General features: G+C 46.8%; 1 protein-coding gene, 1 long non-coding RNA gene and 1 pseudogene across 3 annotated transcripts in view; 2 read left to right on the plus strand and 1 right to left on the minus strand.

The window, feature by feature from the left end:
* Positions 1–24,189: 24,189 nt before the first annotated feature.
* LOC119186505 (piggyBac transposable element-derived protein 4) lies at positions 24,190–26,328 on the minus strand. The gene is given in 2 exon segments (XM_075883309.1): positions 24,190–25,217; positions 25,220–26,328. Coding segments are annotated over 2 exon segments (1,527 nt in total). The 5' UTR covers positions 25,881–26,328; the 3' UTR covers positions 24,190–24,351.
* Positions 26,329–32,423: 6,095 nt separating this feature from the next.
* On the plus strand, positions 32,424–33,361 carry LOC119186506 (renin receptor-like; annotated as a pseudogene).
* Positions 33,362–69,916: 36,555 nt separating this feature from the next.
* The window catches only part of LOC142796254 (uncharacterized), a 12,345-nt gene continuing 10,172 nt past the window's right edge, over positions 69,917–72,089 (plus strand). For both annotated transcript variants that reach the window (XR_012893659.1, XR_012893660.1), the window contains exon 1: positions 69,917–70,383. This is a non-coding gene — a long non-coding RNA (uncharacterized LOC142796254). The remainder of the gene's footprint in view (positions 70,384–72,089) is intronic.

The following is a 72,089-nucleotide window of genomic DNA, read 5'->3' on the forward strand; positions in this document are numbered from 1 at the left end:
TCTTCCTCACTACATTGCACATATGAAAAAATCGATCACCATACACATGCATGTTGCCGCAGTTGTCTCGAATTAGCTCCAGTAAGGCCGCGCCGATGCGCCATGGCTCTGCTAGCGTTAGCGTTGTCAAAGCGAATCGGCAACCGCACTCGCAAAGGCGCGTAAGGTTGCCGTTTCACGACGCCTCGTTCGAGTGCAGCAACACACACTTGCACTGAGTGGCATACTTGGCCTACATAAAAAAGTGTCCACCTTACCTTTAGTTTCTTTCACACTCTCCTGAGGGAAGCAACCACAGGCGTCAGCCGTCACCTCGGAGTCCTTCGAGCGCCCGCCCAACCCGCCGATTCCTTGGACGACTCGCACTTGATCCGCACTCGAACAACCGCGGGAATAGGGCGCAATCTTAGCACATCACACGAAGGAGGAACGGCGCTTCCTTGCGTAAATTTAACATTTCGTGCTCTCGTGTGTAGCAGCGCGAACACATGAGAGAGCATGCCCACGGAGACAAAGACAAACAACATGTGGCTTTAGCTGTGAATGAATTTGGCTTGGATATCTGTGTGAGGAAAATAAAAAAAAACATTTGTCGCTGCTATAAACTGAAAAAAATGTATGTTATCTGGCAAAATAACTTTAAAAGTGATAAACGGTTATTCAAAAAACAAGTTACAACTTATGAGTATTTTCGCAGGTCTTTGTTTTGTTTTTGTTCTAGCAGACGACAGCCTCCTACTGCTTCTACGACAGACGTAGCGCGGTTTCACGTTCGGTGCGTGTCGCCGACGCAAAGCTCTACAGTAGTGATATCAGAGTTATCAATTCTCAATGAATCATAGGATGGCTACAAAGCAGTAACATTTTGACATAGTGCAGTACGCAATCTTTCAAGGTATGACATTTCTTTGCTCCGAAGCAAATCGAAGCAAGCCGGCCGGCGCAATCAGCTGATGTCGCCACTACGCGAGGCATGGTCGTGCGCAATAGCGTCGCGCCCCGCGCTCGATTTGTCATCAAGCGATAGAGCTACTAAGTGGAATACAGCTAGATGCAGGGATTAATGGCGTATCACTCTAATTCCCTGTGGTGGCCGACTCAATCGCAAGAGAGCTCCGGGAAACAACCTTCAACTGCTGAAGCTTATGTGTCGGTGTAAAAATACTTGTTTTCATCCGCGGCGGGGCAGCAATCTATAGTTGAAAGACATGCGAAAAGCATGTGACGTATATACAATCACAAAACATATGCACACAACAATAGATACGATCGCATATCGTACATAAATATGCCAACACATAGCGTGTGAAAAGCAAATTTATATACATAACTTAAACTCTTGTGTACTGCTCAGCACGCATAGCTTAGCAAGTTAACGCACGCAATTCACGTTCGCGAGCGCAACTGAGTGGCGCAGGTTCGAGTCCCGCCAAATCTAAGTGGTTTTTTTTTGTTTTTTTTTTCAACGTTTTTTTTATTGATATGATATATAAGGAGATGTTGGCGCACTATTATGGCGCCGGCTCCTCCTTAGCCGTTGATTGAAACTTCAACACGTATCTTGAAGCAAAACATACAGAGCAGTGTATGGAAAATAGAAAACTCAGGCACAGATATGCAAAGACACACTTATACGTACATATCACAATGGTAAGTAAATGTTTGAAAGTTATTGTAAGAAGTCTCTGGAAACAACAAAACACAAACAACAAACACAAAACACAAACAACAAAACAACAAAGCACACGTCTGGTCCTTTTAAAGATGCATTCGCTCGTATGTACATAATAGTCGACACGTCATTCATTTCACAACACACACGTGATGGGTGTCACATGATACTGTATATAATAAGTACATGTGTTACAAATGAAAGCTTGTTCTTTGTTAATACTTGTCAGCAATCCCGCTGTCTTGTAAAAAACGTGTTAATGCTTTTAAAGCGTGGGACTGTAAAACTCCAGTTGGCCACGGGCCCAGAAGTTTTTTCATGCTAAATGGTCTGTGGTCCAATGCGAACAGTTCGCTTTTAAGACGGCGTTTTGGCGTGTCATGATGTGGACAGTCTATGAGAAGGTGACATACGTCTTCATCTATAAATCCACAATCGCATTCGGGAGTTTCAGCTCTGGCGATTCTGTGCAAAAAATGTTTTGTGTATGCGGTGCCTAACCTCAATCGGTGAATTAGAGTTTCCATCCTTCTATCTAATGCCAGCGTAATTTTGAATTCAATAAATGGATTGATGTGATATAAATCGCAGCTCTTTGTACTTTGGTCAAACCAAGCAGTTTTGCTCATTCTGAAAGTTGTATTCTTTATAATACTACGCAATTCATTTTTCGAAATCGGTAAAGAAACAGTAACGTCTTTACGATGTGCTTGTCGTGCTGCTTCATCGGCAGCTGTGTTTCCAGGAATGTTACAGTGGCCAGGTATCCACTGGAATTTGATCTCATGTTGCGCCTTCTTTGCTTTAGTGAGCTCCTTCAGCGTTTCGTATGTCATACTATCACTTATTACTGTCCTGTTTGTACTGGAGTGTGATCTTAATGCGGCCTGTGAGTCACTGAAAAGTACCCATTTTCGAGTTTATAAACTTTAGAGCATACAGAATAGCGAAAAGCTCAGATGTTGTAGGTGATGTCATACGGCATAATTTAAATGATTCCTTTATATTGAGCTGTCAACGTTTTTATTGTACTGCTATCTTTTCTAATGCCTTAGGTTATAAAACAAAATAAAAGCAATATTGCGCTCAAGTACGTATGTGAGACTGTGTTTTTCGCACAACAGTTATTAGTATTTTTATTTTCATTAATAATTTTTTTTATTTATTTCATATTATAACAAAATTAAGGACTAAGGGGAACATTGGGTCTGCTTGATTGTGAAGGGACTCGAGAACTGAGAAAACTGAAACCAAAAAGTTTATTTGAGAAAAAAAAACTGAGCATTTCACAGCCGGACCAGTTTCTTCAAGGGTATAGGCCCTAGGTATGCGCGAGACTTGCTATATGACTAATCTCAAGCTGTGGCAGTTGAGGGAAGGCAATATCACCGAGAAGCAGTTCCAAAATATATTTTGGTTGATGTTTTTTTGATTCCTCCGAAATAAGGGCTGCACAATTGTGATCGAGCCAAACCAAGAATTGCGGGCACGAAGTCATGATACAGAAAATGAATAATGTTGATTGTTTGAAAAATTGCCCTTAATAAAAGGAAGAGTTATGGAGTGCTACGTAGCTTAACCCGCAGTAGAATTTTTATATATACATATAGATAGTTTAAAATGGACAATGTTGCACACACAGACATTGGTTAAATTTCTTTGCAGCACAGTTGAAGCATCTATGTAGAACTGAAGCATCAAGAGAAGCTCATGCGTCCTCACTTTATTGCGCTTTACATAGCTTGTATGCGTCCATGCAGCCATGATATGATATATTTTAAAGCATTTGTTTAACCTATAATCTTCTTACTCATTAAAGCTGGCCCATAAGTTGTGTCTTATGTAGCACTACAATTGAAGCGTAATCTGCATGGTGGTCTGCAACAATGCTTTTGAAGATCTCAAAACGACCCAGCTCTATACACGACCATCCGTGCATCAATGATAAGCACCATTATGTGTCCGTACATATCAGTTGTGCTCTCATACTTAATTATTTTTCTGACCACTCCCTCTGCCCCTACCTCGTTTCTGTCGTGAAGCTGTGGCAAGTTGTGTATAGCTGTATTTATATTGTAGGAGCACATATACTATCAATAAAAAATTATCTTTAGGCTACATGCAATTAGTTTTCATAGATTTTCATTTCTTTTGTCGGTGCTCAGGAGAGCTAAGCTCATGGTCGATATTTTAAAACGACATTTCTTTTTGCCAATGTTAATGAGAACAGTTTCATTAATATTGACAAGTTCATTCACATTGAGTTTAGTTCTCATTATTATTGTTTTTACCAAAAAACGAGCCCTTGAAGTTATGCTTTTCTCGCTTGATTTGTTTTCGTGTGACAGCATGCAAGTAAAATGACAGTTATTGTCATTCCTTGTGAATGACACATTTTCCGTGTGACAGACTTTAGCACCTGGTCATCTGCAGAAGTTGTATTCATTCTGGAAAAGGGCGAACAGTGGTGACTGACAACACAGACTAGCCTGCGTTATTCTTTTGTACTATATATGTATCTGCACGTGCATTCATTTATAACTTTATAGAGCTCGGATTTCCTGCTGAAAATGTGACAACTGTAGAGTTTTCACATTTTTGCAAAAATCCACATTCCTTTCATACACTATTGCACATTTTCGTAAGCACCTTACAAAATCTGTATATTTCCGTAAGACCTTGCATTCTGTATTTTCCTTATGAAAGCTTCTGTACACTCCATACACTTTCCTTATCCTCCCATATCTTCCATAATGAACTCTCCGTATGCTCCATAAGTTTTCTTATCTTTCCATATTTTCCATAAAACTCACTCAATTCACGCCATAAAAATTCCTTATCCTTCTATATACTCCATAAAAAGCGTTCCATATATGCCATACATTTTCCTTATCTTTCTGTATACTCCATAAAAAGCGTTCCGTATACGCCATACAATTTCCTTATCCTTCCATATACTCCATAAGAAGCTTTCCGTAAATGCCATACAACTTCCGTATATTTCCATAAAACTCCATATGTTTTGCGTATGTAGCATAAAGAAATGTTACGGAGTCCATATGTTTTCCGTAAGATTTCATACGGAACTTTTCAGTAGGGATGGAGCTCTGGCATGCGAAGAGATTTTGCGAAGCGGTATGTATTTGTTGATTAGCTCGTCGACTTTTCGCAAGATTAAGTTCCAGTTAGCTTCAACTGTATGGTTGTCGAAATTGTCTAGAAAAATGCCAAGAAAAGTAGACAGTTCAATGTTAATGGCATCGAAATTTGCTTTCTTATAATCACGAATTCGCTTAGTTGTCTTACGTGTTTCTAGAGCTGGTACTGAGATGTCGAAAGAAAGGTATAAATGATCAGATAAACCGGGTAAATTTGTCATGCACGAGAGAGAGTCGGGGCGTGAGGTAAGTACGAGGTCTAGTACCGTTGCTGTGCTGTCTGTTATTCTCGTCGGCTGGGTAACTAGTTGGGTAAGGGTGAAGGTTGAGCAAAGGTTCAGAAAGTCGCTAACTTGTGAGGAACTTGAATTAAACATGGGCGATTCGGAGGACCACATGATTTGAGGGAAATTAAAGTCACCTAATAAGAAAATCGGGGCGTTTGGAAGGCGAGGTACTAAGGTATTAAGAACATCGTGTAAGGAGGCAGTAAAAGTTGGCGGGGCGTTAGGGGGGCGATAAGATGCCGCAAAAATTAATTTCCGGTGCGCCACCTCAACACACGATAAGATGATTTCAATATCGGTTTCAACAGCAACCTGGTAAGAATCGTGTGCATTTAAAACAGCAAGCATAACGCCACCGCCTTGGCGAAGGGTACGGTCACAACGGTAAATTGTGTAGCGGGACGCATCGTAAAAAATTTCCGTGTTCCGAATCTTATTATTCAGCCAAGTTTCAATTAGTGCGATAACATTAGGTCTGCACGTGTCTACGATAGAGTTAAAAGAGTCAAGTTTATTAAGCACACTGCTGACGTTCGCAAGAAGTACAGATAAGCGTGACGGGGGTGGCAATCGCCCACATCCCCTCGCGTCTTCCTATCGTGTCTCTAGGTTTGCTGTTTGCGTAGCGTCTAGGCCGTTGTTTTGTGATGCTGTGCGTTGATGCGTTTCAAGGTGGGGAAAGTTACTCGTTTCTGTTACAGTATCGGTTAAAGAGTCATATACGTAGCATTGTTGGTTGACATACAGTTTCGTGTAGCGCAATTTGTATTTCGGGGATCCAGGTAGACCCTTAGCGAATTCAGACAGTTTCTTTCGTGCCTGACGAGTCGCAGGCGAAGTCTTCGGATACCGAAATACCCGATTCTTTAACTTTAGCGCGCGCTGATAATACCTTATCTCGGGTTTTAAAGGAACAAAATTTCATTATAATGGGGCGGGGTTTGGATGCAGATAGCGTCCCTATACGGTAAGCTCTTTCGACCTCTGAGGGGGGTATTTCAACGCCAAGTGCGGAGTGTAACGCGGCAAGTGCTTTCTCCTCCATATCGTTCCACGTTTCTTTCGAATCTGATATACCACGAATAACGACGTTATTTCGTCTGGAGCGATCCTCTAAGTCATCCAACCGCGTCTGTAACATTTCTTGTTGGGACGTCAGATGGGCGGTGGAGCTCCTAAATGACACGATATCTTCCTGGAGTGCATTTAGGGTTTGCGATTCATGCTCCAAGGTTTCAAGGCGGGTGAATATATCTGAGAGACTAGTTTTTATAGTCTCCTGGTTATCTTTTATTGCTTTAACATCCGTGGTTAGATTGGCTTGGCTCTCAGTTAGATGAATTGTTCGTTCGTTAATACCTTTGAGTATTTCAAGTATGGCGGCACTATGTACAGGAGTTTGTTCTTCACCTATGTCTGCGCTGGATCTGCGAAGAGTAGGGGGGCTAGGGTTAGTTTCTACGTCGCCTGAACAAAGCAACAGCAAACTCACATCTAAGCATTCTTTCAAGTAAATACACAGCTCACGTGGGCATGGGAGCACGACTAAGAAACGATTGTCACTTTTTTTAGCATGCAGTGGAGTATATGTACACACCTGTGGGGCAAAGAAGATCAACGTGTTAGCCATGCCCACTGAAAGCGGGGAAGGATTTCCGGAGCCTTAAGTAGTCTTTGGGTCCAGGGGTCGCTGTGGAGTCGGTGCACTTGTGCGCAGAAGTGTAGGGCAATGACGATGCCTCGATTATTGCGCGCGCAGAATTGTCCGGGAAGGCTGGTACCGTATCGGCGTTGGCACCAAAAAACAGGCACGAGGCAGGGCAGGGTGTTTCAATCAGCAGAGAAGCTGACAAGGTCAAAACAACCTGTGGGGCGAAGAAGATCAACATGTTAGCCATGTTTTCGCAGTGGCTGCTTCCATGCCCACTCTTGTAACATTACTCCTGTAAGTTTTGTAGGTGATCCTCAACTGTTTATATAACTGAAATGAGTTGGTGATTGGTGGTGCAAAGCAAAGACTATCAGAGTTTTAATGTAACGTGATATAATTAGAATTTTTCTGTAGGTATTCCTTAAGTGGGGTATGCAAAAGATGCAATTAGGGTAGAAAGTAGTGAATATGTGATTCTTTATAAGTTATTTTTCCTGTTGACTAGCATAGAACCGCGTTATTAAAAGTCAGTAGGCAAGCAGTAAAACATGATAATTGACACATTATGCTGTTTGTATAATATCTCATAAATATATAAAACTGGGTGTTTTTTGTATGAAAGGAAGGGCGCATAGTGCCATATTCTGTGCTAGTTTTAGAGGTTTCAGCAGTGTAGGGTATGTTCCATGAATTGCTATCACATATGTGATGTGTGAATATCAGAAAAATTGACATAATGCTCTGAATGTCTCTGTTGAAAAAATGCAGCATAGCCTGTAATTGTTTTTTTAATGTTTCGTGTAGTCTCATTAAGATGCATGCATAGGTTCTCTAACTCACCCATGAGTCGGCTCTCTCGGAGTCACTCAGGTTTAGCGTTGACTGTCGAGGTGAGTAATACTGTTACGAGCCCGTGCATGGAGATAAGGAAGACAAACCATATAGACTAGCGCGAGCTAGACTTTGTGGCTGGCGCTGTTTGCTTAACCGGCTGTAAATACATCTGTGACTAACCCTCCGGGTCGGTCTCCTTCTCGTAACATATTTGGTGGAGGTGTGCGATCCCCGTCCTCGCCATGGAACTTCGAAGCGGACGCTCCCTCGCAGCTTTCAACATGACCACTCAAGAGTCGGCTACATCCTCCCCAGTCACCCGCCATTCTGCCCGGCCTGTCAATTCAGCGCCTGCCACAACTTTCGTGACGCTTCCCACTCTCAAAATCCCTGACGTGTTCTCACCAGGCCTTAGTTGACTTGCAATTCTTTCTGTTATATGCAATACATTTTGGCAAGCTGAAAAAGGCATATCGCCGTGATTATGTGTTTTTCAGTAGAGCTGCTGTGTGCGTACTGCATTTCTCATATATCTTAACAATTTTGGGTCGGACAGTTTGTTAGTTCTGTACAAGAGCATATTATTAGAGTTCAGTGCGCTCTAATAGGCTTTATGAGGACGAAGTGTGCACACAATGTCATTTTATATTGAATATATTGTGAAGTGAGTGTATGAGTATGCAGGTTATCACTTCAGACTTCTGGCATTGCTTAAGTGTTTGTGTGCCTTGATCTGAGACTCGAAGCATGTAATTAGGTCTGAGTGGCAATGATCTTGAGTACACTCAAGATTATTGCCACTCAGACCTAATTCTCAGGCCGCGAGGGTTCCGACGTCGACCAGTGGCAACGCCTTTATTAACGCGTCAGCGCCACTTACAGGTGGCATCCCACACATATGATCGCAAACGTCATCTTTTCTCTCGAAGGAACCCTAGAGTTTGGTTTGACAAACACGATCATGACATTACAAGCTGGGACAGCTTCAAGGAAAAGAGCCGTGAGAGCCCTTCAAAGAAAAGAGCCGGCAAACCCTTTGGTTGTTGTGAAGCTAAGAAGAATGAGTCGTCGACTCGCGCACCATCTTCTACGGATTCCTACATCAGTTACATTCAGGCTGTCCTCTCACTATGCCGCTAAGCTGACGAAAACAAGTACAAGCCTGACAAAGTTGCGCATATTTTAAAGGGTATCACCGATGATGCGTTCAACCTGTTGGCATTAAACAATGTGTCACCTGTGGATGCCATTATTCAAGAATGCTGCCGGTTCCAACAAGCTAAAAGCAGGCGCATCTCCCATTCGTTCTAGGCCTTCCGAACACCACTGCAACGTCCTCGTGTCTAGAAACATATCATCCCCCAGGCACCTGTGACAACTTGACGTGACTTGTCAGGCGGAAACTTGAAGTGGCTGCTCCAGCTAAAGTGGGGCCAACTGCCTCTGACCCTTCTCGTCCAACTACATTGCCCCTCATTCAAGCAGTAGTCCGGCAGGAAATCGCCAGCTTGGGAATTCACTCTATTTCTCCGCCTCCTCGCACCGGCTTCCAGCCCCAATACACGACCGCAAGTCCCTTCCCGACCAGCTCTCCTTCAACGTTTCGTAATGCCTTCGCAAGGAGAACACACGATGACAAGTCGATCTGCTTCTCGTGTCACCAAATCGGTCGTATTTCTCGCCATTGCAAGAGTCGCAGGTGTCCTCCTGCACAAGCCTCCTTCCGTCGCTGTTAGCACGTCCTGTGCATCACCATGAGAACAGCCGCGACCACTTTGTCCAGAAACCTGCTACTGAACACCGGTACTCTCACTCTCCGTTCCCCCAACGTCCCCAGTCTCATTCTCTACAGCCCCGCCACCATCTTCCCCCGCTTTCCCACTAGGTTCTTCGACGGAAAACTAGGCGTTGCAGACCCCGGGACTGCGCTGCATCACTCGGACAGACAGAAAATCCTCTCTTTACGATACGTACAAAACGTAACCTTACAGACGTACAAGAATACGGCGTACATGTCACTGCTCTTGTCGACACCGGCACTCAATTTTCCGTTATGACGAGTAATTTTGGCCGTAAGCTCAAGAAGGTTCTCACAACTGCGACAACACAGTTCGTCCGTGTTGCGAATGGCGGAACAGCATCTATCGTTGGAATGTGCTCCGCTCATGTAAGCATTGCGGATCGACACACAGTTGTACTCTTCAACATCCTTGATAAATGCACCCACGACGTAATCTTAGGAGTCGACTTCCTGTCCGCACGCTCTGCCCTCATTGACTGTTCCACCAGTACGCTACGTCTACATTTTCCCGCTACAGAACCTCCTGCACAACGGCCGAGTCGCTTGTGCACAACGGGACATGCGCGCCTCCCTCCACAGACACTGACCTAGGTATAGCTCGTCTCAATATCACCAGTTCCCGACGGTGACTATGTTCTGACCCCTATCACGGAAGTCCTCATAAACCGTGGCATTACATTAGCGCGCACTATTCTGTCCATCGTAGGAAATTCTACGTGCCTCCCAGTTATCAACTTTAGCTTGACACCTCAATGCTGCCATAAGGAATCTCCTTGGCGTTGGTCTGTACACTAGAAGACAATGCGGTAGATGTTTTCAAGATGGCCGATCCTTCTGACGACCACGCTCAACATCAATCTGACACTTGCTCCGACAGCGCTATTACGTCGATAATCGCTTCCAACTTGACGCCGCAGCAGACTGACGAGATCCACAGGGTTTCGCTGTCCTACATCAAAGTTTTTTACCTTAGCGGCGCCCGTTAGTGAAAGCTACTGGTATGGCCAACCACAAAAACACTGGTAAAGAGCATCCTATTTATAGGTGCCCATATCAGGTGTCAGCGGCCGAGTGTCACATTATCCAAAATGAGGGTGACAAAATGCTCGCCAAGAACATCATTGAGCCATCCTGCAGTTTTTGGGCTTCTCCTGTAGTGCTAGTCCGCAAGAAAGACGCCACATGGCGTTTCTGCGTTGATTATTGACACCTCCACAAAATTACCAAAAAAGACGTGTAATTTCTGCCACGAATAGATGATGGTATGGCTTGGTATGGCTTGAGCCGAGAGATGTGTACGATTTCATTTCCCCGACGGCACTTGTCCGGAGATGCATACAGCGGCTTGACAAGGTAGTTGACAGGGGAGGTTTGGCGTACAACTCGATAAGGGCCATGGTACCTGGACGAAAGCTTGTGGGAGAGTCCTGGAGGAGTAGAAGGAATCCATAACCACACCAGTGAGTTCGGAGCAAAGCTCATATGCGTGGTTGACGCGTCGTGGCGATGTTTTTGGCGCGTCTGGTCATGTGACGAGAACGCACGAGCAAGCTTCCGACATTCTTCAGCGTGTGCTGCTGCTCGAGAAACGGTAGTCATCTCTGAAGGGTCCGTTCGATAAGGAAGAATGGTATCCATTGTTGATGATGGCTCGCGTCCATTAAGAAGGAAGAAAGGCGAAAATCCAGTGGTGCTTTGCGTTGCAGTTTTGTAAGCATATGTCACAAAAGGGATTATGCTATCTCGATTTGACTGGTCGGATGAAGCGTACTTGGCCAGCATATCCCCAAGTGTACGATTAAAATGCTCTGTCATCCCATTAGTTTGCGGGTGATAGGCTGTGGTAGTGCGGTGTATGATGCGACACTCGCTCAACAACGCTTTGATGGCATCGGAGAGAAAAACGCGGCCACGGTCGATAAGTAACTCTCGAGGTGCTCCATACCTTAAAACCACGTTTTGCAGTACAAAACACGCAACGTCTTTTGCGGTAGCAGAAGGTAACGCAGCTGTTTCAGCGTACCGCGTTAGGTGGTCGATAGCGACAATGACCCAGCGGTGGCTACTCGAAGTATAGGGAAGCGGACCGTAAAGGTCGATTCCGACACAATCGAAAGCTCGTGCTGGACATGGCAACGGCTGCAAGGGACCTGTGGCATGTTGAGTGGGCATTTTGCGTCGCTGGCACGTAAGGCAAGACCTTATGTAACGGCGAACGAAACGGTACATACCGCGCCAGTAGTACCGCAGCTGCAAGCGGGTATATGTTTTTAACACACCAGCGTGGCCACATTGCGGATCATCGTGGAACGTGGAACAGATGTCAGAGCGCAGATGTCGGGGGATGACGAGCAACCACTTACGGCCGATCGAGCTGTAGTTTCAGCGGTAAAGCAGGTTATCTCGAATAGCGAAGTGTCCTGCTTGACGGCGAAGCGTCCTGGAAACTGGAGCGGGCGTCCGGTTTGAGAGAAAGTCCAAAGGAGAAGAAATCCAAGCATCTTTGCGGTGCTCGGAAGGCATGTCCGAAATCCTGATGGCCAAGACAGCACTAGTGGAGATAGGCGAGCCGACAGGCTCTGAAGCCAATGGCGAACGTGACAGGGCATCGGCGTCGGAATGCTTCCGGCCAGAACGATAGATAACACGGATATCGAACTCCTGTAACCGCAATACTCAACGAGCGAGCCGACCATTAGGATCTTTTAGTGAAGATAACCAGCAAAGCGCATGGTGGTCTGTTACAATATCAAACGGACGTCCATATAAATAAGGCCGAAATTTTCCGATTGCCCAAATAATGCGAGGCACTCCTTTTCAGTTACATTGTAATTCTTCTCGGCTTTACTGAGGGTGTGGCTGGCATAGGCAACGACGTACTCGTCAAAGCCCTCCTTGCGTTGGGCCAGTATGGCCCCTAGCCCGACACCACTAGCGTCCGTATGAAGCTCCGTTGGAGCAGACGGATCGAAATGTCGGAGTATGGGAGGCATGGTGAGGAGCCGTCGGAGTTCCTGAAATTCATCATCACACGCCCGTGACCACGCTGACAAATCAGAACTTCCGGCAAGAAGATTGGTCAAGGGGGCGATAAGGGAGGCGGAATTGTGGATGTAGCGGCGAAGTAAGAACATAGGCCGATGAAGCTTCGAAGCTCTTTGATGGTAGTTGGCTTTGGGAACGCCGCGACTGCTTTAAGTTTTGTAGGGTCCAAGAGAATGCCGTCCTTAGAAAGCACATGGCCGAGAATTACAAGCTTGCGAGCGCCAAAGTAGCATTTCTTCAGGTTAAGTTGAAGTCTCGCCGTGAAAAGGCACGTAAGAATTTGCTCGAGGCGACTGAGGTGGGTCGCAAAGTCACTTGAAAATACCACAATATCATCGAAATAACAGAGGCACGCTTTCCTTTTCAGACTTCGCAAGACGGTATCCATCATCCTTTCGAAAGTGGCAGGCGCATTGCAGAGGCCAAAGGGCATAACAGTGAATTCATATAGTTCATCCGGTGTTACAAAGGCTGTCTTCGGGCAGTCACCCTCTGCCATGGGCACCTGCCAGTAGCCGGAGCGTAAATCTAACGAAAAAAAGAACTCTGCTCCTTGTAGGCAGTCCAAAGCATCATCGATGCGCGGCAGAGGGTATATGTCTTTGCGCATTATCTTGTTGAGTCGGCGGTAGTCAACGCAGAACCGGATGGATCCGTCTTTTTTTTTTACTAGAACAACCGGTGAAGCCCAGGGACTGTTGGAGGGCTCGATGATGCCACGTTTCATCATGTCGTCTACTTGTTCATCGATGACACGGCGTTCAGCAGATGACACACGGTACGGACGCTGCCTTAGCGGGGCTTGTTGACCGGTGTCAATACGGTGAACGACCGCAGAGGTTCCGCTTAAGCCTGACTGGTCACGATCGAATGAAGAACGAAAGCGGAGAAGAAGATTTATAATCTCTTCGTGCTGAGTTGGTGCGAGCTCAGAGTCGATGGCATCCGAGAATACGTCCAGAGCATCATTAGGCGCGTTGGTAGGAGTGACAGCACAAATTGGTGGCAAAACCGTAGAATCGGGTATAGTAGCCGGAAGAATGCACTCGTAAGGTTCCTAGCTTCCCAGGCATTCTCCACGTAGTAGGAATGACGGGCTGTCCGAGGGATTGCACACATAAATGGCAGCGTGACCATTGCGAAAAATGACGACGGCAAACGGAAGCATGATATTTTGATGGCACGCAGATGGGACCGATGGCATAAACAACACAGGCGATTTCGGAGGGGAGGCACACGACGCCGAGACAACAACAGCTGAGAAAGGCGCAATGTCTACGTCAGAAGCAGCAAACACTCTACAAGAAGCACCATCGTCGGGGACATAGCACGGCACAGATAACGCGAGTTCAGAACGAGCACAGTCGACCAAAGCAGAATTTGATGAAAGAAAGTCCCACGCAAGGATAACGTCATGCGAAGAACGGAATAAAACTACAAATGTGACGACGTACATGGCACCTTGAATGACGACTCGTGTAGTGCACAAAGCTGAAGGCTGATTATGGTGGGACGTAGCTGTCTGCAAAGATAGGTCGGTAAGTTGTGTGGTCACTTTCTTCAATTTCAGCACAGTTTCTCGCTAATTACAGATACGGCAGCTCCAGTGTCAACAAGTTCGTGCACTTATTGCCATCAATATAGAGTTCCATTTCGTTCAGAAACAGTAGTTAGGTCTTGAAATTTTTGCTGCCAACGCAGTTCTTGCCTCCGGAACTGCGCCCGTCAGTTTTCCCTTCGCGGTGGGCTGTTGCGACGCAACATCGGAGAAATAGATCGACGACGAGGAGAAGGTGAACGACTTGCGCCGGATGGTCGGCGACCGGGACGTACGTCTAGAGGTGGATCGGAAGGAACGGGATATCGTGGCTGGGTGGGCATGGTGGGCATGTAATGTGAGGCCCCTGCAATGTCGTGAGAAGGGAAGCTGCGACGATGGCAGAGATGAGCTACGTGGCCTGGGATGCCACATGAAAAACATATCGGCCGATTATCCGGAGTGCGCCATTGGCTGACGATAGGGGCACTGTTGGCTGAATAAGGTACCGTAAATGGTCGTGCAGGTGGCGGCTCATATAAACGTTCTGACCTGTTTCATACACAGCTGGAGACGGGACAGTCAGTGAGCGGGAAAGTGGCGTCGACGAATAAACGTTGCGAGTAGCTTCGTAGATGGCCGGAGACGCTGGCGCACGTTGCCGAGCAACTGCGGCTGCATACGTTAGTGGTGCGGTAACAGTTGGTGGAGCCTGAGCTGGCAGCAATGCTTCGGCAACTTCCGAATGAATGACCTGGCGAAGCGAAGGCGACAAGGGTGCCATCGGCTCGGTAGTTCTTGTGATTATAGATAGCTGCCGGGCGACCTCCTCGCGTATGAATTGCTTTATGACTGGCATCAACGCAGAGGGGTCGGCGGTGTCATGGCGATAGTCGAGGGATGAGATGTCCGCGGTGTCTTGAGCAGCGCAACGTGTAGAGGCGCGCTGCCTACGCAGCTCATCATAGCTTTGGCACAGCTGAATCACATCGGCAACCGTCTGGGGACTCTTCGCAGCCAGCATTTGGAATGCACCGTCGCCGATTCCTTTCATGATGTTCTTGATCTTGCCTGCCTCGTCCAGAGTCGAATCGACGAGCTTGCAGAGAAATAGCACATCTTCGATGTAGCTCGTGAAAGTTTCATCTGCTCTTTGTACTCTGCCCCGCAAGCGCTGTTCAGCACGAAGGCGGTGGACAGCAAGATGGCCAAAGACTTCCGCGAGGGATTTCGCCAATTCCGACCAGGTACTGAATTCACTTTGATGATTTCTGTACCATAGTTTTGCCACGTCGGTCAGGTAAAAACTCACAATTGTGAGCTTATCGGCTGTGTTCCACTTATTGACGGCGCTCACAATTCATACTTGGCAATCCAGTTGTCCCCATCTTGGTCCTCTGTGCCACCAAATATATGGGGGGTCGCGCTGGCGGAGAGCGCCAGCGCAGAAGACAGGCACTGGTGCGAGATCTGGAGTAGCAGCATGAGATGGCCACGGATCACTCATTGTAGAAGGTCGTTGGAGTGTGCGGCTGCGAAGTTCCAGGGTGAGGACCAGATGTACCCAGCACTTCCACCACTTGAAACAGGTTGTTGAACAAGCAGGAGTTGACTCGGCGAAGGAGAGCTTTATTTAGCGCAAGGGCTAACTGAACGCAAGCCTGCGATCACAGCAAGTCTTCTTCCTTTTCTATACTCGAGCTCCATGCCCACTGCCCTCGTCACACTTATCGCACTATGTTCCTACTTCCAACGCTTCCTGAGAAATTTCGCGCACATAGCGAGGCCGCTTGAGCAGCTCCTCAAGAAAGACGTCCCGTTTTCATGAGGCTCCGAAGAAGCTTCTGCGTTCTTGACAGTCATCGCTCTTCTCACTACTCCTCTGATTCTGGCGCACTTCAACCCTGCGGCCCCTACGGAAAACCGTACAGATGCAAGTGGACGTAGCAATGATGCAGTCCTCGCTCATATTCATTAATGAATATGACAGCCGCCTCCTATCGGCCCTTGAACGCAACTATTCGATCACAGATTGTGAGTGCTTGGCTCTTGTATGGGCGGTGGCGAAATTCCGACCTCATTCATACGGACGCCCTCTTTTGGTATTTACCGACCACCAGGCGCTCTGCTGGCTACACTCTCTGAAATACCCATCAGGCCACCTCGGTATCGGGGCTTTGCGCCTGCAAGAGTTTTCCAATTTGGTGGTCTACAAATCTTGCCGCCTACACCATGATGCCGATTGTTTCTCCCGGTAGCCTGTCGACGATCGTGAAACACTGACGAGCCCACGGAGAACTCTATCTTGTGATGTTCGACTTCCTTAACATTGGGGAAGTACAGTAGCGCGATTCAATACTGCTTGACATCATCAGTCGTACGGCATCCTCCCGAAATGATGCTCCTGTCGGCTACTTTGTCATTCAAAAGGGTGTGCTATACCGCCACAATATCCGACCAGATGGGCCTTACCTTCTTATCGTTGTGCCTAAGCATTTGCGCTGCTGTGTTCTCACCGAACTTCACGACGCTCTCATGGCTGAACACCTTGGCGTGTCCCGCACGTATGAGCGCATCCGGCGCCGTTTCTTCTGGCCAGGCCTTGCTCGCTCGGTACGCTGATACGTCACCACATGTGACATATGCCAACGTCGTAAAACACCGTCACCCCTAAACGCTGTTCATGTTCAACCTGTCGACATACCCGCAGAACTATATTACCGTGTTGGGATAGACCTGCTTGGTCCTTTTCCCACATCAACATTGGGAAACAAATGGATTTACGTGATTACAGACTATGCTACACGCTACGCTATAACGTGAGCTCTACCGACCAGTTGTGCAACCGACGTCGCTGACTTCTTGTTACGGGGCGTTATATTGAATCCCAGTGCTCCAAGACAACTCCTCACAGACCGCGGCCTCACATTTCTATCCCAAGTCATCGCCGACATTCTGGGTTCTTGTTGCACGCAACATAAGCAACCACTTACTACCCCCAAACAAACGGCCTCACGGAACGATTTCACCGTACTCTAACAAATATGCTCGCTATGTATTTGTCGCCCGGCCACCGAGACTAGGACTTTGCCTTACCCTACGCAACGTTCGCGTATAATTCATCCCGTCACGACACAGCGGGCTTTTCGTCGTTCTACTTATTGTACGAAAGAGATCCGACTATACCACCGGACACAGTCATTTCTGCTCATGCCTCGTCCACCAGCGAGTATGCCCACGACGCGATTTGTGCGAGCCGATCATGCCTGTCAGCTCGCCTACGCTTGGCTGACGGCATCGCAAACCAACCAATGCCGTCGATACGATGCGGAACATAGAGACGTACATTTCGCTACCGGTACCCTGATTTTGGCTCTGTTGCCATCATCATCAGCTGGTTCTATACGAAAATCTTTTCTCTGACTACACGAAACCTTACCGTGTATTGCGTCAAGTATCACCTGTCATATATGAAATCAGCCTCTTCTATTCATCATCATCTGTTGTGTGGTCCAGCGATATTGTACACCTCGCGGATCAAGCGCTATAAGAATGCGTCAGATAATGGCCGTTAAAGCACCGGTACGGTGCCTCCGGCACCGGGGGTCATGCTACGGGCTAGTGCATGGAGATGAAGAAGACAAAGGATATGGACTGGCGCAAGCTGATCTCTGTGGCGGGCGCTGCTCGCTTAACCGGCTGTAAATACATCTGTGACTAACCCTCAGAGTCGGTCTCCTTCTCGTAATAATGTTTTCCTAGCTTTGAGTTCGAGGCACTCCAAACTGCCAAATATCTTTCTGGAGCTAGTCTCGGTGCATTTCATATTCTTTTGCTGACCTAAACAGACATTTGCCATGAAAGTTGTGTATTAAAGTAGACACCAAAAATTTTGCGTTTCTTGCCGTTTGTAGTAGCGCATTATCTACCTCATGATGGGTATTTGAAGCGAGGTGAGTGTTTTCGGGGGCGAAAGTAGTATATTTACTTTAGAGCTGTTGGCATGGGGTCGGTTTGCATGAAGGCCAAGACGTTAAGTATTTTATGGCTGTTGTTGCTTTGTTGCACAAGCAAGGGAGTTTAATAGCGACGCCAGGTAGTAGGCAGGCAGCCGGTACGAACAGAAATGCTCGAGCAGTCCAGCGTCTCTAGCTCGTGCACACACTCACGCTTCGCACTCCGAGAGAGATGGTCTCACTAGTCAGTACCTTGCATGTTCCCCACTACAATACCCCGGCGACGAAGACGAGCCATCCTGGCGACTCAAGGTGACGAGAGAACAGGAAGGTCGTAGCAGGGCTTGGGGCGACTGACGTGGACCATCTCACGACCAAGGCGGCACTTGTCTGTGGATGGCTTGAGCGGTTCAATCACATAGGTGACAGAAGAATGGTGCTGTATGACGCGGTAAGGGCCCGTATACTTCAGTGCAAACTTGGGAGTCAGCCCAGGAGAATGGAAAGGCAGTCGGAGCCACACGAGAGAACCGACAGGGAAAGTGTCCTGAACAAGATCACGGTCGTGGCGATCTTTTTGAAGGGCTTGATTATCGGCTGTGAAGGACCGTGCAAGCTGAAGACACTCTTCGGCATGTTCTGCCATTTCAGAAAGTGGGCTGAACTCGGAGGCATCAGGATTGTATGGCAGAATTGTGTCGAGTGTGCTGCATTGGTCACGATTATATAAAAGAAAAAATGGAGGAAAGCCCGTTGTTGATTGAATCGCCGTATTGTAGGCATACGTCACGAGAGGAAGGACAACGTCCCAATTGGAGTGGTCGGAATCAATATACATAGCGAGCATGTCTCCGAGGGTTCTATTGAAACGTTCCGTTAGGCCGTCTGTCTGAGGGTGGTAGGCTGCTGATGTGCGGTGTACCATACGGCAAGAATGTAAGAGCTGCTGCAGAACTTCGGACAAGAATACACGGCCCCTGTCACTCAGGAGCCCCCGTGGTGCACCATGACAAAGAACAAATCGATGCAAGATGAAGGTTGCAACGTCATGAGCACCAGTCGAAGGTAGCGCTGCCGTTTCGGCGTACCTTGTCAGATGGTTGGCAGCCACAATCACCCATCGAATACCACCAACAGAGCACGGTAGCGGGCCATATAGGTCAATCCCAACACGGTCAAATGGGCGTGCAGGACATGGTAAAGGCTGCAGTTGACCGGGTGAATGAGGGAATGTCTTGCGCTGCTGACACAGGAACTTGAGCGAATGTGTTTGCATACAAACGGCTACATACCCCGCCAGTAGTAACGCTGGCGGATCTGTGCATACTTCTTTATTTATTTATTTATTTATTTATTTTTATTTATACAATACTGCAGACCAATTTAATGGTCCAAGCAGGACGGGCAGAAAAAAAGAATGTAAACGCACATATAATGCAATGCAATGTAACAAAAACAATGAAGCAACAAAACGCAGAATTCACTTGGAACTACAAAATAAACAAGCTACGGTGAAACCGATTTTTCGCACAAACATAGCAGGATTTCCAATCCAAATAGAACTAGAAAATCACGCACAACTTCAAGTAACATTGCAAAAAACCCGACCGTCAGTAATTAAAAGTTTCTAAAAGGATCGTGTAGGGCTGTCATAAAATTTCGACTAAAAATTCTTTCTGGCAATTTATTCCAGTCATCTACCATGCGTGGAAAATATGAAAACCTAAAGGTATTTGTTCGGGCAAAGATTGGGGATAAACTGTGGCTATGTGTGTGTCGTATTTTCCTCGTGGTGGACGGACTAATGAATGGAGTGGGTGATAATCCAGTCTTACACTTAATTAGGGACTTAATTAGCGCACCGGCGTGTGCGTGTTGCGGCTTAGCATGAAAATATTCGTAGATATCAGAGTGCATATGGCTGGGTATTTCTAGCAGCCATTTACGACCCACCATTTGACAGTTGCGACGGTATAACAGGCCATCTCGTATGGCTAAATGCGTTGCTTGGCGGCGAAGAGCACGCGGGTAACCGGAAGTTGATGCGTCAGAAAGCATAATCAAGAGCGAGACAATCCAAGAGTCTTTCCGCTGTTTGGATCACATGTCTGTGACACTGACGGCAGAGAGGGGAAGGTCAAGGGCTGATGTTTACGTATCATCAGATTTCACGGGTGATCGTGACAGCGCATCTGCGTCAGAGTGCTTTCGCCGCGATCGGTAGATGACGCGTATGTCGAATTGCTGGAGGCGTAGTGCCCAACGTCCGAGGCGGCCGGAAGGATCTTTCAGTGAAGCTAACCAACAGAGTGCCTGATGGTCTGTTACCACGTCAAAAGTTTGGCCGTACGAATAGGGGCGAAATTTGTTTAACGCCCACACAATCGCCAGGCACTCTTTTTTAGTAATAGAATAGTTGGCTTCTGCCATAGTGAGGGCACGGCTGGCATAGGCGACCACATACTCCGTAAAACCTGGTTTGCGTTGCGCGAGTACTGCACCAAGGCCGACGCCACTTGCATCCGTGTGTACTTCGGTCGGCGCAGTAGGGTCGTAATGACGCAGTATGGGTGGTGAGGTAAGGAGTTGGCGTCGTGTTGTGAAGAATTCGTCACAGGCTTCTGTCCACTTCGAAAGATCTGCAGGGCCAGCAAGGAGTTTCGTGAGCGAAGCGATGATAGAAACAAAGTTTCGGACAAACCGACGAAAATAGAAGCACAGGCCCACAAAGCTCCGTAGTTATTTAACTGTAGTAGGCTTAGGAAATTCGGTAACAGCACGAAGCTTGTCAGGGTCAGGAAAGATGCCGGCTTTCGAGACGACATGACCAAGTATGGTGAGTTGGTTAGCCCCGAGGTGACATTTCTTCAGGTTAAGCTGAAGCCTGGCGTTTGTAAGGCACTGGAGAATTTCACGCACACGAGTGAGATGCGAAGTGAAATCGGGTGAAAAGACTACAACGTCATCAAGATAGCACAAGCAGATGTTCCAATTGAGATCGCGTGAAATGCTGTCCATCATTCGCTCGAATGTGGCAGGGGCATTGCAGAGTCCAAATGGCATTACGATGAATTCATAGAGACCATCTGGTGTGACGAACGCCGTTTTTAGACTATCAGACTCCGCCGTTGGGACCTACCAATAACCTGAGTGAAGGTCAAGCGAGGAAAAGAATTCTGCACCTTGAAGACAATCCAGAGCGTCATCTATGCCGGGAAGAGGGTAAACATCTTTCCTCGTAATGCTGTTTAGGCGCCTGTAGTCCACGCAGAACCGGATCGAACCATCCTTTTTTTTTGACGAGTACCACTGGTGAAGAACAAGGACTACAAGAAGGCTTGATGACTCCACGCTGTAGCATGTTGTCTGCTTGTTCTGCAATTACGCGGCGCTCCGCCGGAGACACATGATAGGGGCGCTGGCGCTAAGGAGTACTCTCTCCTGTATCAATTGTGTGCACAACGGCATTCGTTCTTCCTTGAACCGCTTGAGGAAAGTCGAACGAACGCTTGAATTCGTGCTACAGGGTAACAATCTGCTCTCGTTGAGCCGGGGCTAGATGGCAGTCAATAGAACAATGAAATGCATCGGAAGACACACTGTTCGAGGCAAAGTGAGGAACCAACGCGTTCAGCTCCATATTCGGCTTGGTGTCGAAGAAATCGGCAGGCACGATAGTACCTTCATCGATAAGCTGAATGTGGCCGAGCGTCTCGTTGCGGCGCAAACTGAGGGGGCACGAGTTCGCATTGGAAATAAATATTCCGGTAGTGTCTTGACAAAGCGCAAGAACGGCGAATGGCAGCGATGTGTTATGGCGACAACTGAAGATGTGAGATGGCGTGAATAGGACGGTAGCGTCAGAGAGTAAAGTGCAGCAGGCGGGGACAAACTGGGGCCCTGAAAGGAGGAAGGTCAATGTCCGTCGCGACGACAAGGTTAGCCACACTAGATACGGCCGCATCAACAGAAGGCGCATCACGAAACGGTAACAGCTCCACTTCGGCCCGAGCGTAGTCAACGACGGCGTGAGAACGTGATAGGAAATCCCATCCTAGGATGACATCGTGGGAACATGAAGCCAACACATGAAATTCAATGATGTACAACACGTCTCGAATAACCACTTTTGCCGTACATGCCGCGACGGGCTCAATTTGTTGGGCGCTCGCAGTGCTAAGAGAAACTACGGGAGAAAGCATCGTCACTTTACGAAGACAGCGGCAGAGTCTTTGATTAATCACAGATATCGCAGAACCGGTATCGATGAGTGCAAGTGTTCGTACACCTTCGACGATTACATCGATAAGATTGGCGGGAGACAGGCGAGGACTTAAACAATTAGACGATGACGCAGCTCGTGCCTCCGGAGCTGCGGCAGTTAGTTTTCCGTCTTAATGGAGGTGGGTCGTCGACGCACAGGCGACACGGAACGAGGACATGGTAAAGGGGAAGGCGAGCGGGAAGTAGAACGTCAAGAAGCGGAGCTGCTCCGTCGAGAAGCGGAGCAGCTTGCGCATTGCGTTCGTGAACTTCAGGTGGCACTCGAGGCGCGTGGCATGGAGGCCGAAACGAGTAGTCAGGGTAACTTGGTGTATTAGCTGCGCAGCGCCGACGACATAGACGCGCAATGTGACCTGGAATCCCGCAAAAGTAACATATCGGCTGGTTGTCAACAGTGCGCCAAGGATTTCCAGTGTGCTGCTGTGTAGCTGGAAACGGCGCAGTGGAAGGTCGCACAGGTTGTGGCGTATACAATGGCAGACGAGGCGGAGGCATTGTCGCGACGGCTGCATAAGTCAGTGGCGCGGCAACAGGTGTTGATGGAGAGGCACGCGTAGGTAATGGCAACGCCTCGGAGACCTGCTCCTGAATAGCGTGTCTGATTGTCGCCGCTATACGGTTCGTTGATGCTTCGGTGGTCGGCAGATACGAGAGACACGAAAGCTGTCGTGCGACCTCTTCTTGTACATATACTTTTATCTGCTCCAGCAGGGTGCTGTCACCACCGACGGCCAGGGAAGCGAGAGAGTCGTCTGCTGTCGTTGACCTCCGAACTAATGCACGTTGCTTGCGAATCTCTTCCAAGTTCTGGCACAAGGTCACAAGTTCGGATACGGTACTTGCGCCCTTTGCCAGCAACATTTGAAAGGCATCATCGTCTATTTTTCACAAGATATGCCTGATCTTGTCTTGTTCTGTCATCTCAGGGTTAAAGCACCGGCATAAATTGATAACATCTTTAATGTAGCTGGTGAAGTTTTCGCCCTGCCTTTGCGCTCGTCCGCGTAGGCGCTGTTCAGCACGCAGCTTGCGCACTGCGGGGCGATTGAACACAGCTGCAAGGGTGGTCTTGAAAGCGGCCCAAGGGGTAAATTCTGCACGGTGGTTTGTAAACCATAGGCTGGCGACGTCTTTGAGATAAAATGGGACGTACTCCAATTTCGAGGGTTCGTCCCGCTTGTTGGCGGCGCTCACCTTTTCAAGCAGTTGCAACCAGTCTTCCACACCTTGGTCCTCGGTGCCGCTGAAGAAGGGGGGATCCCGTTGGCGCAGGGTGGTAAGTACGATGACCAGTTGAGATTGGGCCATGCTCTGCAGGGAGGTGTATTGCTCGGTCGTCTGATCATGCATTGCTGATGCAGTGGGCAGCTTCCGGCTTCGAAGTTCCAGGTTTGCGTACCCAGCACACTTCCACCACTTTCCACCACTTTCCTTACCGCCAGGAAAAGACCCGTTTTCATGTGGTGCAAAAAAAAAGTTTATCGTTATATAACAATATTTTTTGTTGATTGTAATATAACGAAATGTAGACAAATAAATGCGCTTTCTAATGATATAAATACAAAACATGTGTTTGCAACACAATAGCAGAAAAAAAAATCCCAAACAACAAATTTCTCGCAATTACCGCAAAAAAATTGTGGGAAAGTAAGCATGGTGGGCACAAATATCTCAGTAAAAAAAATTCAAGACATACGTTTTGTGGCATATTTACATAGCTAACTATCCTAAAAGTTTCAACAGTACACATAAAAAATTGTTAGCACAGCAAAAAAAAGTTAGCACTTGTGATTACGGGACAAGTTTCTAAGGGTGCAAGAAAAAAAATTTTATCCGCAGATAAAAGATATTGTAGATGCTCTGCAGCCCATTAAAATGTAGAGGAATAAATGGTCTATTTATTTCAATGAATTTAGAAGAAGTTATTATTACACAGTAAGAATAAAAAAATAACAAACAAAACAATTCTCAAGTACACAATTTTTTTTTTAAAATTAGTGGGTGTAACAAGCGAAAAGATGGCAATACAAATTCTGAATATACATTGGTTAGGTAGTAGTTGCTTCTAAAGACCACAGAGGTTACAAGAGTACACGTAAATAACTGTGAGACCACACAAAAATGTTTTATCCCTTGTGGTGGCGGTGCCACTCACCAAAACAGTCTTTGGTCGCGATGAAGCACAAGTAAACGCCACACGTTTCACAAAAGACGCTCGTCTTGTGCTCAACCTTGCGGCTCGCATAGCAGAGCTTGCAGTTGCGCCTAGTTTCCATCACTTTTGGCTTGTGCGCAGACTCTCGAGGGGGAGGGGTGCTGCCAAAACCTGTGGCTTCAATTTCCAGTAGCTGCTTCACAAGCTCCATTCGGAAGGCAAGCTGGTCGTAACGAGGCGCTCGGTGCAGTTCTGGAATTTCGGGGTGCTCTCTCCTATGGGCCTCAAAAAGAATAAAACTGTTCACAACAGCGATGTCGATGCAGTGGAAGAACAAAGTTTTCCACCACCTGACGCACTTCATCAACACATTGTACGATGCGATGAGCTCGTCTGACCTGTCTACTCCAAGCATGCCTGCATTATATTCTTCAAGTAGTCTTGGTTTCCTAATTGGGACCTTCTTCCATTGGCCAGCGACCTTTAGTTTTCTTGTTGCAATCACATGGCTGTTCGCAGTATGGGCAGTGCTCATCATGTGTACCACGCCTCTGTCCTTCCATTGAAGATACAGGACGCCTTGATGCCGCAGCCAGCGAACATCTCCCCTCTTGGCCTTTTTCTCCCATGTGGAGTCCTTCAATTCCGCAGGGAACGTGCGACGATCCTTCCGTGTCGTTCCACAAGCAAGAGTCTTCCGCTCCAGGAGGTATAAAAAAAGAGACGTGGACGTGTAAAAATTGTCCATGAATAGTGTGTATCCCTGGTCAAAATACATTTCACACAGGCTAGTCACGACATCAAATGCGAGTCCATATACGCTCGGTGTCTCACGCTTCCGGTGTAGACACTAAACTGCACTGTGTAGCCGGAATTGGAGTCGGCGAGGACACACAGCTTGTATCCCCACTTGACAATCTTGTCGCGAAGATACTGTCGTATTCCCGAACGGCCTTTGGATTTCACCATTCTTTCGTCGACGGAAATGTAACGGTCTGGCTGGAAATGGAGCGCAGATACATCATTGATGTGCCGAAGTAAAAAAGCAATTCGGTGCAGCTTGCCGTATGTAGCGGGATTGGTAGCTTCATGATCCGTCACGCTCAGCATACCGAGGAAGGAGAAAAAACGTTTTCTTGGCATAACCCCACGTGGGATTAGCCCAGAAAACAACTCTGCTGTGCTCCAATAGAGGTGCAGGCGAGGCAGTTGCACTATCCCCATGTAGATGAGGAGTCCGATGAACTTCATCATTTCATCTGGGGAAACATTTTTCCACGATCCGTCGCGTTCCGAGTACGTTGGTTTCTCGAGAATGTGCGCCCAGGCGTATTTATTTGTGTTCTCGCACATCGCTGTGACGAGTTCCGTTGAGAAAAACAGCAAGAAGAAATCCAGGGCTCGAAGAAACCGACTAGCGCTGCTCCGTCGCGCCATGCCCAGATCGACTCCCGGTTTCCGTCTTGGACAAAACTGCACGCGCTGTGCAGCGGGAGGCATTGAATCGCGCCCATAGGACGTAGAGACCCTGCGGATAGAGATAATAACTGTGACAACACGCTCGGTCCCCTCGCAGGCGCTCAACAACGCGATAAATCCCGTAAAAAAACTCACCGTCGAGGTGACGATGACGTTCCCGGTGTGTTGAGGGCCTCATCGCTGTCGGTGCTAAACTCCGATGATAGGGAATCTTCCTCAGAGCCACTGCTACCACTTTCATCCGAAAAATCTACTGTTACAACACTAGAATCGCGAGAAATACGACGATTCCTTTCAGACCCGACGCACGACGACGATGCCATGGCTGCCGCTATCGCCAGGCGCTCGCTTATCTTCCAAGCAAGGTCAAAAATCAGCGGGTGTCCGGAAACCAAAACCGAAACTGACACGGGTTGTGTGCTTCCTGAGTTTCATTTCAGATGGCGCCTCATGTCCATACGGCGCGTTGGGGCGCGGGAATTTCAAATTGAACCCATCGATCAGATTGATCGAAATTGAATAGGCGCGGTAAGGAAAGAGTTAATAGTGACGCCAGGTAGTAGGCACGCAGCCAGTACAGACAGAAATTCTCGAGCAGTCCTGCGTCTACAGCTCGCGCTTCGCACTCCGAGAGAGATGGTCTCACTAGTCAGTGCCTTGCGAATTCCTCACTACACATAGTATATTTTCGTTTCTGTTTGTTGCAAATGTAATAATGTCGTCTGCTTGAAGGATACAATTTTCATAAGTGATGGATGGTAGATATTATTAAAACGTAAAATACGAAAGTGGCCCCGGAATGAATTCTTGCAAAAAGCACTATGTGTTTTATACATCAACATAATGACAAAACTTTTGCATATATATGTATAGATATTTCTGCTTATTATTTTCATATTAAGACAGAATTGGTAATGTGGTTCATATTTCATAGTGTTCCAATTTCGTTATTATAGCGCAATTGTCAAGCATATCAAACGCTTTCTTGAGGTCAAGAAATATGGTCTTTTTGAGTATTGCTTTCTGAATTACTTTTTTATGAGCAATATTAGGTAGAGAACGTTTCGTTGATTTTCCCTTTCTTTCAAATGCATGCAATTGATGTTTCTCAAAAGCAGTTAGGTATTACTTACACTGCCCTTTAAAAAGCTTCTGTCGATGCTCGCAGTATGGTGGTTGGACGATAATTAGCAACGTTCATCCTGTCACCTTTCATTAACGATGGATGGATGGATGGATATGGCTGTAGCCTTTAGATCGGGCGGTGGCTAGCGCCACCAAGCCGTAACACCTAATGAACCAAAAACTATATTTATTTTTTTTCCTTAAAAAGTGACTTTGAGGATTCGTACTTTGCAGTGAAGAGTTTAATTTTCACTCGTGTCTTGACTTTAGCCACCAATCAGATAACCTCCTTCTAGTAAAGTCTACCCGCTTAAAGTTTATTTTGCCCTCCCGGTCCCTAAACCCCAGTGCTTTGAAGAACTCTGCGCCATAATCCTGAACTATAGGGTGAAGCCCTTTACAGAACATTATCAAGTGTTCGGCAGTTTCTTCTTCCTCTCCACACGCACTGCATACTGTGTCTACCCCTTCGTATTTGGCCCGATATGTCTTGGTTCGCAGTACTCCCGTCCTGGCCTCAAACAGTAGAGAACTACCCCGAGTATTATCATAGATCCTTTCCTTGGCAATTTCCTGCTTAAAAGTTCGATAGATCTCTAGTGCGGACTTCTTAATCATGCCCATTCTCCACATGTCAGTCTCCGTTTCCTTCACTTTCCTCTTAACCGATAGTTCTTTTTGGTTTGGCCACCTGCTGTTTTCTAAGTATTTACCAGTCAACTTCCTGGTTCGCTTCCTCCATTTTGTATCGACATTCTTCATGTACAAGTAGCTGAAAACCTTCCTAGCCCAACGCTCTTCCCCCATTTCTCTCAATCGTTTCTCAAATTTTATCTTGCTGCTAGCTTCCCTGCCCTCAAATGATGTCCATCCCATATCACCTTGTACTCCCTGATTTGGTGTATTCCCGTGAGCTCCTAAAGCAAGCCTACCTATTCCACGTTGCTTAATTTCTAATCTTGCTTGAACTTCTGATTTCATGCACAAGACCGCATTGCCGAACGTCAGCCCAAGAACCATGACCCCTTTCCATATTCCTCTCACAACATCATACCTATTGTAATTCCACAGTGCCCTATTTTTCATGACTGCTGCATTCCTGTTACCTTTAGTCGTCACGTATATTTCGTGTTCCCTCAGATACTCGGTCCCATTGCTTATCCATACGCCCAGATATTTGTATTTATCTGTTATCTCTAGCGTTACCTCCTGTATTCTAAGCTCACTACCTTCGTTGTCATTGAAAATCATGACTGCTGATTTTTTTTACTGAATCTAAAATCTAACCTATCTCCCTCATTACCGCAGATGTCCATTAATCTCTGCAAATCTTCCTTGTTGTTGGCCATTAGCACTATATCATCTGCGTACATTAATGCTGGTAGTGCCTGATCAATAAGTTTCCCTTGTTTGACTAAAGAGAGGTTGAAGCCCAGTCCACTTCCCTCTAATTTTGCCTCTAATCCTTGTAGGTACATCATGAATAATAAGGGTGACAGGGGCACCCCTGCCTAAGCCCCCGTTTTACCTCTGCAGGCTTGGATACCTGTTTTTCCCACTTTATAACTACCTTGTTACCTTTATAGATAACCTTTAAAAGATTAGTGACTACATGTTCCACGCCTAGTGTGTCCAGTATTCCCCACAATTTCTCTTGAACCACGCTATCGTACGCTCCCTTGATATCCAAAAATGCTAGCCACAGGGGCCTGTGTTCCTTTTCTGCTATTTCGATGCACTGCGTCAGTGAGAACAGATTGTCTTCCAACCTCCTGTGTTTCCGAAACCCATTCTGCAGTTCCCCCAGCACCCCCTCATCCTCTATCCACGCCTGCAGTCTTTCCTTTATAATCTGCATCGCCAGCTTGTAGACCACTGATGTCACTGTTATAGGACGGTAGTTGTTTATGTCAGCTTTGTCCCCCTTTCCTTTATAGATCATGCTCATCCTGCTAAGTTTCCATCCATTGGGAACTTCACCATCGATTATTATTTTGCTCACTGCCTCTCTCAAAGCCTGCTTAGACTACGGACCTAATGTCTTTATCAGCCTAATTGGAATGCCATCTGGGCCTGTTGATGTACTACTAGGAACCCTTTTCTCAGCCCTTTCCCACTCTTGTTGTGAAAATGGAGCCATTGCACCACTTGATTCGTCCTTGTCTATTGTGGTGCATAAAGTACTTCTTTGTTGAAATTTTTCTGTCACCCTTGTTCTTATATATTCAATAGCTTCGTCCCCTTCTAGCCTAGCACCTTGGGCTGTAGTTATAAAACTCTGTTCTAGGCTCGTCTCATTTCTTAGGGAGTTTAGATGGTTCCAAAATTTCGCAGCTGCCTGTCTATCTTTTTTATGTACTTCTGCCAGCCACTGAGCTCCCTTCCTTCTAATCTTTTCATTGATCAGAAGGGATGCATCCCTTCTACAGCTTAGAAAGGTTGCCCATTTTCTTTCAACATCATCTGTCGGTTTACCCCGCTGCTTAACATGTCTGTGTTCCCTAGAGGCTTCCTGACGTTTTGCTATTGCTCTCTTAACTTCCTCATCCCACCAAAGTTTGGGTTTGTGTCTTCTTTTCCGGGGTGATTTGTCACGCGTCTTAACAAGCTGTAGCTCAAAGAGTCTAATTAAATTCGTGTATGTCCACACTGTCTTGTTATCCTCCGTGATTACTTTCTCAATTTGTTTAGTGGCTATTTCAATTTGCCTTTCTGGATAAAAATTTTCCTGTAGTTGCTCATCTTGTCTCCTTCCCACTTTCACTGCTCTTCCAAAACTTAGCTTGATACGTTTGTGATCGCTACCCAGACTTCTGGAGCCACCTTCATCTATGTGCATTCCCCTGAGCTTATCATACATCCTATGTGACATCAGTGCATAATCTATCGTCGACTGAAGCCTTCCTACCTCCCATGTTATTTGCCCTTCACACTTCTCGGTACTGTTGCAAATGATCAAATCAAGCCTTTCACACATATCCATGATCATTTTGCCTGTCGGGTCGGTATACCCATCTATATCTTCTATGTGCGCATTCATGTCTCCTAGTATAATTATCTCGCACTCTCTTCCTAACTCCTGAATGTCCTTTGATATACACTCTACCATTGCCTGGTTTTCCTCTCTGGCCTTTGCTCCCGTCCAGAAGTACACGAAACCAAGGAGTGTCATTTGACCTGCCACTTTCCCTTTTAGCCATAAATGGTCCTTGCACTCCTGCTTGACCCTTTGCCAGTCTGTACTTTTATGAATGAATGCCCCAATACCACCCCCCTTTCTGCTGCCTTCTGTTCTGTTACAATATTCCCACGCGTAGTCCGGATTGTTCGGAGGTTGTTCCATGTCCCTGAGATGTGTTTCTACAAAACCGTATACCATCGGCATCTCTTCCCTTAGCTGTTCTTCTATCTCTTCCCACTTCAGCCTGTTCCAACCACCCTGCATGTTAATATACCCTATGTCTGAATTGGCTCGGTGCTCGTGGCTACGTCTATTTATGCCCCGGACTCTACCTATCTTAGATATTGGTGCCACTTTGGAATCGTATCTGTCTATACCAGCTGTCGAAGAGTCTCCCTGGTTGTCTTCCTCGTTACTAGCTATCCTGCACCCCGAAGGGCTCGCTTGCCCCCAAAAAAAGCTACTGCGCATCCTGCAAGTCGCCAACCCACCTCATGACCTAGCCGCCCATCGAAGTGAATTCTGTCTCGTTGAACACCCCCCCACCTATGCACCTCTCTGTTCATTTCCACCACCTCAAAGCCTTTCTCTCGACTCATCCGCCATATCTCTTGGTTTGCGTTGACCACCGCTCTTTGCAGGTTGCTATCACGCACCGGTACCTCCGGTATTGTGCATATAACTACCTGTACCTTAGGAGAAGTGGCGCGCATGTCATCGACGCCTTTCGCCAGTGTGGCTGCTAGTCCTTCTGCATCTTCATTGAGGACATCGTTTAAACCGCGTGAAATTATCACGAGGTTTCGTCTATCAGCTGTCGTTTTGAGCTTTGCGCTCGCTTGCCTCATGACTGCTTCCAGCTTGCGTCCTGGGAACGCCCCTACCGCAACCCTCTTGTCACCTCTTACCCTCTCTTTGATGGCTTCTGTGCATCGATTTAAATTCGAGTCCCCGGCTATTATCACATACTGTGACTTTTGAGCTGGAGTGTTCTGCACCTGGGGGCTACTTGCACCTGTGACGCCGGCTGCTTTGTTCCCTTCCTTCCCCACCACTACCTCGCTGAAGCTGGGCCTTGCGACAGTTGAACCGGCTAACAGTTGAACGTGGGCATTGTTTTGGCGACATCTAGTTGGTTTTAAAGGAAACAAACCTGTTTAGCAAATAACATTATTGACATACTATGGTATTGGCTGATCTAGTGGTGTAGATAAATGTTATATAATGCCATACCATACACCATCGCTCCAGCCGGTTCTGTGATTTTAGTGCAAGAAGTGCTTTCGTATTTTCATTGTTCGTTGCTGGATAAGAAAACATATTTTCAAGCTTTTTGTGTCAGTCGTGAATGCACAAGTGTTGTAGCATGATATTGTGTTTCAGTGGCTGAGTTTCCAAAGTGATAAATAAAAACATTGCTTATAAGGGTAGTTTTATCCATATTGCTATCATCAATTATAATCTCTGCAGCGCATTCACCGTTTCTCTAGAGACGCTTTAGAAAATATAGTCTGGCGGCTTGGCTCTTCCGCCGTGTCTTGTCCACTCGTGCGAGCTTGCGCTCTGTGTGTACCAGTGACGCCGATCAGCGTTCCCTGCACACCATACGCACACCACTTGCGTTACTGCAGGACGTGTACCGTGTTTGGAAGGTACCCCAATGAGCATTCCTTATGTGAAGACATGGCGGAAAGAAGATGTTTTCGGTTTTATTCTTATATGTGGCACTGAATTAGGAAAGGGGTCCCTTGGGGTGCTGAATAATAACTTTCCGACGCACCTCACTGTTGTTATTAGATTGTGCTACTTTCGAACTGAAATAGCCCCACTTGGAAACTTCCAAAGCTTTGTTATGGTGGTTATATTGTCACTTGTATCTTGCTTCGAGACTGATATTATGCTGTTGATTCTTCAGCTTTCTACACATGCTGTTCTTGTGATTCATGGAGCGCCAAAGAGCAGCAGTTATCCATGGTGTGTGCCTAAATTACATCTGGTAAGAGTGGTCAAGGTGTCTTCAGCCGTCACGTGTGTTTAAAAATGTTTATGGATGCGTGAAATTTGTCTTGTTTGATCCTCTAGAATTCATTTTTTGCCTGCTTTTTTTCTGGCGAAAGACTGCAAAGTATTTTTTTGTTAAAAATCATGTACATTTGTGAAAACGTTCGAATGCCTGAAATATTTTCGTCAGCTCGTTTTGCTTGCGGTCGGTGTGTCTGATAATATTTTCGGCTGTGGATCACGTAGTAGTCACCCAAATGCATTATTAAGCGCTAATACTCTTAGGTCTAGTCAGCGCAGTGTATGCGACCAATAGAGTTTTCGTTCAGCTTGCTCTTCAGGCGGTGAAATTCGTGTCCGTTGAGACCATCAAGTCGTCGCAAATTGGCGATGTCGTCTCGAGGGTTCTCGGTTTCACCGTGACACCGTCTGATCCCTGGAACAGCCTGGCACCTGTGAACCCTTTCAAGGTCCCCAAAGCAACCCTCGTGCCAGACTTTGATGGCTTCGATGGCGACACAACGCTGGATGTCTCGGGCAAAAGTTTTCCACTCAAAAATTGTGTTAGCCTTCAGCAGCAACTGGAGTTGCTGTCTGTCAGGACACTGGAGAGGTTTGCAGAACAGGAACCGGTGGTCCTCTGTACGGCGCCAAGAAGCTGTACGGCGCCAAGATGGCCTATCTAGAACTGCTGCTGACCGTATCACCAGAGGTGAACAGCCGCCTGAACGGAGCCGTCAAGGATGCCGAGCTGGCCAAGGTGCTCCGCGATGGCCCACTCATTGTGTCCCTGCCGGAGAGGACCAGTTTGCTGTTGAGCACTGCTAAGCTGATGTTGGAGCAGCTGTCTCAGCAGGCAAACAAGCGTGGCGCAGCTCCGAGCATGGTGTGACTGCGGCTGAGTGATCTCCACCATGTCGTGGATCGCTATACAGAGGAATCGTACCAGGCCTCTCATGCCCTGTGACTCATCCGCGAGTTTGTAGACAAGGCAGAGAACGCGCTGAAGAAAGCATACGGTGACAGGGCCCTCCTGCAAGTGATCACACAAAATGACAAGACAGGAGGTGTAGTCCGCCAGGCTCGTTCACTCATTGCAGCTGGTGACTTCGTCTTCGGCCTGCTGATTGGCTCAGGCGATGTGCGCCGCAGCACTAGCAGGGCTTCTGTGACTGCGCTGGACCGGCAAGCATAGAATGACCACGCATCAACGAAGCCAACAACGATCTTGGACTATCAACTGCATCAGCCCACCGGCACATGCGCCTACCTACCTGCTGTAGAGCGACACCCTGCGTCTGCACCGCCTGCTAAATATCTGCTCGACGAGGGAACATCTGTCACTGGGAATGGCGGTACCGTCGACATGCGGCTCTCATATTGCTTTTTCGCTTACATTTTGCAGGTGAGAAAGCGGTTTGTAAATTGCATCCGCTCAAGTGACCGTTTCTTTCCATACACAGCACTACACTACCATGCCCGTGGCAGTGTAGTGCTGTGTATGAAATGTGCATGACATCTCTTAGGAAGCTATTGCTGATGGGTAGAGATATTGAAAGCAATCCCGGTCCTGACATGAAGGCAATAGCCAGACAACTTACCGAAATAACTTCGAACGATAAAGATATCAAAGAAAGTGTCTAGCCGATATCGATGGCAAGCTTGATGGCATTACGAAACTTGAAGCTGAAGTCCTTGCATGTCATAAACAAATGGATGGCATGAATGAAGTACATAAAAGCCTCGAAGCGAGAATAGATGTCCTAGTAAACCGCAGCTTAAGGTCAAACCTAATAGTTTATGAAATACCAGAAGCGGTAGATGAAACCAGCAAAGCGCTTGCAGAGTTCACTCTTTGACCATTGCATACTGCTAAATTAGGGCAATTTGTTTCAATCATGCTGTCAGGGTGAGAAATCATAACTCCTTCCCGATGCAGCGTAGGATGTTCAGTGGCTGTGCGTGTTTTGTTCCCAGATAGATAAGCTGCCCAGTCTTACATTTTGACTGCAACACATGCTTAGATACCGTGCAGTATGTATAACTATAAAGTGTTTTTGTGCAACAAAAAAAAACAAATAATACGCTTCACCTAGTGAAAATACCTTTAACATCTGAAGTACTTAGCGAAGGTAAAATCCAAAGCGAGGCGATGGGAATAAAACTCTGAATAACAAGAATATTTTGAAAGTTACACACGATTCAAAAATGCTAGATAAAATGTGCTTGAACGTTAGCAGTTATGTTCAAACAAGCGTTTGCGCTGTTCAAGTAGACAATTCGACCACACACACAGACGAAAGGTCTGTTCAAACAAAAGTGCAGCTTCAGTGCTCAATCCGCTACACAGGCACGGCTGTCGGTAGTGTCACGCTACGTGGCAGGTGAACGAAAATACCGGTGAACACAAATTTAACGAAATTGAATATATTAGCAAGTAGGCAAACTTCGCGAGGCGCACCTAACGAGAAACAATGTGCTTTGCATCAACACGAGCTATCATGGTAGTGTTACCGCACAAAACGAAAAAGAACCGAGAAGAACGACATGGACACCACGCCCTTGTTTTGCGTTCTCGGTCTTTTTGTGCAATAAGAAAAAAAAAAGAAAGTAAATGAACTACCAACATACCCAAGCATATGCGTCTTAGATACGGTTGTTGCTTAGAGCTAACAGGCGCCGTCCCCACACATGTATAATCAGTAAACTAAAATTGATGTGCAGCACGAGTGGGCGCCGTTAAAAACGGCTGCCAACAAAGGGCACCGCAAAAATCTGTTCAACTTCTCCGCTGCACCTCAGCGGTGCACGCCCTCTCTGCTTTGTACTCCAAACAATCTAAACAAGCAAACAAAAACACTTGCCTACAATCACACTTCGCCATCATCCCCGTGAAACATTTCGGACAAATATTCTTGCTAGGTAAGCAAATGCTGATTTGTCATCAACTAGTTGAAAACAAAATTGTTTGAAGGCGTTATTCTCGTGCTCACGCAGTTAACAAAGTGCTGAACGGAACAACGTGAGAGCGGTACTCACAATGTCACTTCGAGTGCTCCACAATATGAATCCACAGGTCAAATCTTCAGGATGGTGCTCCTTCGCAATAATCAGCACTAACAGAACACACAGGTTGAGCACAGAGCGCAGGCACTTTTTAAACTAAACACCGAATAATTAACTCTACCAATCGAGAATCCACTTGCACCACACGCACACACATGGGAAGGTTTTTCGCCAGCACACGCAGTGACATGTAATACGATGTCCACCCCTTTCCCGCGCTGTGCGCCCGGCGCGCAGCAATACCGGGCAGGCAAGGTTGTCTAGGCGACGAGACTTTATGGCATCGGTGCACTCTCAGACTGGCTAGATGCGGTTTAACGCTAGCTCCGGCCCTCTTCTGATAGCGCGGGCGCCACTTTTTTCTTGATTTATTTTTGCGGCAGCGGTCTGTTGCGTTATACTCGTTCTTTAACAGTGCATCTGAATTGCATGGAACACTGTGACGGCGCAGTGCGGCCAGCAGCTGCTGGTCAGAACGCGCATTTATAATATTCAGGAGCAATATTTAGCGCACATTCACCGACCTAATGGAGTGAATTTCGGTAAAAAGCTAAGCTGATGCTTTTTTGCTTAGCTCTATGGGTCTTTAGGGACTGCACATTCAGGGTCATGCAGGCGATATTTTATCAGCACTTCCATTTCGGTAAAGACATTGCTACCATGCATGCATCGGCCATCACACTCTTCGATGAGAACATATTGCCAAGTGCGTACTGCTAGGAAGACGAAGACGACAGCGCATACGCGCATCTGCACGCTTTTATGTAGCAAGCAATAACATGAAAGAAGAGGAACGCTAAGGTGCGCAGTGAATAAAAATACTGACCTGCTGCTACTTACTCAACCTGTAAATTACTACTTCTGTCTTCACGTTGCGGCAATACATTTGTACTTAGCTTGCAGTCCTTGGAACAAGACCACGGCTGAAAATATTTCATTAATGTTGTTTTCTCACTACCTACAAAGTCAAGGCTTTGACCGAAGCACGTCTGCTGAAAAGTTACATAAATTAAAAGAAGGGGATCCACAAAAAACGGAGAGAGAGAGAGAACTAGAGAATGCGTTTCGGCTGAGGAGAGCTTTGTTCGCAATTTAGTCAACAAGGCTCCCGTAATTGTGAGCAAGGCTGCGTCGACGTCACCAAAATGTCCTTATTCGGCATTTTTCTTTATGGTCGGTGTCCTCTTCCTAATTTCCATGACGCACTTTTAAGGACACATGAAGAGCAACATTCGCTACAGTAATCAAATAAAACGTGCCTGCTAAAAATACATGAAGCCAATGTTTGTTTTTAAGAACCTGGTGGCCTGCTGACGTGGTGGTTATGGCTAAAGAACTGTGCTGTTGTTTTTTTTGTTCCAGGTGGCAGACATTTTATCTCCAGCTTTAAAAGCTTCGATCTTATGGGGGAGGAGGGAGTGTTCTATGTATAGATACACCAATGTGCGAAACATTACCTTGTTCGGGCAAATCAGTGCACTTTGTGAGTGTTGACTAATCACGGAAATGACACAGATGAAAGAAACAGGTACGGGAAATATGGCCCTTACTCCGTTGAACAAGCGGCGCTCCTACTGTATCTTCCATCCTATAGTAGTTTGGCGCTTTATCGATGAAAACTGCGTTTCGGTCACAATACTTTCTTCTTCGATTCATTACGAGACTCGCAAGCAGCTAGTAGTAGGAGCGTTCCTGGTATCACGATTGTTAACGTATACTAACAGTATAAGCGAAGCAGCCTGAAAATGTCGTGCATTTGTAGCCTTGTATGCGCGTTTGCTCAGGGTGGGTGCACGTTAAAGAACCCCAGGTGGTCGAAATTTCCGGCGCCCTCCACTACAGCGTCTCTCATATTCGTATGGTGGTTGTGGGACGTTAAACCTCACATATCAATTATTTGTAGCCTTGTTCAATACTCCCGAAATATAAGTGTGTAAATGCGGTGTTTTGAGGGTGTTTTATTCACAAACCAACACCTCAAAGATTAAATATGGGGTGTAAAAAGGGTGTTATTATGAGTGTTTTATTGCGTACACCCGTTTTACACCTTTTAGGGTGTAAATGTTTTTAGAGTGTAGCATCGCTGGCCTAGCATGCGCGCGTCTCAACGCTAGATTGGAGTATATTGGGCCCATCTTGATGCGCTCAAGACCGTTTTGCTAACTCAACATATACCAAATTTTGTGTTGACTGACATCAATGAATTACAAAAGTATATGACTGGTGAAAACATGATAATCCTGACACACGTGTCATGTAAGAACATGACAACACACCAAACTCACAGCATGCTCGCGTACGTTTTGCTAGCTCCACATATACTAAATTTGGTATCACGTGATGTGAATAGATGACAAAGATAAACGACACATCCAAACATGATAATCATGACATGGAAGGCATGTACGATAACATTTACCTCCACCTCGTAACGCAGTGCTGATATTATGATGACATATCAGCCTTTGTCATTCGTGCTTCGCATGTCATCGACTTCCACTGTACGTGGGATCTGCCAATTTTTTTTCTTGTATATATACCGTCTACGATATGAATAAAGTTGCAGTCTGCACTTGTTTGTGTACCGTCTTGCTTTTTCCTGTTTATTTGCGCTGTCAAGATGTCATAATTAGCCTCAAATTTAAAACATCATGTTGCCCAACAATAAAAGAAAAAGAGAGTAAACAGTCATTTCCACGAAATGAAAGATAACGAGTGGATGAAGCTTGGTCTTAATGCCTATATGACTACGATGATGTCACCGACTAGTACGGACGGATGAATGGAAGCATGGACGCATAGGCGGATCTGCCGGGAGTGCAAGGTAGGGGCGCCCCCCTCCCATTTCAGGTGTGGTCATTGTCGGCTGCCCACTGAGAAACAAACTAAGAGAAAGATTTCATTTAGCGGAGCACTGATGTAACTATATCGCATCAGATTTCCTAACGTATTTTCCTAGCTTTCTGCTGAAAACGTTTTTTTCCTAGTCTCACGACCTTGAACTGTAGGCTTTGTGCATTGCGGGCCGCTTGTGCTGCGCTTCCACGCCTTGCACTCGGACATTGCAGAAGAAGCTACCACTTAGCAGGGGTGCAAGAACATTAGACCACTCTGCCATGTCTTTATTATGGTTTGCTTGGCCTCAATTTGGCACTACAGGCGACGCAGGTGCAGGCGGGAACCAAATGGGAAACCGTTTATGTACCAACCGATCACACGCTATTCCCACCTTAAGAATAAGTCGGTATCTTAGAGAATGAAATAATTGAATCGCAGCTGCTCTATATTTTGGGTGCCATGAGTCAACGAGGGCATAGAAGTGTGTTTCAAGGGGCCTGAGTCGGGAGAGGAATGATTGCATTGTACTGTAGTGTCCAAATTACCAACGTCGCCTGGTAAATCATAGGTTGAAACTATCGTAGTGGCTCGCAACGTTGTGATAGGTAAGGCAGTCAAATCGAGCAAAGAGGGAAGCCCAGTTTTAAAGCTTGCCACGTGACTTGATCGAATTTAGCAGGAAGATAGTCCGCAGCTTTCTGGACTAAGAAAACTGTCCATTGCGAAGGCTCTCGTAGTTCACACAGAGGTGTACATGCGCATAAGCGGCTCAACATGGTTACATTACATCTGAAAATGTTTATGAACAGCACATGAATTTATATCGCCAACTGCTGTTAAAGCCGTCGCCGGACTAATCGCCGGGAATATTTCTTAAATTGTTATCTCAGAATTTATTGAAAACACGAATATATGTGTGCCTAAGTGAATTCTCAGTAAAAAGCCATGACCAAACAACGAAGACTTCGATGACACTTCCGAGAAGTGTAAGGCTGTGGCAAGTAACGTGACCGAAAGTTTCGCGACGCAAGAGTCACCTGCCTGGTGAATGGCATACATTTCTTAAATTTACCTCCTAGTCTATATTTTTCTCTTATCTTCTTCCTCCTTCTTTAATTTTACGCACAACCCTATCCTCCATTCGGGAATGCAATGCCGTGTCAGCAGTTAAGCAAGCGTGCGTCGTATTGAAGCGTCGTATTGAATCGACTTGTGTAGTGTCAATAGCAACTCGTAGGGTAAACACACATAGAGCAAACACTCGATTAAGCGTTTATTGAGCACAATAATAACGTGAACGCACACGCGTTTGCAGTTTTGCAGTCTGCCAGATCCCTCTTGTATGTGCGATGTTTATACTAGACAACTGCAAAACACACCAATGTGATATTACGAAATCAATATGAAAAATAGCGGCGTAATGTCAATTGCCAAATCGGAATCTGGCAGCGCACAGGACAAAGCATCATTCTAAGCCTATGTTCCACAAATATGTTTGTGACAAAATTTTAGTAAGTCAATGCTCAACTCTTTTGAATGATGATTTCACGAGCAGCTACCCTTGAACTACAACAACATTAACTCTGGCTGTACGACGAAGTGAGGACAAGGTTCACTGCCCACAATTCCATCGTACATATATATATAAATATATATATATAGATATATATATATATATATATATATATATATATATATATATATATATATATATATATATATATATATTGAAGTCTTGGTAGTCTTGGCTGCGTCAGCGTTTATTTGAGGAAAGACCTCACAAAACGAACGGGCAGAGCCAGTACACAGACGATGACGAAGATGACCCAGAGTGGCAATGAGGACAGAAAGACACGCTGATGATGGTGATTGTGATCATGCAGGGATTAGGACGATGTAAGTAACAAATGCCCACACTAATTCTCCCCACTTGGAAGCGGGCACCTTGGCCGCCGTAAGTCAAAGGGGCGGAAAACGTCGCGTGAAAGGTTTCATGCGACAAATGTGGACAATGTGTGCTGCGATAGCGGTGGTCTGTTGGGGCGACGAGTGGTGTGACACGATAATTAACTGGTGAAGTCTGTTCTAAAACAATGTAAGGCCCGATGAAGCGTGGTTCGAATTTGTCACAAAGACCAGGAGTGCGAATAGGTGCCAAAAGCAGCACGTCGTCACCAGGTTGGAAAGACACAACGCGGTGGGATTCATCATAGATGATTTTCGGCTCGTGCAGGTCTCACTTCAGTATTGATACGAGCTTGATGGCGAGACTGGGCCAGGGTGGAAATGTATTGTTTGCAAGAATACTGACGTGAATTCCCATGGCTATTAAAGAAGGAGACGTCGAGAATGGTAGTCGGGGTGCGTCCGTACACGAGGTAAAACGGTGAATAGCAAGTTGTTCGCTGAACGGCGGTGTTGTAAACGAATGTCAGGAACGGTAAAAGAGTACCCCAGTTCTTGTGGTCGAGTTGGACGTAAACGGCTATCATGTCAGCAAGGGTTCGGTGAAATCTTCCTGTGAGACCATTTGTCTGAGGGTGGTAGCTTGAAGCTGTCTTGTGAGTAGTTTCAGAAGCGCGCAGTACTTCATTTACCATTTGTGACAGGAACACTTTGCCGCGGTCACTAAGCAGTAAGTGAGGAGCCCCATGATGCAGTATTTTTGCGTGAAGAACAAAATCTGCAACTTCCACCGCTGAGCCTGTAATAAAAGAGGAAGTCTCAGCGTAGCGTGTCAGGTGGTCCACGGCGGTCACTATCCATCGTTTGCCAGCAGATGTGACAGGGAGAGTCCCGTAAAGGTCAACACCTACAACCTCGAACGGCATTGAAGGGCACGGAAGTGGCTGTAGAGATCCAGCAGGTGCAGACGTGGGGAGTTTACGACGCTGGCATGGGTAGCAGGAGCCAACGTACCGCGGTACACTAGAAGAAAGACCAGGCCAGTAATAATGACATCGAATGCGGTCAAGAGTTTTTTTTTTAAACCAAGATGACCAGAAGTCAAGTCGTCGTGAAAGGCTTCGAGCACCGTAAGTCGAAGAGAGCGTGGCAGTTCAGGAACCCAGCGCTGACCGTCAGGGTGATAGACGTGGCTCTAGAGAACCCCATTGTCCAGCTTAAAGTGCAGGAGTTGATGACGGAATCGCGCGTTGGGTGGATGAAAAACTCCCGAATGGTGGTCCATCATGCGTCTGCAGTATGAATTGGACCGCTGGTGGGAGATAAATGTTGGCTCGTCGTCCGAAGAGGGTTGCCTTATTGATGCGAGCGTATGAACTTTGGTAGTTGTGACGGTTGAGTTCTCACCACCGCTGATATGGGTAGTTGAAAGCGGGCAACGAGATAAAGCGTCGGCGTCATAACGTTTTCTGCCTTACCTGTTATTTATGTCAAAGTCGTACTCCTGCTAGCGTAGTGTCCACCGACCCAAGCGCCCGGACAAGTTCTTCAGTGTTGAAAGCCAGCATAAGGCATGGTGGTCAGTAACGATTGTGAAGTAACGGCTGCTAAGATAGGGACGGAACTTCTGGACCGACCAAACCACAGCCAAACACTCTTGCTCAGTTATAGTGTAGTTCTTTTCGGAAAGGGTGAGTACGCGACTGGCATATGCAACAACTTTCTCTAGGGAAGAGTTATCGCGTTGTAGAAGAACGGCTCCTATACCAAGGCCACTAACGTCGGTATCGAGGATTGTCGGTGCGGCTTCGTCAAAGTGGCAGAGCAGAGGTTCTGACGTGAGTGCCCGCTTCAACATGTCGAATGCCATTTGACATTCTTGAGACCACAGAAAGGGGACTTCGGAAGCAAGTAGGTGGTGTAATGAAGCAGCAATAGAAGCGAAGTTCTAGATAACCCGGCGAAAATGGGAGGCGAGGCCAAGGAAACTGCGAAGCTCCTCTGGCTTTTCGGGACGCAGAAAGTGAAGGACTGCAGAAATCCTGTCAGGGTCGGGCCGGATTCCATCTTTGCTAACGACGTGTCCTAAGACCTTGATGGATTTGCTAGCAAAAGAGCATTTTTTGGTGTTTATTCGAAGCCCAATGCCGGCAAGGCACGTCAAAGTTTGATCCAATTGTTCTAGGTGCTCAGGAAGCGTTGACGAAAAGATAATATTGTCGTCCAGGTAGCAAAGGCAACTTTTCCATTTCAGGCCGCGCAGCCGGTATCTATCATGTGCTCAAAAGTCGCGGGTGCGTTGCAGAGCCCGAAAGGCATCGCGTTGAATTCATATAGCCCGTCGGGGGTGGCGAGTGCCATTTTCTCCTTATCGTCTTCATGCATGGGGATCTGCCTGCACCCAGAACGCAAGTCGATGCTTGAAAAGAGTTCCGCGCCTTGTAGGGAATCAAGGGCGTCGTCAATGCGTGGCATAGCGTACATGTCCTTGCGTGTTATCTTATTGAGCGCCCGGTACTCCACGCAAAACCGCACAGAGCCATTCTTTTTATGGATCAAACAATAGGAGACGACCAAGGGCTAGATGAGGGACGGATGACTTCCCGTTTAAGCATGTCCGCAACGTTTTCTTCTATAACTTTTCTTTCAGTTACAGACACGCTGTAGGGTCGGCGGTGTACGATAGATGTCCCAACAGTTTGAATTCGATGTGCTGTAGTATTAGTGCAGCCCAGCTTAGAGGATCAAATATCAAAAGAATTAGCATGTTTCTTTAACAATGCGAGCAGCTGCTGCCCCTGTGTATATGTCAATTCGCTGCTGATAGTGGGGGTAAAGGCGGAGGAAGAAACATGCTCACCGAGGCAAGGTTCTTTGGATGCGATGGTCTGAAGTGGCGTGACAAATACAGGCTCAAAGTCAGCAACACGGGCCGCAGTAGTGCCCTTTGGCAGTAAGATCTTCTCCGGTGTACAGTTGACAGCGGTGACAAGTGCCGAGCCGTTGCAAAAACGAACGACACCGGACGGAAGAACTATACCTTTGCGAACGCAAAGTGGTGACGGTGAGACCAATACATCCCCGTGATCGATGCCGTTGGACGTAATGCTGACAATTTGCTCTTGTAAAGGTGGCAGTTCGATGTCTTTCGCAGCGACCAGACGAAGTGGCTTCTTATTGTCGTCGTCAAGCATGTAGTCGGTGTCAGCGAGGAGAACGATGCGTTGCCCACAACGAATCGCCGCGGAAGCAGATGATAGAATATCCCACCCTAAAATTAGTTGGTGAGAGCAGCGGGACAGGACAGCAAACTGGACATGATGGCGGATGCCGTCGATGAAAACACGCACAGATTAAAACGCGGAAGGGCGAATGACGTTCCCCTTGGCAGCAACTAACGTGGGGCCATCGTAAGGTGTCAATACTTTCCTTAAATGTTCACACAAATCAGCACCTATCACATACAATGTCGCACCTGTGTCCACCAAAGCATCGACTCGCACTCCTTCCACTTCCACAGAAACCATACTACACGGGCCTGATGGAGGAATTTCAGTTCTAATTCTGAATGCAGTTTCCCCTCCACAAACTGCATCACTTAGTTTTCCGAATGAATATCAGAGGTGAATGAGGCAGGCCGAAGTAAAGAAGTGGAACGGCGAAGAGTGAAGGCGAGCGGCGTCTCGTGTTTCGGCTGTCTCGTGGTGCAGTCGATGCAGGAGGAGATGAATACCGGTGCGGGGAAGACGAATAACGCCGACCTTGATAAGACGCCCCGTTTACAAATCCCGTTTACGCACGTCGTTCCGACGCTCATCTTGCTGGCGCTTTTGGCAGAAACGAGATATGTGGCCGCGATAGCCACAGCAGTAGCATACAGGGCGAGGTGAGTGCCACGGTGGGGAATAGAAGGCATTCGGGGCACCTGGGATAGCATGGTCAGGTGGGCCGAAGGGTATGGGGGCATGGAATGGTAGTTCACCGGGGGAGCGGCAGCCACTGACGCGTAGGATGGACGCGGCAATGTCGTGTGGGCGTCGCAGGGAGGCACGGCAGCAAGTTGAGGGTACGTGGATATAGGGTGAGAAGCATGTGGCTTTACGGGCGCAGAGCCAGTCAGAGATGTAAGTTCCTCCCTGATGATGTCACGTAAGGGCATTCCCGAAGACTGTGTAGGTCGCGGGATAGGAAGTGCGAAGCCCATGGACCGCAATTCTTTGCGTATAATGTCCCGGATGAGGTCACGCAGACGGCCATCTGACGTGGAGTAGTGGTCGCAAATGTCCGGTTGAAGGCGAACGGAGTCCAGCGCATCAAGGCGCTGGCATGTCGTCATGACATCAGCGATGGTAGCTGGGTTTCGCACAGCGAGGGCATTGAAGGCAACAGGCCTAATGCCTTTCGATATATGGTGCACTTTGTCCGATTCCGGCATGGGTTGATTGATACGCCGGCAGAGTGCGAGGACATCCTCGAAGTATAAAGTGTACGATTTACCGGGATGTTGTCGGCGAGTATCGAGTGTCCTCTTCGCGACGGTGGATCGAATTTCGCTTGTCTCAAACACGTGTCGCAGCTGCTGCTGCAAGGTAGCCCAGACGGGTAAGTCAACGACGTGTCTTCGCGACCCCGATCAGATAAAAAGGCGCGTAACGCAGTTTAGTGGCCTCGTCCCACCTATTAGCGGCACTTACGCGGTCGTAGTCTTCAAGCCAGTCTTCTACGTCTTCTACTCGAAGACCAGCAAAGAGCGGGGGTTCCCGCTGATGTCCGCTCATGTAAGTAGGAGGGGCAGCTTGTGGCGGTGTCTGGTTGATGACATCAGTGCCGGCAGGCTTGGTCTGGGACATGCTGCCTGACTGTGGGCGCAAGCGGCAGCCTGAACGAAGCTCCAGAGGGTATAGCGAGCTGCGGGAGGTCAGAGGATCGAAAATCCACCTCCACCACGTATGAAGACTTGGTAGTCTTGGCTGCGTCAGCGTTTATTTAGGGAAAGACCTCGCAAAACGAACGGGCAGAGCCAGTACACAGACGATGACGATGACGATGATGATGACCTAGAGTGGCAATGAGGACAAAGAGACAAGCTGATGATGGTGATTGTGATCATGCAGGGATGATAACGATGTAAGTAACAAATGCCCACAATATATATATATATATATATATATATATATATATATATATATATATATATCATTATCATCATCATCTTCATCATCAGCTTGACTACGTCCGCTGCGGGACAAAGGCCTCTCCCATGTTCCGCCAGTTAACCCGGTCCTGTGCTTGCTGCTGCCAATTTATACCCGCAAGTTTCTTACTCTCATCTGCCCACCTAACCTTCTGTCTCCCCTTAACCTGTTTCGCTTCTCTGGGAATCCAGTTTGTTACCCTTAATGACCAGCGGTTATCCTGTCTACGCGCTACATGCTCGGCCCGTGTCCGTTTCTTCTTTATTTCAACTATGATGTCCTTAACTCCTGCTTGTCCCCTTATCCACTCTGCTCTCTTCTTGTCTCTTGAGGTTACACCTACCATATTTTTCCATTGCTCGCTGCGTAGTCTTCAATTTAAGCTGAACCCTCTTTGTAAGTCTCCAGGTTTCTGCTCCGTAGCTAAGCACCGGGAATATACAGCTGTTATACACCTTCCTCTTTAGGAATAGTGGCAATCTACCTGTCATAATTTGAGAGTGCTTACCGAATGTGCTCCACCCCATTCTTATTCTTCTAGTTACTTCAATCTCGTGGTTCGGCTTTGCGGTTGTTACCTGCCCTAAGTAGACATAGTCTTCTACAACTTGAAGTGCACTATTACCTATCTCGAAGCGCTGCTCTTTTCCGAGGTTGTTGTACATCACTTTCGTTTTCTGCAGACTAATTTTAAGACCCACCTTTCTTCTCTCCTTGTCTAACTCCGTAATCATGAGTTGCGATTCGTCCCCTGAGTTACTCAGCAATGCAATGTCATCGGCGAAGCAAAGGTTACTAAGGTACTCTCCATTAACTCTTATTCCTAACTGTTCCCATTCTATGCTTCTGAAAACCTCCTGGAAGCACGGGGTAAATAGCATTGGGGAGATTGCGTCCCCCTGCCCTACACCCTTCTTGATTGGTATTCTGCTGCTTTCTTTATGAAGCACTATGGTAGCAGTTGATCCCCTGTAGACTTCTTTCAGAATGTTTATATTGAAAAGGGGTTTATTGGTGAGTGTTGCAATAGTGGCCCTACGATGAAAACACGATTGGGACAGAGCAACGGTCAAGTAGATGCCGGCGATGATCAGCACGAGCCGAGCGGGAAAATCCCAGCACCCAGTACCCAAGCAGAAGCGATGTTGCTTGCCAACGATGTGTTTTCTTCTTCAAAATTTGCCCCTGACGAAAAAAAGCCATCCTGGCGACCTAAGAGTCTAAAGGCAGATGGCTATGATATGGCTTAAGGCGGGCAACGTGGACGATGTCACGTCCACGCCGGCGCAAGTCGTCAGATGGGAAAAGTGGCTGAATGAGAAAATTCACCGGTGAGGTTTGCTCGAAAACGCGGTATGGGCCCTCGTACTTTGGAACAAGTTTTGAGGAAAGGCTGGGGGTTTGGTAAGGAACAGCCAGCCATACAAGTAATCCCGAGGAATATCTGTGGCTTTGTGAAGAGTCGGCGTTGTTTTCTTTCTGGCGCTGCTGTTTTTGTGACGTAAAGGTGCGTGCGAGTTCACGGCACTCTTCCGAATTTCGGGCAGCTTCGGACACTGATGGGCATTGGGATGCGTGAGGACAGTATGGAAGTAGAGTGTCGATGGTGTGCGATGGGTCGCGTCCATAAAGAAGAAAGGAAGGTGAAAATCCAGTGGTAGATTGTGCCGCGGTGTTGTATGTGAACGTGATGAATGAAAAAATGCAATCCCAGTGTGTCTGATCGGATGTCACATACCTCGCGAGCATATCACCAAGGGTGTGGTTAAATCTCTCCGTGAGCCCGTTAGTCGGCGGGTGGTATGCCGTGGTCTTGCGATGAACAACATGGCTTTCAGAAAGCAGAGACGTGACGACTTCTGATAGGAAGGCTCGACCTCGGTCACTTTGTAGTTCTCGTACTGCACCATGTCGTAGTATGAAGCGATGAAGGATGAAGAATGCTACGTCCCGCCCATTGGCACTTGCAATGGCGGCAGTATCAACGTAGCGTGTTAAATGGTCCACGGCGACTATGATCCACCGATTTTCATGTCATTGTTGTCGGTAGAGGGCCATAGAGATCAATTCCAATCCGATCTAAAGATTTGGCAGGGCACGGAAGCGGCTGACGCGCACCGGACGAGTGGAAAGGCGGTGATTTGCGGCGTTGACAGTCAGGGCAGCCCATAACGAGTTTATGAACAAAATTATAGATTCCGCGCCAGTAGAAGCGATGGTTAATGCGTTCGTAAGTTTTGAAAACTCCGCAATGACCACATTGGGGATCGTCGTGAAAGGAGGCACAGATTTGTGATCGCAAGCTGCGCGGGACAACCAAGAGCCACTTATGACCTTCAGGGGCGTAGTTTCGTCGGTGTAGCAGCCAATCACGAATGGCGAAATGAGCAGCTTGACGTCAGAAGAGATTGTGGTACCGCAAAGGTTGACGATCCAGAGAAACCTTCAAGAAGGGAAGCGATCCACGGGTCCTTGTGTTGTTCAGAGGCAAATGAGTTGAGGTAGAGAGATGCGACCAAGTGGTTCTACAGGCCGAGTCGGGAGGTAAAGGTGAACGCGACAGGGTGTCGGCATCAGAACGCTTGCGTCCGCTGCGATAGATGACGCGAATGTTGTACTCCTGGATTTGCAGTGCCCACCGAGCTAGGCGGCCAGAAGGATCTTCCAATGTGGCGAGCCAACAATGTGCATGGTGGTTCGTTACCAGGTCGAATGGGCGACCATACAAATAAGGGCGGAACTTGCTGTGTGCCCACGCTAGCGACATGCACTCCTTTTCAGTGACGCTGTAAATCGCCTCAGCTTTAGTAAGCGTGCAAATCTTATATGCGACGATGCATTCGAAGTAGCCCGGCTTGCGTTGGGCGAGGACAGCGCTAAGACCAACCCCGCTAGCGTCTGTGTGAACTTCCGTTGCAGCTGTTGGGTCGAAATGTCGAAGAATTAGAGATGTTAGCCGACTACGGAGCGGGGCAAATGCGACGTCGCAGTCAGAAGACGAGGATGAATGGTCTGCGTCACCGCGTAGTAGGTTGGTCAGTGGTGACATTATCGACGCAAAATTTCGCACGAAATGCCGGAAGTACGAGCATATTCAGACAAAACTGCGTAATTCTTTGAGTGTAGTAGGTTTTAAAAACTCAGCGACTGCTCGCAATTTCGCAGGGTCGGGTAGAACACCATGATTGGACACGATGTGCCCTAAGATAGACAGCTGTCTTGTGGTGAAGCGGCACTTTTTAAGGTACAGTTGGAGCCCAGCGTTGGTTAAACACGTCAGGGCCAGTTGGAGCCGAAGCAGATGTGTAGGAAAATCGAGAGAGAAAACGACAATATCGTCGAGGTAGTATAGACACACAGACCACTTTATTCCACAAATTGTGTTGTCCATGAGTCATTTAAACGTGGCAGGAGCATTACAAAGCCCAAATGACAATACGGTAAATTCGTACAGGCCATCCGGTGTAATGAACGCAGTTTTCTGGCGATGAACTTCTGTCATAAGAACCTGCTAGTATCCAGATCGTAAGTCTAAGGAGGAGAAGAATTCGGCTCCTTGAAGGCTGTCAAGGGCATCGTCGATACGCGGTAATGGATAGATGTCTTTCCACGTCACCTTGTTTAATCGCCTGTAGTCGACGCAAATTCAAATCTATTCATTATTCTTTCAAGCTAGAACGACAGGAGATACCCAAGAACTGTACGATGGTTGATTAACGACCTGTACGATGGTTGTGACGACGTAGCATCTCTTCGACCTGGTCGTTCATGACGTGACGTTCTGCAGCAGAGACACAGTATGGTCTTTAACGCAATGGCTGGTGCGAACCGGTGTAAATGTAGTGGTGCACTGCGGATTTCCGACCCAATGGCGGCTGAGAAACGTCTAATGAATTCGCGAAGTGCTGGAGGAGATGAAGAAGCTCTGCGCGTTCATGGGCACTTAAGGTGTCAGCGATGAAACTCGAGAAGGTGTCACTCGACGAGCATTCTAGTAGGGAAAGGGCACGAAGTTCGGTCGAGGCACTACCGCACGATTCGTCTGGCATGTTAAGGAATAAAGAGGAATCGAGGTACTCCACTCGACCGAGACATTCGCCGGCAAGTAGCGTAAGAGGTGCAGGGGGTTGTGGACGAAAATATTGCTTTTGCCAGCAGTGACGTCAAGTGTAGCGAAAGGCAAGGAAACGGCTCTGCAGCTCATGAAAATGTCAGAAAGTGTAAACATTACTGTAGCACCGTTATGGTCATCGCAGCAAACGGGGACAACGGCAAGAGAGGCTGGCGGAATTTCAGTGTCTTCACGCACGACATGTTTTGGGGACCGCTCAAGAGTTTTGTGCAAAGGTTCTTCTGACAGGTGCGAAAATGGAACTCCAGCGCGTGCGCAGTCGATGACGGCATGATGATGAGACAGGAAGTCCCATCCGAGGACAACGTCATGCGAGCACACCGAAAGGGCGATGGACTCGACAATGTACATAGAGCCTTGGATGAATATGCGGGCTGTGCAGGTGCCGAGAGGTCGAACTAGTTGTGCGCTAGCCGTACAAAGCGATAGTCCAGAGAGCGGCGTGGTCACTTTGCGTAGGCAGCGGCAGAGCTGGGCGGCTATAACAGAAACGGCAGCACCTCTGTCGATGAGGGCAAAGGCAGAAACACCATCGACAGATATGGCGATGACGTTAGCAGGTGAAGTGCGAGGATTTCGGTATTTCGACGACGGCGCAGTTCTTGCCTCTAGAACTGCGGCGTTGAGTTTTCCCGGTTTGAGGAAGCGGGTCAGGGACGCATTGGGGACAGATATCGCCTGCGAGGAGACGGCGAGCGGGGAAAGTGAGTCGGAGATGCGGGCTGGGGTGACTGAGACTCGGGAAGGTTAGTGTTTCCATACTGCGGTTAGGGATAGGGAGCAGGCAGCTGCGTGGGCTGCGGGTCATACGGTAACGGCCAAGTAGCCTTGTGTTTTGATTGGAAGCGACGACAAGAATATCGTGCCACGTGTCCTGGAAAACAGCAGGCGTAGCAGATCGGTCAATTGTCAGCAGTGCGCTAGGAATCGCTGACTCGCGGTGCGTCCCAAGTTGTCGAAAGAGGGGTAGAGTGGGGAGCAAGTGCAGACATGGGTGGCAAAAGCTGCATGCAGGGCGTACCAACTCGGCATAAGTAAGAGGCGTGGCAACGGGCTGCATAGCCAGCGCATGGGGAACAGGCATGGCCATAGGCTGCTGGTGGGCAGCGACGGGAACAGCCTGAGCTATCTCTTCGGCAATAACGTCGCGGAGTGGTGAGGGCAGACGAGAGGACGGCGGCTGCTGCGTGAAGGGAATCAACGACAGCTGCCGAGCTACTTCTTCACGCACAAAGTCTTTAATCTCTTGCAGGGTTGGTGAGTATTCAGGAACAGAAGTAAGACTGGATAGTGAGTCGGCGTGTGAGAAAAATGGCTGAGTCAGGGCGCGCTGCTTCCTCAGCTCGTCGAAACTTAGACATAAAGTCACAAGTTCCGCAACGGTGGCAGGATTGCGCGCCTGGAGCATCTGGAATGCACCGTCATTTATCCTTTTGAGGATGTGCTGAATCTTCTTCGACTAAGGCATGGCGGTGATCACGCGGTTACAAAGACCAATGAGGTCTTCGATGTAACTGGTGAACCATTCAGATGGCTTCTGTGTGCGAGTCCGCAAGCGTTGTTCGGCTCAGGACTTGCGGACAGCAGGTCGGCCGAAAACGTCAGCAAACGACGTTTTTAAGATGGACCACGTCGTAATGTTGTTTTTGTGGTTGGTATACCACATTTAGGCCACGTCAGTGAGGTAAAAGATGACGTTAGTCAACTTGTTCACGTCATCCCACTTGTTTGCGCTCACCAGTTCGTAGTTAGCGAACCAGTTTTCTAAGTCGGTCTCATCAGCTCCGCTAATGACCTTGGGCCCTCGCAAACGAAGAACGCCGGGGTTGCTGGGGGGTGGAGTGAAAGAGCCAGGTTGCGCATTGTTGATGGCCATGGTGGGAGTTAGCGTTCTTTGGCACGGTTCCAGGCTTAGACGCCGCCGAATGGCAGCACCCAGGTTCAGGCGACAGGGAATGTCAGCACCCTCCACCAATTGAAAAGGGGTTTATTGGTGACTTTTGTGACGGCGGCCCTATGATGAAAACACGATCGGGACAGAGCAACGGTCAAGCAGATGCCGGCGATGATCATCACGAGCCGAGCGAGAAAGGCCCAGCACCCAGTACCCAAGCAGTGGCGATGTTGCTTGCCAAAGATGCGTTTACTTCTTCACAATGTATACTTCATCTACGCCCTGATTCCGCAGTGTCTGCATTACGGCTGATATTTCTACTGAATCAAATGCCTTCTCGTAATCTATAAAGGCTATGTATAGTGGTTGGTTATATTCTGAGCATTTCTCTATTACCTAATTGACAGTATGACTGTGGTCTATTGTTGAGTAGCATGTTAGAAGTCCTGCTTGCTTCTTTGGTTGCTTGAGATTTAATGGTTTCTTTACTCTGTTAGCAATTACCTTTGTAAATAGCTTGTATACTACAGAGAGTAAGCTCATCGGCCTGTAATTCCCAAAGTCCTTGTCATCTCCTTTCTTATGTATTAAGATGATGTTAGCGTTCTTCCAAGACTCTGGTACTCTTCCCGTCAGGAGGCACCTCGTAAACAGGGTGGCTGGTTTTTTTAACACAATCTGTCCTCCATCTTTCAGCAGATCAGATGTTACCTGATCCTCACCAGCAGCTTTGCCTCTTTGCATGCTCTCCAAAGCTTTTCTGAATTCTTCTATCAATACTAGTGTGGTGTCATCTGGTTTACTGCTAGTTCTTATAGTATTAGGGTCGTGGCTGTCTCGGCTACTGTACATATCACAGATCAATACTCAATATATATATATATATATATATATATATATATATATATATATATATATATATATATATATATATATATATATATATATATATATATATGTGTGTGTGTGTGTGTGTGTGTGTATGTGTGTTGTCACGGTACAAGGCGAACACAGCACAGGTGCGCCTTGAGACAGCGAAAGCAGCGTGTTCTCAACAGCTGAGCCACAAGATTGTCCTCTTCGTTTTCGAGTCAAGCCAGAGGCCCACTACCTGGTGTCCGCTAAATCCCCCCATCATCGTTTTTGTTTACATGTAGACACGGGCCATTTGACTCCCTCGCAAAGAGCATTGACCAGATGCAAAGTCAATGCTGCAGTTTTTTTTAAAGGAAAGTCTCGCGCAGTCACTCGCTGACGTAAAGCTTCATGCGCACTACGTGAACCAGTTCTGGATGAAGCTGACAACGCTTCGTACTACATGAACTGTCAGGAACAACTTCGTAAGTGACATCACTCAGTTGTTGCGGCATTCGGTATAGCCCAAAGTATCTTCTCAAGAGCTTTTCGGAAAGTTCTCGTTTCCGTACGGGTGTCCAAACCCTTACTTTGTCACCAGTTTGATAGACGACTGTTCTGCGGTGAGCGTTGTAGCGGCCTGCATTGTACTTTGCTGCAGGCGGTTCCGTAAACGTGCAAGCTGACTAGCTTTTTCGACGCGTTCCGTAAACGTGTCGGCATCTGGGTCGATGTCGTCACCTTCGTGCGGTAGCATCGCATCTAACATAGTTCGTACTTCTCGCCCATGAACGAGGCTGTATGGGATCATGCGGTTCGTTTCTTTCTTGGCCGTGTTGTACGCAAACCTTATGTATGGCAAGATTTCATCCCAATTTTGGTGTTCAACATCTACGTCGAAAGCATGTCATCAATGGTTTTGTTTAGGCTCTCTGTCAGCCAGTTCATTTGTGAGTAGTAGGCGGTGGTCTTACGATGCGTTGTTTCACTCAGCGTCAGGACGTGATCCAAAAGAGCTGCCGTAAATGTGGTTCCTCTATCTGTGATCGCGACGGTTGGTGCACCATACCTCTGTACAATATTCTCGATAAAAAATCTTGGCACCTCCGCTGCTGTACCTTTCTGGATAGCCTTTGTCTCGGCATAACGGGTCAGATAACCCGTCGCGATGATAACTCAGCGGTTTCCTGCAGTAGAAGTAGGTAGTGGGCCCAAAATGTCCACGCCAATCTGGTAGAATGAAGCTGTTGGGACCTGCACGGTGTTCAGCAGGCCAGCTGGTTTTGTTGGTGGTGACTTGCGACGCTGACAGTCGAGACAGGTAAGAACATGGTGCCTCACGGCTGTGGTTAGTCTCGGCCAGTAATACTTTAGCTGTACTCTGGCCAACGTCCTCGTCTAACCCAAATGGCCAGAGGTTACCTCGTTGTGGCATGCTTTGAGTACCTCGGTGTGAAGGGCTGCTGAGATTACGAGCAGATAGGGGGATCCCGTCGACAAAAAGTTTCTTTTGTCGAGTAGTCCGCCCCGTAAACAAAACGATAATAGCACTCTTGTCAAAACTCTCGGCACCTTCTGAGATCTGCCATCCAAGCAGTTAATTAAGCTAAGCAGTTCGGCGTCGTCACGTTGTTGCTGCGCAATGATGGTCGTGTCGAAGACACCGAGAAATACCGTTTCCTTCTCTTCGGGTAGAGTTGCCGGCTCAATGAGTGAACAGGACATAAAGACAGCGTCCAAATGTCGCTTGCCTGACTTATGTATGACTACCATATCGAACTCTTGCAGCCTGAGACTCCAACGCGCTAATCGCCCTATAGGGTCTTTAAGACTTGTTAACCAACACAATGAGCGGTGGCCGCTAATTGCTTTGAAGGGCCGGCCACATGATTACAGGCGAAATTTCGTAACCGCTCATACCACGGCGAGACATTGTTCTCGGTCATGGAGTAATTAGTGTCAACGTTCTGCTCGCCTAAGCGATTACCCATTCTGTGCGCTCTTGCTGCACAAGCACAGTTCCCAGACCGACATTGTTAACATGGGTGTGAATCATCGTAAGGGCTCTCTCGTCAAAGTGGGCAAGGGCTGGAGGATTATGTAGTCGCTGACGAAGATTGTTAAAAACAGCTTTCTCTTCGTTGTTCCACTGAAAAGTGACGTCTTCTCTTCTGAGGCGAGTTAACGGTGATGCTACGCGTGCGAAGTCTGCGACAAATTATCAATAGTATGCACAGAGACCAAGAAAGCGTCTGACAGCCTTTTTACCGGTTGGTACAGGAAACTGCAAGAGCTGCGATTTTCTCAGGATCAGGATGAACACCTGCATGACTGACGAAGTGACCAAGAAATTTCAGCTCTTCGTAGCAAAAGTGGCACTTCTCAGGCTTCATTTTCAAGCCCGCGGACAGTAGGGCTCGTGAGATCACTTCAAGCCTTTCAACGTGCTCGTCAAACGTTGCGGAAAACACTAAGACATTGTCCAGATATACTAAGCAGGTTTACCACTTCAACCCTGAAAGCACGGTATCCATGAGTCTTTGGAAGGTAGCAGGCGCTGAACACAAACCGAATGGCAAGACCTTCAATTCATATAACCCATCTGGTTTCACAAAAGCGGCCTTCTCGTGGTCTCTCGGATCCGCCTCGATTTGCCAATATCCACTGCGCAAGTTCATTGAAGAGAAGTATCGAACATATTGAAGTCTGTCGAGAGAGTAATCTATACGAGGTAGTGGATATACGTCTTTCTTGCTCACCTGGTTTAGCTTCCGGTAATCTACACAGAAGCGCAGGCTTGCGTCCTTTTTCTTAACGAGGGCTACAGGCGACACCCAGGGGCTCTTCGAAGGTTTAATGACGTCATGTTCAATCATTCTGTCTACCTGCTATGGTATCGCTCCGCGTTCTTTTGGAGCCACGTGATAAGGGTTCTGATGAGTAGGTTTTGCCATTTCCTCGGTAATTATCCGATGCTTGGTTAAAGGCGTCCGGCCAACTCTTGGTGTTGTCGAAAAGCAGTCTTGGTAATCAACCAATACCTCAAGGAGTCTACGTCGCTCGACTTTCGGCAATGTTATGGTAAGGTTTAGAACAGGCGCTGAATTGAGTTTTAGCGCCTCATCGACTACCGGCAAGCAGCCTTCAGCATCTATGACATCTTCGAAGTAAGCGACAGCGGTGCCTTTTGGAAGGTGCCGGCGCTCAGCGGTAAAGTGGTCAGCAGTAGGTCTGTGTGTCCAGAAGCAACTCTGGTGATTCCTCGTGCGACAGAAATACCATGGGTGAAGAGAAGCGAGCATATTTGGTCTGCAACTCCGTCGGCGACAAAATGGACAGTGGCGGCCACAGAAACAAGCGTGCATGACCTAGGAAGGGAGGACCAAGTTGTCATCAGTAAGACACAGTTGGTTTGCTCGTGCCTTTGGAAAATCGGGTAAACCCGTACTGTTGCAGAAAGTAATCAAACTCTTTGAGATGTCAATAACGGTGCCATATTCTCGTAAAAAATTTATGCCAAGGATTGCATCTCTGCAGCATGCGGCGATAACGACAAACGACGCAGTGAAAGGAGAACCTCTGATGTCAATTCTCGCTGTACATTTTCCAGAGGGCATCAATAACTGGCCCTCGGCCGTTCTTTTATGAGGGCCCGTCCCCGGCGTCCATACTTTTGTGAGGCTGTCGGCGAGGTCCTGATTGATAATAGAAAAGTCGGCACCGGTGTCGACTAAAGCTTTCACTTGCTGGCCGTCAAGAAGAATACTTAGGTCGGCAGTCACAATTTCATCGCATTCACGGCTTATCGGCTGTACGACGTCACGCATTGGGGGCTTTTCTTCGTCATCTTCATGGCCTGAAACCTTGCCCCTGGAGGTCTCCGACCTCAGTTTCCCCCGCGCTGGCTAGGTGACCTTCTTTTATGAAGGTCCGCATAGGTGCAGTGGTGCAACAAAGGCGAACGCGCGGGAGACGGAGAGCGAGATCGGTGTCCCAGACCAGGCGGGTTAGAAGGCATTGCCTCCTCTGCAGTGATACGGACGTCCTGAAAGTAAGAACGGGCTCCGTAGAAGAAGGTGTCGTCGCGGCGTGGAGTAAATTTGTCGTTAGCACGGCAACCGTCAATTCAAGGTTGAACAGGACGACATGAATCGCCTCGATTACAGCAATGACGGGTAATATGGCCTGCATCTTCGCAGTGAAAGCAAAGTGGATGCCTCTCGACGGTGCGCCATGCATCTGTTGTCCATGTTGGTTGATGTCTGAGCGTCCTCCTGGCGTTGATGCCCATGGTGTGGCACTGGATGGCTGGTTATATGGCTGTGGCATGGATGGTTGCTTTGGTGTCTGCCCTTGCGGCAGTGACCGAAGGGCCATCGGTGCCTGGCGGTACGGCGCCGGCATAGCGGGTGGTGGACGTCGGAGAGCGGCAGCGTAGCTCATAAGACGCTGCTCAGCTTCAAGACCAGCCATAACAACGCTTGGCAGATTTCGTCGCGCACGACTTGAACGACCGAAAGAATGGGCGTTTCAGCAACCGTAGTCTGGAACTTCTGCAGTTCTTTGCGAACTATCTCCCTAATGAAGTCTCGCAAAGAGCTCTGACTCTTAGACGTCCTAGCGATAGAATTAATTTGGACATTGCTCGACACGCGGTCATGTTGCCTGCAGCGTTGATGAAGGGCCCACTCAATCGCCGTAGCTTCCTTAATAAAGTCAACCACGGTATTTGGAGGGTTGAGCAGTAGCCCGGCGAAAAGCTGTTCCTTGACACCGCACTTAAGGTAACTCAGCTTATTATATTTCGTCATGTGCGGGTTAGCTTGACGAAAGAGACAAGTCGTGTCTTCGGCGAAGATTACAACAGTTTAATTAGGTTTTTGAACCCGTAGCTCTAATAACGGCTGTGCACGGTCGCGTCGATCGACATTGGCGAAGGTATCGACGAACGGCTGTTGAAAGTCGAACCAAGTTGATAGATTGGCTTCTCTATTCTCATACTAAGTACGAGCAATATCGTCAAGGTAGAAATAGGCTCGAGAAAGCGTTTTCTGTTCCGGCCACTAATTTATCTTGGCAACACGCTCGTAGTCGCCAAGCCAGTCGTCAGCGTCTTCCTGGGCGCCGCCACTGAAGCGATCAGGAACGAGTGGTTGATAGATGGTCACCTGAGATGGGTGCATAGGAAAGCTGCCTTGGAGCACCTGTTGGGGGCTTGCGTCGGCTTGCGTGAGCGGTGCCTGGGAGGTTCCGACGAGAGAGTGAGCTCTGGTGCTAGGCCTCGCAACCGTCGACTGAAACGATGCACAGGAGTTGCAATTGGTGACAATGCGTTTAGACTAGATGAACGACTCGCAGCGGGAGTGTGGAGCATCAGGCAGGGTTGCGTTTCAGCACCTCCACCAGTGTCGTGGTACAACGCGAACAAAGCACAGGTACGCCTTTTGACAGCAAAAGCAGTGTGTTTTCAACAGCTGAGCCGCAAGATTGTCCTCTTCGTTCGTTTTCGAGTCAAGCCATTGGGGGATTAAGAGGCCCACTACCTAGTGTCTGCTAAATCCCCGCATCATCGTTTTCGTTTACACAGACACGGGTCATTATATATATATATATATATATATATATATATATATATATATATATATACATATATATATATTATATCTATATAATATACGTGAGCGCAGTCAGTGACTTTTTTTATCAAGTGGACGTGTCATCATTGCTTGTATAACTTCCTCATCTGTACTGTATATACCGTCATCAGTGTGTGCCAGCTCGAGCTTGTCTCAAATATTTCGTGTCTTCATAAGTGGTGGACGGTGCTCACTCGGGTCGCCGTCTACTACCACCTGCATCGGCAGTTCAAGACAATCCTATTTCGTCCGACACCGCCAGTGTTCTCGGGCTTCAAAGGTGATTATGTTGAAGAATGGATACAAGCCTACAAACTATTCAGCGGTTGAACAGATGGCATGCTCTACGCAAGTTAAGTACTGTTTTTCTACCTGACTCGTGTTGCAAAAACCTGTTTATGGAACCATCTTTAAGACCTTCCCGACTGGGACACGTTCACAAGGTAGCTTTGTCAGGTTTTTCGTGTTCATGCTGAGGCAGCAGTGTTCACGCTGAGGCAGCTACGAAGAAGTTTGCTGAACGCATTCAACTGGCGAGTGAATCATACACCTCGTACATTGAGGACGTTCTTGCTTTGTGGAAGCGGGTAAATTGATTCATGCCGCAAAGGGACTAAGTGCAACGTAATATCAAACGCATTCATACCGTCGCAATCAGCGCCCTTGTTTTGCAGAATCATACCGTGATTCAAGATGTCCCCTCCATTTGCAGAGACTCGACGAACTTCAGTGTTTTCGTCTCTGCTATCATGCCTCGGACATTTGTCCTCCTGCGGCTCTCGGCATTCGTGTCTTTGTCCGCGACATCGTTCGTGAGGAGCTTCATGGGCGCTACTATTCCTGCGCTCCTCCAATCATTTTAGCCTAATCTCCGACCAGTTCGCGGGACATCATCAGGCAAGAGATTGCTTCCACGTCACATCTACTTTGTTCAACCGAATTCAGACCTCGTCAGGTAACAACGAATGCCAAAGTTGCGGCACTCTCAGCACCCACCACTGTCCTAGCGGCTACGCCAGGTGGCCATGTACCCGTGGTCTCCGCATCACAACCGATGTGGCTGCAGCCGTATTACACAATGCCGTGTCCTTTTCGCTTCGCTTGATTTGTAACAATTGCAGCTAGAGGGCCATATATCTCGCTTTTGCCGAAGGCACCAACAAGACGAGCAACGTTGCTACACTCCAGAGAAACGCGGATGCTTCCGTCCACACGCCTTACGGTCTATTTTTAAGCGTTCGCCTTTTCGTCTTTATAGTATGGATTGCCTGTGAACTCCCGTGAGTCTCGCCGCTACTCACCACCTCTAATTCAACCTTCCGTGTCACCTCGGCAACCCGCCTCCAAAGTTTCTTAATGCCCACTCGAAAAACCCCTAATGCACTTTTAGAAGAGGAAACAGCGTCCACCGCACAGCCAACAATTGCCTTAGAGACCATTAAACTCGGTAATAATGTTAGTAGGAAGTATACGCGTCGAAGCTCTAGTGGATCCTGGCGCTGCTATTTCGATTGTTTGCTCTGACCTTTGCTCCCGTCTCCGCAAAGTGACCACACCTTGCTCGGGCCCGTCTCTCCGTGCTTCGACAAACGCCATTACTCGCCCACTCGCTCACCATACAGTTCGTGTTTTAGTAGATGGTATTTGTCATCATATTGTCCTTGCAGTTTTCCGTAAGGGCCCCCCCCTCCAAACTCATTGGGATTTCCCGTCGTCTGCATGCGCCTCTATATCTTATCCTCAGTGCCTCATTCGTCTCAATGTCTTTGACTCTTCTTTAGCTGAACACGAAGGGTGCATTTGCCTCGTCACCACCTCAGATTATGTTCTTTGGCCATCGCGATAAGATGTAGTTAGCGTTATTTGCATCAAAATTGTGGATCGAAGCCTTCTTCTATTACTTTATGGCCACACTGTACATCGTGGCATTCTGATCATTCTGGTCTGTTTTCCTGAAAGGTCAGCTTTCATTGCTGCTTTAAACCCGTGAACTGTTATCTTTGCCCTGTGGATCAGCAGTCACTTGCGCTATTGACCCGCTTCCCGTTACAATTGTTGCCCTTCCGAGTCAAGTAGACCTACAAAAGCCATACTCACCACCACTCAACTCTTCCACTTTTTTATTGGGGCCGATAAGCCCCGGTGTAACAGCAGCTCAGAGTCAAAATTTTGGAACCTATTGAACCAAGATGTTGGTTCAATGGGTTCAGCAATTTTGACTCTGAGCTGCTGTAACACCAGAATGGACGTTCATTATAGATTTTGCTTTTGCTCTTTGCTCGACGTTCATTTTTCTGTCCTTGGTATGAAAACTTCCACGACTCAGCAAATTCAGACTCACGGCTCCCAAATTATTCACCGGTGCCCATACCACGTGTCTCTAACAAAACGCAAGATAATCAAGCAAAACTACTCAGACAAGCTTTGACTGGATAACATATGCTTTTCCTCGAGTTCATCGTCCTCGTTAGTTGTCTCGCTGTTAAAAAAGACGGAACAGGGCGTTTTTGCGTTCATTACAAGGTGCTGAACAAAATAACGCGCGAAGATCTTTTTTTTCTCTCCCTCGAATTGATGGCGTATTAGATTCGTTGTATGGCGCAAAATATTTTTACAACCTTCACCTGAGATCGGGCTAATGGCAAATACCAATGCCCGAATCTGACAAATACAAGACCACCTTTTCCACCCCTGATGGGCTTTACGAATTTAAAGTAATGCCTTTTGGGCTTAGTAACGCACCCTCTACTTTAGAACGGATGATAGATAGTGTACTACGTGGCCTAAGTGGAAAACGTGCTTCCTTTAACCTGACGACATCATATAGTTTTTGTCTACCTTTTCGCAACACCTTCAATGTCTCGAAGAAGTCTTAGCATGCCTCGCAAAACCTGGTTCGCAGCTGAATAGGAAAAAATGTGCCTTCGCAAGCGAGACGATCAAGTTTCTAGGACACTTAGTCAGCAAAGACGGTATTCGACAGTATGCTCAAAATCTTGCCGGCATCCTTGAGCTTTCCCGTCCGTTGCGTCAAAAAGACCTGCGCAGTTTTCTTGGCTTGGCTTCCTACTTTCAGCTCTCTATACGCGACTTTGCAAAGCTTGCATAAGTAATGCGGCATTCGTGTGGTCCGAAGACTGAGAAAATGCTTTCCTGGCGTTGAAACAAGCCCTGTCATACGAGCCGGGACTCTTTCACTTCGATCCAGTCGCATTCACCAAGTTTCTTCCCATTGATGCTATTGATCATGGTCTTGATGCCGTTCTCCTGTCGCGTGACAACACCATACGCGAACGTGTCATCGATTACGCAAGTCGTGCTTTGACTGCTGCCGAAAATGATTACACAATCATTGAACAGGAGTGCCTCGCTGTTGTATGAGCGGTACGAAGTTTCGCCCCTATCTCCACGGCCGCCACTTCACAGTCTTCACCAACCACAACACATTTTGTTGGCTTTCGTCCATAAAGTATTTATCAGGTCGCCTCAGTCACTGGGTGCTTCGTTTGCAGGAGCACATTTTTGTTGTCGTCTACAGGTCTAGTGAAAAGCACATGCTCTATCTCTCTGCCGTCTACCCAACCATGATAGCCCACCATCGTCCTTTCCTACCACGACATTGCCCATTGCGTGTCGGAATTGGCTGCTAAGATCCGGCAGCCCACCTATCTTTGTGCCACAAAAACGCGTTGACCCTTACTGCCGCTTTATAATAACACGCTTAGAAGGCACATTCACTCGCAAACACCCGATTTCATCGATAACTTGAACAATTCAAACTTCAAGATGGTGTTTTACTTTGCTATAATTACCACGCTGAAGGAAACAAATGGGTCGTCGTTATACTACGCTGACTGCAACATGAGCTTCTTCAAACATTCCATGGTGGTCCTGCAGCTGAAAATTTCGGCTATCAAAAAAAGTACGGCAAAATACGTAGTCTGTTCACCTGGCCTGGTTTTCACCAGTTATTGCCAGATATGTTTCTTCGTGTGCCTTATGTCAACGGTTAGAACGGCCCACTACTGCTCCTGCTAACTTTTGAAAGCTCTTCTTTGCCTTGTTTTGTCATTTGAAGTCGTCAGGTAGACTTGTATGGCCTCCTCCTTCCTGTGACCTCCAATGAAAAACGTTTGATTGTGACGGCTGTTGACCACCTCACTCGCTACGCGGAAACAGCCTCGCTACACGCTAGTACAGCCACTGAAGTCGCCAATTTTTTCTGCTCAACATATGTTTACGTCATGGAGCTCCACGAGTTCTGCTCAGCGGCCGTGGGAAGGTCTTTCTTTCCTTCATTGTTTCTGAGGCTCTACGCGCCGCCAACAGCAACCACAAGACAACTACAACTTACCATCCTCAGACAAATGGCTTGACCAAGTGCTTCCATCGTACCCTCTCGATCATGATTGCCGTGTACAGTGGTGAGCACTGTTAGGGTGAACACGCGAGCGCGAGGCTGATGGCACTATCAGCGCCACGTAACTGCCAGCTTTGGAAACATTGCACATGCGCAGCATGTGCTTTGCGAAACACTCTTTCCACCACGTGCATCACGTCTTCGATACGATTGTTCGTCATTTGCTAGCCGCATTTTTTGTTCGCGGAGCTGATACATTATGCATTTCAAGGCCCATCTGGAATGAAGACTGGCGCGTGACGGAAAAAAGTGAGTAAGAGCATAATTAATAAACTTTTTATTCAAAAAAATAGCACTTTTGCAATTCAAGTTGAACAAGACCTTGAGAACAAATATAAAATCATGAGCAAATCTAATAGCGAGTAATGTGACCTCTTACAGCAACGAGTGGAGCTCTTCTGGACGGTAACGAGTCGTAAAGGGATCAAACATATTCCCGATCGCTTTTCAGCCTTTCCCACTCGTTGCTGACATGCACCCACAACTGTTCCGAAGTCGCGGAATAAAGGGGCTTCCTTGCCAAAGAAGCTTTCAGACGGCCCCACAAGTTTTCTATCACATTCAGGTCCGCTTCTTTCGGAGGCCATTCCAGTAGCTGCATGTGCTGCTCCGCCTGGAACTCCTTGAACGCCCGCGCCGTGTGTAACGGTGACCGGTCTTGTTGAAACAGGTAATCACTGTCTAGGAATAAACTGCTCACATATGGCAACAGCACATTGTTCAAAATGTTGCAGTATTGTTCCGCCGATAAGTGTCCACGTATACATTGCAGCAGCCCTAAACCATACCTTGAAACAGCATCCCACACGCTTACACTCGATATCTCACTGGCAGAAACACTTTGCACGTTGTATGGGTTGTTCCTGCGTGGCATTTCGACGTTCACCAAAACAATTGCTTTTCAAAGCAGAAAGTTTGCCTCACCGTGTGCCGGGTAGTCCCCAAACACGCAATATTTGGTCTTGTCGCGTCGAAAACGTCGACCCATCCGAAAAGATGACGCGACCCCACTATTCTGATGTCCATGCTTCGTGCAACTCAGCAAACTGCCGTCATGCATCCTTGTGGGCCGCCGTTAGTGCGCTACGACGCGGGTGCGAAGGCCCGCAGAACGCAGGCGACGTAGAAAAATGGTGTCCGAAACGTCCAAATCCAAGTCCTCGCGTAATGCTGGGGCAGGCAAGAAAGGGTTATAAACAGCAGCTGCAACTATGAGGGCGTCTTCATCGTCTCTAGTAGCTTTCGGGTGGGGCGCGCACGGTGCATCCTGAACGTGACTTTCATACTTGTAGGCTTGGATTATTACTTCTGTGCATTATACCTGTAGGCTTGGCCTATTATCTAAAGCGCCAATATACCGCTGGGAATAACCTTTCAGGGAAATATCGACAATTGAGCGCCGTTCATCATCAGGAACCCTAGCCATAGTACGATCTGGCAACAGAATGAACGGATGCTAAAGCTGTTTGGTTGTTTTATGTACGGCGTTGCATGCGCAGCAACCTTGAAGGGAACGAATAGACACGCCCCCATGAAGATACAAGTTTTTTTGTATTGTTCTGTTCAATCACAAATGTTTAGAGAAATCTTAAAATGCAGGATGCATGGGTTTTGAAATTGAAATTGCGGCGAGCAGATGACGAACAAGTGCATTCATGACGTCATGCGCGTGGTGGGACAATTGTTTCGCGGAAGGCGTGATGCGCATGCGCAATGTTTCTAGTAAAGACCGTAACGGAGCGCTGACAGTGCCGTCGACCACGCCCTCGCGTGTTCAGCCTAACAGTGCTCAACGCTGTACGTCAGTCACCTCAACACGATCTGGGACGCAATTTTGCCATTCGTAACGTTCGCCCACACTACGGCTACGCATCACACTACCGGCTTTTCTTCCTATTTCTCGCGTCATTGCTGCTCCCCGGCTGTAAGCCTTGACGTCTGTTTCCCTTCGTCTTCTGCTACCTCATCAGACCCTTTATCTGCACCAATTTCGCCATGCCTTGCACAATGCCGTCATCTGGCCCGAATAACATCGGCATCTCCCAGGAAGCACGCAAGTCTCGCTACGACTCAACTCATCGTGCTGTCACCTTTTTTCTAGAAGACAAAGTTCTTTTCTAGACTCTCCTGCGTGTGCCTGGCTTATGCGAAAAATTCCTCAGCCGTATTGTAGGACCTTAGATTATCAGTGAACGAACATTCCCCGTTAATTATCGTGTCTCACCGAATATGGCCACCTCCAATCACCATTGCCGTAGGACAAATATTCTGCATGTCTCTCGACTGAAGCTGTATATGCTACCCAGTTCTCAGTATTGTCTTTCGCGCGACCAGGAGGTCGCTTCTTCCAGCTAGTAACTTCCTCACCTGTACATACCATGATCACTATGCGTCAGCTCGAGCTCGTCTCGAATAAAGCAAGCGCTTCCTTATAATATATATATATATATATATATATATATATATATATATATATATATATATATATATATATATATATATATATATATTATATTTCCATCCACTTTTGTTTCTTCTTATTTACATTTCATTCGATCTAATAACTTCCCCTGTACATTCCTTGGCAATACTGTCTGGTACATCTCATTAGATGTACCAGACAGGCCAACAGTGTGGAATTGTTCGATTCATTGCTTGCCGGTTGATTGTGTGCAGTTCCTTTCTTATGCATTGCTTGCCTTTCGCCTTATATTTCGGCCTGAATGGGTGTCCGTTTTCGTTTTTGTTTCTGGTTTTTTCTTTATACATTGTGCGCCTGTTTACATTGTGCGCCTGCACATTACACATTGTGCGCCTGTTTTGTTTAACTAATTGTGTTGGTTCTTTGCTATGTATTGTCTTCATTTTTTATTGTAACCCCACTCTGCGGCGACTCCACCAGGAGTTAGCAGTATTGTCAAATAAATAAATAATAAATACTGTGTTAAAACACGGAAAAACGACCCCTTAGGTATACACTTCTTTCCCTTATTTCATTAAACGAGGGTCTCGTACTGGCAGACTTGGCGCCATTAGGCTGTATATAAAGGACTATTAATCAGCTGCCCGCTCTTAATAAGTTCACGTGCTACGTGACGCCATACATGCGCCTAAAAGAGTGTTTTCACACTCGTCGCTTGGCTTATAGATGGCGCTGACTGTCACTCCTACATCTAAATTCACGTATAAACACAAAAAAGTGGGTGGAGGGAAGGCCACTGTGGTAGCTCAGTGGTTAGAGCATCGAACGCGTTATTCGAAGGTTGTAGGTTCGATTCCTGCTCAAGGCTGATTATTTTTTTATCCACTTTTCTTTCTTCCTATTTACATTTCATTGGGTCTAATAACTTCCCCTGTACATTCCTTGGCATTACTGTCTGTTACATCTCAATAATATTGTGTTAAAACACGGAATAACGAGCCCTTAGGTATACACTTCTTTCCCTTATTTCATTAAACGAGGGTCTCATACTGGCAGACTTGGTGTCATTAGGTTGTATACGAGGAACTATTAATTAGCTGCCCGCTCAAAATAGGTTCACGTGCTACGTGACGCCAAACATGCGTTAAGTGAGTGTTTTCACACTTGTCGCTTAGCTTATAGATGGCGCTGACTGTCACTCCTACTTCTAAATTCACGTATAAACCCAAAAAAGTGGATGGAGGGAAGGTCGCTGTAGTAGCTCAGTGGTTAGAGCATCGAATGCGTTATTCGAAGGTGGTAGGTTCGATTCCTGCTCACGGCTGGTTATTTTTTCAACCACTTTTCTTTCTTTTTATTTGCATTTCATTGGGTCTAATAACTTCCCCTGTACATTCCTTGGCATTACTGTCTGTGACGTCTCATTATTATTTTGTTAAAACACGGAAAACAAGCCCTTAGGTATACACTTCTTTCCCTTATTTCATTAAACAAGGGTCTCGTACTGGCAGACTTGGTGTCAATAGGTTGTATATGAGGGACTATTAATCAGCTGCCCGCTCATAATAAGTTCACGTGCTACGTGACGCCAAACATGCGCATAAAAGAGTGTTTTCACACTCGTCGCTTGGCTTATAGATGGCGCTGACTGTCACTCCTACTTCTAAATTCACGTATAAACCCAAAAAAGTGGATGGAGGGAAGGTCGCTGTGGTAGCTCTGTGGTTAGAGCAGCAGACGCGTTATTTGAAGGTCGTAGGATCGATTCCTGCTCACGGCTGGTAATTTGTTATCCACTTTCTTTCTTCTTATTTACACTTCATAGGTTCTAATAACTTCCCCTGTACATTCCTTGGCATTACTGTCTGTTACATCTCATTAATATTGTGTTAAAGAACGGAAAAACAAGCCCTTAGGTATACACTTCTTTCCCTTATTTCGTTAAACGAGGGTCTCGTACTGGCAGACATGGTGTTATTAGGTTGTATACGAGGGACTATCAATCCGCTGCTCGCTCATAATAAGTTCACTTGCTACGTGACGCCAAACGTGCGCATAAAAGAGTGTTTTCACACTCGTCGCTTGGCTTATAAATGGCGCTGACTGTCACTCTTACATCTTAGTTCACGTATAAACCCAAAAAGTGGATGTAGGGAAGGCCGCTGTGGTAGCTCAGTGGTTAGAACATCGAACGCGTTATTCGAAAGTCGTAGGTTCGATTCCTGCTCACGACTGGTTATTTTTTCATCCACTTTTCTTTCTTCTTTTTTACATTTCATTGGTTCTAATTACCTCCCCTGTACAATCCTTGGTATTACTGTCTGTTACATCTCATTACTATTGGGTTAAAACACGGAAAAACGAACCCTTAGGTATACACATTTTTCCCTTATTTCATTAAACGAGGGTCTTCTACTGACAGACTTGGTGTCATTAGGTTGTATACTAGGGACCATTATTCAGCGGCCCGCTCATAATAAGTTCACGTGCTACGTGACGCCAAACATGCGCATAAAACAGTGTTTTCACACTCGTCGCTTGGCTTATAGATGGCGCTGGCTGTCACTCCTACTTCTAAAGTCACGTATAAACCCAAAAAAGTGGATGGCCCTATTGAAACGTTCCGTATGAATTCTTACGGAAAACATATGGACTCCGTAACATTTCCTTATGCTACATACGGAAAAAATATGGAGTTTTATGGAAATATACGGAAGTTGTATGGCATTTACGGAAGGCTTCTTATGGAGTATAAGGAAGGATAAGGAAATTGTATGGCGTATACGGAAAGCTTTTTATGGAGTATACGGAAAGATAAGGAAAATGTATGGCATATATGGAAAGCTTTTTATGGAGTATATGGAAGGATAAGGAAAGATAAGGAAACTTATGGAGCATACGGAGAGTTCATGATGGAAGATATGGAAGGATAAGGAAAGTGTATGGAGTGTACAGAAGCTTTCATAAGGAAAATGCAGAATGTAGGGTCTTACGGAAATATACAGATTTTGTAAGGTGCTTACGAAAATGTGCAATAGTGTATGAAAGGCATGTGGATTGTTGCAAAAATGTGGAAACTCTACAGTTGTTGTCACAATTTAAGCAGGAAATCCGAGCTCTATAAAGTTATAAATGAATGCACAGTGACATATATAGTACAAAAGAATAACGCAGGCTAGTCTGTGTTGTCAGTCACCGCTGTTCGCCCTTTTCCAGAATGAATACAACTTCTGCAGATGACCAGGTGCTAAAGTCTGTCACACGGAAAATGTGTCATTCACAAGGAATGACAATAACTGTCATTTTACTTGCATGCTGTCACACGAAAACAAATCAAGCAAAAAAAGCATAATTTCAAGGGCTCGTTTTTTGGTAGAAACAATAATAATGAGAACTAAATTCAATGTGAATGAACTTGTCAATATTAATGAAACTGTTCTCATTAACATTGGCAAAGAGAAATGTCATTTTAAAATATCGACCATGAGCTTAGCTCTCCTGAGCACCGACAAAAGAAATCAAAATCCATGAAAACTAATTACATGTAGCCTAAAAATAATTTTTTATTGATAGTATGTGCTCCTACAATATAAATACAGCTATACACAACTTGCCACAGCTTCACGACAGAAACGAGGTAGGGGCAGAGGGAGTGGTCAGAAAAATAATTAAGTATGAGAGCACAACTGATATGTACGGACACATAATGGTGCTTATCATTGATGCACGGATGGTCGTGTATAGAGCTGGGTCGTTTTGAGATCTTCAAAAGCATTGTTGCAGACCACCATGCAGATTACGCTTCAATTGTAGTGCTACATAAGACACAACTTATGGGCCAGCTTTAATGAGTAAGAAGATTATAGGTTAAACAAATGCTTTAAAATATATCATATCATGGCTGCATGGACGCATACAAGCTATGTAAAGCGCAATAAAGTGAGGACGCATGAGCTTCTCTTGATGCTTCAGTTCTACATAGATGCTTCAACTGTGCTGCAAAGAAATTTAACCAATGTCTGTGTGTGCAACATTGTCCATTTTAAACTATCTATATGTATATATAAAAATTCTACTGCGGGTTAAGCTACGTAGCACTCCATAACTCTTCCTTTTATTAAGGGCAATTTTTCAAACAATCAACATTATTCATTTTCTGTATCATGACTTCGTGCCCGCAATTCTTGGTTTGGCTCGATCACAATTGTGCAGCCCTTATTTCGGAGGAATCAAAAAAACATCAACCAAAATATATTTTGGAACTGCTTCTCGGTGATATTGCCTTCCCTCAACTGCCACAGCTTGAGATGAGTCATATAGCAAGTCTCGCGCATACCTAGGGCCTACCCTTGAAGAAACTGGTCCGGCTGTGAAATGCTCAGTTTTTTCTCAAATAAATTTTTTGGTTTCAGTTTTCTCACTTCTCGAGTCCCTTCACAATCAAGCAGACCTATTGTTCCCCTTAGTCCTTAATTTTGTTATATCATGAAATAAATAAAAAAATTAATAATGAAAATAAAAATACTAATAACTCTTGCGCAAAAAACACAGTCCCACATACGTACTTGAACGCAATATTGCTTTTATTTTGTTTTAGAACCTAACGCATTAGAAAAGATAGCAGTACAATAAAAACGTTCAAAAAAAAACAAAAAAAATTAAACTTGGCGGGACTCGAACCTGCGCCACTAAGTTGTGCTCGCGTACGTGAACTGAGTGCGTTAGCTTGCTAAGCTATTTGCGCTGAAGGTGGCCTGGAGTTTAAGTTATGTATATAAATTTGCTTTTTACACGCTATGTGTTGGCATATTTATGTACGATATGCGATCGTATCTATTGTTGTGTGCATATGTTTTGGGATTGTATATACGTCACATGCTTTTCGCATGTCTTTCAACTATAGATTGCTGCCCCGCCGCGGATGAAAACAGGTACTTTTACACCCACACACAAGCTTGAGCAGTTGAAGGTTGTTTCCCGGGGCTCTCTTGCGATTGAGTCGGCCACCACAGGGAATTAGAGTGATACGCCATTAATTCCTGCATCTAGCTGTATTCCACTTAGTAGCTCTATCGCATGATGACAAATCGAGCGCGGGGCGCGACGCTATTGCGCACGACCATGCCTCGCGTAGTGGCGACATCAGCTGATTGCGCCGGCCGGCTTGCTTCGATTTGCTTCAGAGCAAAGAAATGTCATACCTTGAAAGATTGCGTACTGCACTATGTCAAAATGTTACTGCTTTGTAGCCATCCTATGATTCATTGAGAATTGATAACTCTGATATCACTACTGTAGAGCTTTGCGTCGGCGACACGCACCAAACGTGAAACCGCCCTACGTCTGTCGTAGAAGCAGTAGGAGGCTGTCGTCTGCTAGAACAAAAACAAAACAAAGACCTGCGAAAATATTCATAAGTTGTAACTTGTTTTTTGAATAACTGTTTATCACTTTTAAAGTTATTTTGCCAGATAACATACATTTTTTTTCAGTTTATAGCAGCGACAGATGTTTTTTTTATTTTTCTCACACAGATATCCAAGTCAAATCCATTCACAGCTAAAGCCACATGTTGTTTGTCTTCTTTGTTTCTGTGGGCATGCCGTTTCGGTGCGTGTCTCATGTGTTCGCGCTGCTACACACGAGAGCACGAAATGTTAAATTTACGCAAGGAAGCGCCGTTCCTCGTTCGTGTGATGTGCTAAGATTGCGCCCTATTTCCGCGGTTGTCCGAGTGCGGATCAAGTGCGAGTCATCCAAGGAATCGGCGGGTTGGGCGGGCGCTCGAAGGACTCCGAGGTGACGGCTGACGCCTGTGGTCGCTTCCCTCAGGACAGTGTGAAAGAAACTAAAGGTAAGGGGGACACTTTTTTATGTAGACCAAGTATGCCACTCAGTGCAAGTGTGTGTTGCTGCACTCGAACGAGGCGTCGTGAAACGCAACCTTACGCGCCTTTGCGAGTGCGGTTGCCGATTCGCTTTGACAACGCTAACGCTAGCAGAGCCATGGCGCATCGACGCGGCCTTACTGGAGCTAATTCGAGACAACTGCGGCAACATGCATGTGTATGGTGATCAATTTTTTTATATGTGCAATGTAGTGAAGTAGACGCACACGGCGCTTGCTACGTTGTTGATTAAACGAAGCCTGCAGTGCCACTTGATGGAAAACAGCATTTTGTTTACGTTCGCGGGCGATACAATTTGTAACTTGGCTCGATTCACCTAGCCAACCGCCTAAGTGGGTTGATTAGCATACGTTCACGGTTGAGCGTTATAATGCCCCTAAACAGTGGCGTGTGCTTGTTGAAAGATGTAATGTGTGTGCCTAGTGTAGAGAGAGAGAGAGGTGTTCGTGCAACCTGCATGTGTACCTGCAAGACGCCTTTGCTTGTAACTAATAATGTACCGGCCAGCACCTACATTGTACGCCTGACTTTGAAGAAAACTTGCATGCACAATGTGAGATTTTGTAATCTGCCAGAGTTGCTTTTTATGAAATAATACACTGCCAGCATGTTCAAAATATGTTTCGCTGCTGTGTGGCAGGGGTGCGGTTATCACGCTGTTGTGTAGTTGCTGATGCAAGCGCTTATAGTTTTGATGCGTTAATATTACTCATCTAACTCATCAGGTGTTTGGCTGTTTCAGCACAAACAAGGCAAAGAGAGAAGGAAGACGGGTAATGACAGGACCAGTGCCGACTTTTGTTTGCAGGAGAATACTCATGTTGGTGTATTTATTGTGACAGCCTTTCTGTCTTGCTTTTTTGCTCAATTTATGCAACAACACAGTTGTCAGCAATATGAGAGAGAACACTGAAATTAGCTTTTAAAGATCATGGTGACTAAATGCCTAGTAACTCACAGCACAAAGTAACAACAAAAGACATCAGTATGATCAATGTGGATGAGTACAGTCTTGCATCTAAAAAATATATTGTGCAAACTGTTGCCTAAGTAAGAAACCTCTCTATGTTTGCAAATAGTGTGACGTCACTTCGAGCACCGTGCCAGCCATTCCCTCCCTCTGTGCAAGGGCTGGTTGGCAACGAAGTTGTTTGTGACGTTCCTGATAGACCACTGAGATGTATGCGATTCTAAACCTGTAGCCTAATATATACGTAATCTTTTGTGCAGTTACATCGCTGCATCTGACACCTACAACTTATTTGCATATTTACATTGCTCCCTTAGGACCTAACACACAAACTTGTTGCTTGCATTGTCACTTCATGAATATCGAGCGGTAAAGGTACTGAGTATATGTGAAACAAGAATCTCTGCTTATTACATGAAGAAATGTGAGGCCTTCTATAAAACGAGTTATACCTTTATTGAGCTTGCGTACTCGTCGGGGCGATTCATACATGCAGCTTCAGCAAATGGTATCTTCCAGCCCGGTGACCTTGCATTTTTTTTTCTGCACACAGCGCAAACACCGGGATGTACCCACTCGCAGATGGTCACGTCAAGTGCATATTTACCTTGACTAAAATGTCGAAACAAGTTTTTTCATCGACCTGTCCCTGCCATGAGTGCTAGTCTTCGCAAACAAAAC

This window comes from Rhipicephalus microplus, chromosome 2, assembly GCF_043290135.1.
Source record: "Rhipicephalus microplus isolate Deutch F79 chromosome 2, USDA_Rmic, whole genome shotgun sequence".
Lineage (NCBI taxonomy): Eukaryota > Metazoa > Arthropoda > Arachnida > Ixodida > Ixodidae > Rhipicephalus > Rhipicephalus microplus.